The sequence below is a fragment of the Triticum urartu genome, chromosome 4A (genome assembly GCF_056163025.1).
Source record: "Triticum urartu cultivar PI428250 chromosome 4A, HENAU_Tu73, whole genome shotgun sequence".
Classification (NCBI taxonomy): Eukaryota; Viridiplantae; Streptophyta; class Magnoliopsida; order Poales; family Poaceae; genus Triticum; species Triticum urartu.
Window position 1 is genome coordinate 66,735,465 of NC_141876.1, and position 71,922 is coordinate 66,807,386.

At 50.6% G+C, this 71,922-nt stretch overlaps 1 protein-coding gene, 1 long non-coding RNA gene and 1 pseudogene across 2 annotated transcripts; 1 reads left to right on the forward strand and 2 right to left on the reverse strand.

The window, feature by feature from the left end:
• Positions 1-33,668: 33,668 nt before the first annotated feature.
• Positions 33,669-36,699, reverse strand: LOC147974815 (uncharacterized; annotated as a pseudogene).
• A 4,306-nt stretch (positions 36,700-41,005) lies between these two features.
• Positions 41,006-41,676, reverse strand: LOC147974816 (uncharacterized). The gene is made up of 2 exons (XR_015601992.1): positions 41,537-41,676; positions 41,006-41,426 (listed from the first exon to the last, which is right to left on the reverse strand). It is a non-coding gene; the product is annotated as an uncharacterized LOC147974816 (long non-coding RNA).
• A 6,947-nt stretch (positions 41,677-48,623) lies between these two features.
• LOC147974817 (uncharacterized) lies at positions 48,624-49,741 on the forward strand. The gene is made up of 2 exons (XM_087520153.1): positions 48,624-49,566; positions 49,686-49,741. The coding sequence occupies exons 1-2, from the start codon at positions 48,624-48,626 to the stop codon at positions 49,739-49,741; spliced, it is 999 nt and encodes a 332-aa protein (XP_087376279.1).
• Positions 49,742-71,922: the final 22,181 nt, after the last annotated feature.

The following is a 71,922-nucleotide window of genomic DNA, read 5'->3' on the forward strand; positions in this document are numbered from 1 at the left end:
CCTAAGGCTCCTTACTCGTTGTCTGAAAAGTCTGCAACATGAATGTTGCAGCCCGAAAACGGGCCAGCACATGGAATATGCTGGCAATGTAACACACAGAGAGTAGTGAACAGAATTAGGCTATACTGCATGCATATATGGTTAGTGGAAAGCTCTATGGTTACAGTTTTGCATAAAGCCAGTTTTTCCCAACTGCAAAGGAATAAATTTTATTTAACTATCATGGTGGTTGTTAAACATTGAGAGCGTAGACACCCTCTCAATCCCAATTAAAAATCATCATTAAAACCCAACAAAATTAATTAAAGTCACATGATAATTCAAGTACTAGATACTCAAGGCGTCCATAACTAGGGACACGGCTAACCATGATTAGTTTATACACTCTGCAGAGGTTTGTGTACTTTTCCCCACAAGACTCGATCTCCTCCATTGGGATTCTCGCAGTACATGGTGTTTGAGAAACGGATGACCGAGACATAGTCTTTCAGAAGCGCTAGAACCTTACGATCGGGCAGACCGTTACACCTACTTTCCCCTACATTTGCTAGTCTACCACTGTAAGAGTTCGCATGACTTAATCAACTATGCTTGAGCCCATAGTAGCTTGTGGCTGCACACGGAAGTTTCTAGTATGAATAATCTCATGATCCCTTGGAGCCTGGGTGGCGGTCCATAAAGAAAAACAACAGGCAATCGCCAGAATACCAAGGTGCCTCAATCCACCGAGATGTGTATTAAAGTTTCCACGTTAAGTTGAACCATTAATTAACATTCTCACATCTGTCATGGATACACTCAAACCCAATCCACATCTACAAGCATAGCATGTCATAAGCAAACGTAGAAGTAACTCCTAGGGTTTGATAATAAAACAGGTAATAGGTACTACCTCATCTACTTCCCAAAACCCACATATTAATCAGATCCTATTCATGCAATGACTTGAGGGTTGATCTAATGCAATAAAACTGGGTAGTAAAAAGTATGATCAAAGTGTTACTTGCCTTGCTGATGATCCGCGAAACCTAGAGATTCGAAGTAGAAAGCGGCGCACTCCAGGTACTCTATCACAAACAAACAAACAAGAATACTATAAGCACTCATCTAATGCATAGGTAAAACTCAAATAAGATATCTAACCAGAAGGTTCAACTTAAGAACTCCGGTTTTCAAAAGAAACAAATCAAACGAAACAACGAAAGTCAAACGGCAAAAGAAAACAAGCTTCGATTACTAATCTGGACCTAAGTCTAATTTTATAGAAGCAAAAACTTGTTTGAGTTGGTTAAATGGAAAGAGGGTTTCGATACGAAACTCTAGGCGCTTGAATCGCCTGATTCCGATAAACGAGCGAAAAGTTAAACTAAAACGAAAATCGGATCAGAAATCGTGATCAGAAATAATCGCGGAAAATCTGAGAAAAAGAATGAGTTCATTACAGTACCTTGAAGTGGTAATTTATTTTATTATACTAACGGAGCTCACGAGTTTTCTACTTTAAGTTTTGTGTTGTGAAGTTTTCAAGTTTTGGGTAAAGATTCGATGGATTATGGAATAAGGAGTGGCAAGAGCCTAAGCTTGGGGATGACCAAGGCACCCTAAGGTAATATTCAAGGACAACCAAGAGCCTAAGCTTGGGGATGCCCCGGAAGGCATCCCCTCTTTCGTCTTCGTTCATTGGTAACTTTACTTGGAGCTATATTTTTATTCGCCACATGATATGTGTTTTGCTTGGAGTGTCATTTTATTTTATTTAGTTTTGCTTGTTGTTTGAATAAAATACCAAGATCTGAAATTATTAAATGTTAGAGAGTCTTCACATAGTTGCATAATTATTCGACTACTCATTAATCTTCACTTATATCTTTTAGAGTAGTTTGTCATTTCCTCTAGTGCTTCACTTATATCTTTTAGACCATGGTGGTAGTTTTATTTTGAAGAAATAGATGAACTCTCATGCTTCACTTAATTTTTTTGAGAGTCTTAAATAGCATGGTAATTTTCTTAAATAATCCTAATATGCTAGGCATCCAAGAATAATAAAAATTTCATATAAGTGCATTGAATACTAAGAGAAGTTTGATGCTTGATGATTGTTTTGAGATATGGAGGTAATAATATCAAAGTCGTGCTAGTTGAGTAGTTGTGAATTTGAGAAATGCTTGTGTTGAAGTTTGCAAGTCCCGTAGCATGCACGTATGGTAAACGTTATGTAACAAATTTGAAACATGAGGTGTTATTTGTTTGTCTTCCTTATGAGTGGCGGTCGGGGACGAGCGATGGTCTTTTCCTACCAATCTATCCCCCTAGAAGCATGTGCGTAGTGCTGAGGTTTTTGATGACTTGTAGATTTTTGCAATAAGTATGTGAGTTCTTTATGACTAATGTTGAGTCCATGGATTATACGCACTCTCACCCTTCCATCATTGCTAGCCTCTTCGGTACCGTGCATTGCCCTTCCTCACATTGAGAGTTGGTGCAAACTTCGCTGGTGCATCCAAACCTCGTGATATGATACGCTCTTTCACACATAAACATCCTTATATCTTCCTCAAAACAGCCACCATACCTACCTATTATGGCATTTCCATAGCCATTCCGAGATATATTGCCATGCAACTTTCCATCATTCCGTTCATCATGACACATTCATCATTATCATATTGCTTAGCATGATCATGTAGTTGACATAGTATTTGTGGCAAAGCCACTGTTCATAATTATTTCATACATGTCACTCTTGGTTCATCGCAATCCCGGTACACTGCCGGAGGCATTCATATAGAATCCTCTTTGTTCTAGTATCGAGTTGTAATCATTGAGTTGTAAATAAATAGAAGTGTGATGATCATCATTATTAGAGCATTGTACCAAGTGAGGGATAAAAAAAAGAGAAAGGCCATAAAAAAGAGAGAAGGCCAAAAAAATGAAAATGAGAGAAAAAGAGAGAAGGGACAATGTTACTATCCTTTTACCACGCTTGTGCTTCAAAGTAGCACCATGATCTTCATAGTAGAGAGTCTCTCATGTTATCACTTTCATATACTAGTGGGAATTTTTCATTATAGAACTTGGCTTGTATATTCCAACAATGGGCCTCCTCAAGTGCCCTAGGTCTTCGTGAGCAAGCAAGTTGGATGCACACCCACTTAGTTTCTTTTGTTGAGCTTTCATACATTTATAGCTCTAGTGCATCCGTTGCATGGCAATCCCTACTCCTCGCATTAACATCAATCGATGAGCATATCCATAGACCATTGATTAGCCTCATTGATGTGATACTTTCTCCTTTTTGTCTTCTCCACATAACCCCCATCATCATATTCTATTCCACCCATAGTGCTATGTCCATGGCTCACGCTCATGTATTGTGTGAAGGTTTATGAGTTTGAGATTACTAAAGTATGAAACAATTGCTTGGCTTGTCATCGGGGTTGTGCATGATGAGAGCATTCTTGTGTGACGAAAATGGAGCATGACTAAACTATATGATTTTGTAGGGATGAACTTTCTTTAGCCATGTTATTTCGAAAGGACATAATTGCTTAGTTAGTATGCTTGAAGTATTATCATTTTTATGTCAATATGAACTTTTGTCTTGAATATTTTGGATCTGAATATTCATACCACAATTAAGAAGAATTATATTGAAATTATGCCAAGTAGCACTCCGCATCAAAAATTCTGTTTTTATCATTTACCTACTCGAGGACGAGCAGGAATTAAGCTTGGGGATGCTGATACATCTCGAAAGTATCTATAATTTTTGATTGCTCCATGCTATATTATCTACTATTTTGAATGTTTATGGGCTTTATTATACACTTTTATATCATTTTTGGGACTAACCTATTAACCCAGAGCCCAGTGCCAGTTTTTGTTTTTACCCTGTTTTAGGGTTTCGAAGAAAAGGAAAAAGCAAACGGAGTCCAATTGACCTAAAACTTCACGGAACTCATTTTTGGAAGGAAAGAAGCCCAGAAGACTTGGAGTGCACATCGGGGGACCTGCGAGGAGGCCACGAGGCAGGGGGTGCCCACCCCCTGGGCGCGCCCACCACCCTCGTGGGCCCCTCGTGGCCCCCCTGACGTACTTCTTCCGCCTATATATCTCCATATACCCTAAAAACATCCGTGAGCACAATAGATCGGGAGTTCCGCCGCCAGAAGCCTCCGTAGCCACCGAAAGCCAATCTAGACCCATTCCGGCACCCTGCCGGAGGGGGAATCCTTCTCCGGTGGCCATCTTCATCATCCCGGTGCTCTCCATGACGAGGAGGGAGTAGTTCTCCCTCGGGGCTGAGGGTATGTACCAGTAGCTATGTGTTTGATCTCTCTCTCTCTCTCGTGTTCTTGAGGTGACATAATCTTGATGTATCGCGAGCTTTGCTATTATACTTGGATCCTATGATGTTTTCTCCCCCCTCTACTCTCTTGTAATGGATTGAGTTTCCCCTTTGAAGTAATCTTATCGGATTGAGTCTTTAAGGATTTGAGAACACTTGATGTATGTCTTGCCGCGCGTATCTGTGGTGACAATGGGATACCACGTGATTCACTTGATGTATGTTTTGCTGATCAACTTGCGGGTTCTACCCATGAACCTATGCATAGGGGTTGGCATACGTTTTCGTCGTGATTCTCCTGTAGAAACTTTGGGGCACTCTTTGAGGTCCTTTGTGTTGGTTGAATAGATGAATCTGAGATTGTGTGATGCATATCGTATAACCATACCCACGGATACTTGAGGTGACATTGGAGTATCTAGGTGACATTAGGGTTTTGGTTGATTTGTGTCTTAAGGTGTTATTCTAGTACGAACTCTAGGGTTGTTTGTGACACCTATAGGAATAGCCGAACGGATTGATTGGAAAGAATAACTTTGAGGTGGTTTCGTACCCTACCATAATCTCTTCGTTCGTTCTCCGCTATTAGTGACTTTGGAGTGACTCTTTGTTGCATGTTGAGGGATAGTTATGTGATCCAATTATGATATTATTGTTTAGGAAACTTGCACTAGTGAAAGTATGAACCCTAGGCCTTATTTCCTATCATTGCAATACCGTTTGTGCTCACTTTTATCATTAGTTACCTTGCTGTTTTTATAATTTCAGATTACAAATACCTTTATCTACTATCCATATACCACTTGTATCACCCTCTCTTCGCCGAACTAGTGCACCTATACAATTTACCATTATATTGGGTGTGTTGGGGACACAAGAGTGTCGGTGTACAAAAAGAGGGGTACACTTTTTGTACCCCTATAACTGTGCACGGGCAGTCTGAGCCGCGGACACCACCACACCAAGCAAGGCAAGGGAGGTGAGCCAGGGTAAGACCGAAGCTCAAGAGAACTAGAATGACGCCAAGGCCAAGACCACGAAGAGCAAAGGGGACGAAGCGGACTCCCCTGGCAAGATCCTTGCCGGGAGACAGTTCTAGCAGCCCCGGCAAGACCCTTGCCGCGGCGACTCGTCCCACGCCTATGGAGCGAGTCACCCTTGAGTCCACTGCCCCCAAAGGGCAAGGATTTGGGAGACATCCCCGTGGCGGCATGCAGATCTTCGTGAAGACATTCAAGATCAGATGCGCACTAAGGAGACGACAACCCTTGGCGGGATCCCAGCCGAGGAAGACCACAAGGCCCCCGGCAAGCGCCTTGCCGGGGATGACAGCAGGCGCCTCGGCAAGACCCTTGCCGGGGCCCCGGCAAGGCCCTTGCCGAGGACACCCGCAGGGCCACCATCAGGCCCACGCCGACTGATGAAGCTGTGTACCTAGGGTAGGGGCACGGACCTGTCCAAGGAGCCCTACCCAAGGACACCCCTGGAAGAAGTCACCTTTCAATCGACTTGAAGGTATCCCACTCGACGGGTTCAAGACATTCGACCAAGAAGCTATCACTCGACCATGAAGCCAACCACTCGACTGCGAGGAGACCTAAAGTCACTCCGCAGGCAAACGGTCGGCTATTAAGTAGTCTTTATGGTCATTATCACACTTTATTAGGGGCGTTACCAGTAACGCCCAACCTTAAATGTACCTTAAACCCTGCATCACTGAGGGCAGGAGAGGGCCGGCGAACTCTATATAAGCCACCCCCTCCTCAGTATGAGGGGTTCGCACCCCTGTAATTCACACGCGCATAATCCAGTGGACCGCCTCCGGGCTCCGAGACGTAGGGCTATTACTTCTTCCGGGAAGGGCCTAAACTCGTAAACCTTGCGTGCTTACAATTTCTCCACAGCTGAGATCCTGCCTCTCCATACTTACCCCCCTACATCACTGTCAGAGTTAAAACCACGAAAGTTGGCGCCCACCGTGGGGCCGGAATCTTAGCGCCTGATTGGAGAAGTTGCAATTTTTCCGATCCCTTTGATCATGGTTTCGTGCGGAGTTTTGGTGGAGGGCCGCGAGATCCACCTCGGCGCGCTCACATTCATCGCCGACGACTCCGCCTGGCTTCAGGAGGCGCCACTCGACATCGACGCGCTCCCCGTCTGCGGTGCGATGCATTTCCGCGCATGCGTTCGTGGCGTCCTCCTGCGGCAGCCATCGACCCAGTATCGGTCGGCCCCCGTATCGTCCCCCTGCTCTGTCTCCCACCGGCGCAAGCGCTCCGGTCGGTCGAGACTTCAGAGGTGGGTGAGGCATGCCGTGGCTCGCCAGTCGGCCGCCCCGCAAGTCGCGGCAATCGAGCCCGACGAATCCCTTTGCGGCCTGTTCGACATGTCGACTGGCTCCGCGGAGACCGCATCCGAGTGCGACAGCAGCGACCCAGCGGCTGAGATTCTGGCGGTCGATGGAACGCACAATCCTCCTGGTTTCCCTCGCGCTGATGGAGGCGCGGGTGGGGGCGACCCGTCGCATCCCCACAATGAGTATCTCCCCGAACCTCTCACGTCATTACAGCAAGAGGAGCTTCGCCGCCGGAACATGGACGCACTCCACAGTCCTATCGTCGGAGAGACCCCCGAGGCCCGGGCCTTGGAGGACGCGCGCTTGGCTAACTTGGCCGAGCGCACTCGACTGGAGAATCTCCAGCGAGCACTCGACGAGCAAGCGCGTCAGCGGGCTCCCGAGTCTAGTCAACACCAGCTCTTCCCGCCGACGCAGGTATACCGAACCCCAGTTCAGAATTTGGCCGCCGCGGCCCGTATAGCAGAATCTACTGAACCCTCCTAGTCGGAGGCTGGAAGGGGCTTGTTGTAGATCAGAGCGTTGCTCCGGGTGGCGGGAAACCAGAATTCCGCTGTTTCTCAGTCGCGGAATAGGATCCACAATCGATCCGTTGCAACAGATACAGTCCAGTCGGCTCACAGCCCGAGGTCGCCCCCGAGGCGTGAGGGACGTGGTGACCGGGATGATCAGTACAGAAGGAATGAGCAGTATGATCACCGATCCGATCGTGATGATCGACGTTGAGTGCCAACCCCTCCCCTGAGGAGTGGGTCATATGCGCCTCGACATCGAGATGATAGGCGCCCTCATAGCGTTGGGCAGAGGATTCCAGTCGACCCCAGGGACCCAGGATTTGACGCGAGATCTATCCTCGTTCAAGGTTTGGTTGACAGGAACAGGGCTCATCGGGAAGGCCAGAACAGAGATGCGCCCGCCAGCAGCAGAGTACGTGTTTCAGGGCCAGAGTGTTTCAGTCGAGCCATCAGGGCCGCAGTGATTCCTCCCAACTTTTGGTTGGCGACTGGAGTCAGCAAGTTCACCGGTGAGTCTAAGCCTGACACTTGGCTCAAAGATTACCGAGTGGCTATACAGATTGGCGGTGGCAATGATGAGGTGGCCATGAAGCATTTGCCTCTCTTGTTAGAGGGCTCGGCCAGAGCGTGGCTGAATCAGTTAGCACCCAGCAGCATCTACACTTGGGAGGATCTCTCTCGAGTGTTTGTCACAACCTTTGAGGGAACATGCAAGCGACCCACAGGCCTTACAGAATTGTGGTCTTGCGTGCAGAAGACGAGTGAAACTCTGAGGGATTACATCCAGAGGTGGATCACTTTGCATCACACAGTTGAGAACGTACCGGATCACCAAGCAGTTTGTGCCTTTAAAGAAGGCGTCAAGAACAGAGAGTTGAACCTGAAGTTCGGTCAGACCGGAGAAATGTCCCTGAATCGGATGATGGAAATTGCCACCAAATACGCTAACGGAGAAGATGAAGATCGACTCCGGAGTGGCAAGCAGAAAGCAGTCACCCAGGAAACCGGAGGCAATTCCAGTCGGAAGCAGAAGCGGAAGGCCGAGCCAGCCGCCCCTGGGGAGGCCCTGGCCGTAACCCAGGGAAATTTCAAGGGAAAACCCAAAGGCCCCTGGAAGCCCAAGAAAGTCAAGGATCAAGATGGAAATGATGGTTTGGATCTGCCATGTCACATCCACACCAAGAAAGATGAAGAGGGTAATTTTATTTACCCAAAGCATACCACTCGACAGTGCCGGCTCCTGATCCAGCAGTTTCAGGGCAAACAGCCCAAAGATAAGGAAAAAGAGTCGAACAGAGTTGAGGACAAGGAAGATAGCGACGATGGATACCCCCAAATCAATTCCACCTTGATGATTTTTGCTGATGTCGAAAGCAAAAGTCGACTGAAAGTCATTAACCGTGAGGTGAATATGGTTGCTCCGGCGACACCCAGTTATCTAAAGTGGTCTCATACTGCCATCACATTCGACCAGTCCGATCACCCTACGCACATTGCCACCCCTGGGAGGCAAGCTTTGGTGGTCGACCCAGTTGTCGAAGGCACTCGACTGACCAAAGTCCTGATGGATGGTGGCAGTGGCCTGAACATATTGTATGCTGAAACATTGAAAGGGATGGGCATTCTGATGTCCAGGCTCAGCGCTAGCAACATGAGCTTCCATGGAGTCATTCCTGGAAAGAAAGCCGAGTCACTCGGCCAGATTGCTCTCGACGTGGTTTTCGGTGATTCAAAGAATTACCGCAAGGAAAAGTTGACTTTGAGGTTGTGGACTTCCAAAGTGCTTATCATGCTATTCTGGGCCGGCCAGCTTATGCACGCTTCATGGCTCGACCGTGCTACGTGTATCTCAAGTTGAAGATGCCCGGCCCCAGAGGTGTGATCACCGTTACTGGTAATCGGAAGAAAGTAGAAGAGTGTTTTCAAAAAGGATCAAAGATTGCTGACGCTCAGATGGCAGTTGTTGAGCTACAAGAGTACCAGAAGACTGCTGATCCGAGTGAATTGCTACGAGCCAAGAAGCCTGCTTCAGAATCTGCTTTTCAGTCATCCGGTGAAACTAAGCCAGCTCACATTCACCCGACCGACCCCGACGCTGCTCCGACTCACATCTCAATGACGCTCGACTCCAAATAGGAAGAAGCGCTCATCCAGTTCCTCCCTGAGAACTGGGACGTCTTCGCATGGAAGCCTTCTGACATGCCTGGAGTTCCCAGGGGGCTGGCTGAGCACCGTCTACGAGTCGACCCGAAGTTCAAGCCTGTGAAAGAACATCTTCGACGGTCCGCCGTCCAGAAGAGGAAAGCTATTGGCGAGGAGGTGGCTCGGCTCTTAGCAGCGGAGTTCATCCGAGAGATTTACCACTCCGAGTGGCTCGCCAATGTTGTCATGGTCCCCAAGAAGGAAAAGTCACTTCGCATGTGCATTGACTTTAAACGCATCAATCGGGCCTGCCCGAAAGATCATTTCCCTCTCCCCCCATCGACCAGGTAGTGGACTCGACTGCGGGGTGTGAGCATTTGTCTTTTCTAGATGCTTATTCAGGGTACCATCAGATCCGTCTGTATGGACCCGACGAGATCAAAACGGCTTTCATCACCCCATTTGGGTGCTTCTGTTATGTCACCATGCCCTTTGGCCTCAAGAATGCTGGAGCCACGTTCATGAGGATGATTCAGAAGTGTTTGCTCACTCAGATCAGTCGGAACGTAGAAGCATACATGGACGATATTGTGGTTAAGTCACGGAAAGGTTCCGACCTACTGACTGACCTTGCCGAAACCTTTGCTAACCTCAGGGGATACGATATCAAGCTCAATCCATCAAAGTGCACATTCAGAGTTCCAGGTGGAAAGTTACTCGGTTTTCTCGTTTCCGAACAAGGAACCGACGCCAATCCCGAGAAAGTTGGCACCATACTCCGGATGAAGCGCCCTGTGCGTGTACACGATGTCCAGAAGCTTACAGGTTGCTTGGCCGCTCTAAGTCGATTCATTTCTCGTCTCGGTGAAAAGGCGTTGCCTCTTTACCGACTGATGAAGAAGTATGACAAGTTCGAGTGGACTCCAGAAGCTGACGCAGCGTTTGCAGAGCTCAAAGCTCTACTCTCCACCCAGCCGGTGCTTGCTGCCCCAATTAGTAAAGAGCCTCTGCTGCTTTACATTGCTGCCACGGGACAAGTTGTCAGTACAGTACTTACGGTCGTGCGAGAAGAAGAAGGAAAGGCCTTCAGAGTTCAGCGCCCAGTATATTATGTGTCTGAAGTTTTGACTCCTTCGAAGCAAAGATATCCCCATTACCAGAAGCTCGTATATGGGATTTACATGACCACGAAGAAGGTTGCACACTACTTCTCTGACCATTCCATTACAGTCGTCAGCGACGCTCCACTATCAGAGATTTTGCACAACAGAGATGCAACTGGTCGAGTGGCTAAGTGGGCGATTGAACTCCTTCCCCTAGATATCAAGTTTGAAGCAAAGAAGGCTATCAAGTCCCAAGCAATTGCAGATTTCGTCGCCGAGTGGATTGAACAGCAACTTCCGACTCAAGTTCACTCGGAGCACTGGACCATGTTCTTCGATGGATCTAAGATGCTGAATGGTTCCGGTGCTGGGGTAGTATTGGTCTCCCCCCGAGGAGATAAGCTCAGATACGTTCTCCAGATTCACTTCGATTCCTCCAACAATGAAGCAGAATATGAAGCACTCTTGTACGGGTTGCGCATGGCCATTTCACTTGGCGTCCGGCGCCTCTTGGTCTACGGCGACTCAGATTTGGTGGTTAATCAGGTGATGAAGGAGTGGGACATCAGAAGCCCAGCTATGACTGGCTATTGCAACGCAGTAAGAAAGCTAGAAAAGAAATTCGAGGGGTTAGAGCTTCATCACATCCCCCGACTGAAAAATCAAGCAGCAGATGATCTGGCAAAGATAGGCTCCAAGAGAGAAGCCATTCCCAGCAATGTGTTTTTGGAGCACATCCGCTCGCCGGCAGTCCAAGAGGATCCTTTCACAGAAGAAGCCCCGCAACCGAAAAGTGCCACAGATCCGACTGAAGTCGAAATTCCTGCTGTGGTCGACCTAGTCATGGAGGTCTTGGCTATCACTCCCGACTGGACGGTACCATACATCGCGTATATCTTGAGGAAAGAACTCCCGGAGGACGAGGAAGAGGCTCGACAGATCGTCCGCCGATCCAAGGCCTTCACAGTCATAAAGGGACAGTTGTATAGGGAAAGCGCGACTGGAATCGGTCAGAAGTGCATAACACCAGAAGAGGGTCAGATGATCCTTGATGATATCCACTCGGGGACCTGTGGTCACCATGCGTCCTCTCGGACCATTGTGGCTAAAGCATACCGAGTAGGATTTTACTGGCCAAGAGCAAATGAGATGGCAAAAGAGATAGTCGACAAGTGTGGATGTTGCCAGTTCTACTCCAACATGTCACACAAGCCTGCATCAGCCCTGAAGACCATTCCACTCGTCTGGCCCTTTGCTGTCTGGGGACTGGACATGGTCGGTCCACTGAGAACAGGCAGGAGCGGATTCACGCATGTGCTTGTGGCAGTCGACAAGTTCACCAAATGGATTGAAGCCAAGCCTATCAAAAATCTTGATGCCAGCACTGCTATCGGTTTCATCAGAGAGTTGATATTCAGATATGGGGTCCCGCATAGCATCATCACTGACAATGGGTCAAACTTCGATTCAGACAAGTTCAGAGCTTTTTGCGCCTCTCAAGGCACACGAGTCGACTACGCGTCGGTCGCGCATCCTCAGTCGAATGGACAAGCTGAAAGAGCAAATGGTCTGATTCTCAAAGGATTGAAGCCTCGATTGATGCGTGATCTCAAGCACGCAGCAGGCGCTTGGGTCGATGAACTTCCATCGGTTTTGTGGGGGCTGAGGACCACCCCGAACCGGTCGACCGGAAGAACGCCATTTTTTTTGGTTTACGGAGCCGAAGCTGTCCTACCGAGTGATCTACTTCACAACGCCCCCAGAGTCGAGCTTTATAACGAAGACGAAGCAGAGCAAGCCCGGCAAGACGCAGTCGACCTCCTAGAGGAGGAGAGGGAAATGGCTATGATCGGATCGACCATCTATCAGCAAGACTTGCGTCGATTCCATGCCAGAAATGTGAAGAGCCGAGCCTTCCAGGAAGGAGATTTGGTCCTCCGAGTGGATCAACAGAAACCACACAAACTTGCTCCTACTTGGGAAGGCCCCTTCATCATCACCAGAGTCCTCCACATTGGAGCATATCACCTCTACAATGTTGACCACCAGATCGACGGGCCACGAGCTTGGAATGCGGAACTGCTCCGCCCCTTTTACGCTTGAGTTCTCCCTTGGACGAGATGTAATAAGAAAAAAATTCTGCAGTTCATTTTTACCAGAGACAAGAGTGTCCCAATAATTGCTGTCACTCTTGTTTGCATAAGAAATCCCCCAGTGGGTGACTTAGCTGCGAATCCGTTTCGCCTAAGTTTGAAAAATCCTACCGAGTGGAGAGCAATCCTCCCACTCGGGGCTTAGCTGCAGTCTAGTACTCGCCTAAGTTCTCCCACTTAGAGACTTAGCTGCAGTCAGGCACTCGCCTAAGTTTGAAAAAATCCTACCGAGTGGAGAGCAATCCTCCCACTCGGGGGCTTAGCTGCAGTCCAGTACTCGCCTAAGTTCTCCCACTTAGAGACTTAGCTGTAGTCAACCACTCGCCTAAGTTTGAAAAAATCCTACCGAGTGGAGAGCAATCCTCCCACTCGGGGGCTTAGCTGCAGTCCAATACTCGCCTATGTTCTCCCACTTAGAGGCTTAGCTGCAGTCAGGCACTCGCCTAAGTTTGAAAAAATCCTACCGAGTGGAGAGCAATCCTCCCACTCGGGGGCTTAGCTGCAGTCCAGTACTCGCCTAAGTTCTCCCACTTAGAGGCTTAGCTGCAGTCAGGCACTCGCCTAAGTTTGAAAAAATCCTACCAAGTGGAGAGCAATCCTCCCACTCGGGGGCTTAGCTGCAGTCCAGTACTCGCCTAAGTTCTCCCACTTAGAGACTTAGCTGCAGTCAGGCACTCGCCTAAGTTTGAAAAAATCCTACCGAGTGGAGAGCAATCCTCCCACTCGGGGGCTTAGCTGCAGTCCAACCACTCGCCTAAGTATTTGAAAATCCTACCGAGTGGAGAGCAAACCTCCCACTCAGAGGCTTAGCTGCAGCCCAGCGCTCGCCTAAGTATATAAAAATCCTACCGAGTGGAGAGCAAACCTCCCACTCGGAGGCTTAGCTGCAGTCCAAGCACTCGCCTAAGTGATTAGAAATCAATCGAGTGGCGAGTCAGACTCCCACTCGGGGGCTTAGCTTCAGCCCAGTGCTCGCCTAAGTGCTTAAAAATCCTACCGAGTGGAGAGCAAACCTCCCACTCGGGGGCTTAGCTGCAGCCCAACGCTCGCCTAAGTGTTTAAAAATCCTACCGAGTGGAGAGCAAACCTCTCACGCGGAGGCTTAGCTGCAGCCCAGTGCTCGCCTAAGTACAGGACACAACCCAATCCGCAAGTCGACTGCTACCTTCTCCTTCGGAGCTGCGCCGCAAATACAAGGTTATTCCGAGTGAAGATCAAGTTCCACTCGACGAATCAAACCATGAAGATATTCAACGAGAAATCAAGATCAGATAAAGCCTAAAAGGTCCCAGACCTCAGATCAAAGTACTCGAGCCCTCGGCTCGGCGGAGTTTAACGGTTACAAATCCACTCGGCATTCCGAGGCAAATTTAAAGTGAAGCATAAAAGTTTTTCATTCCTCAGGAGGAGGACTGGAAGGGGCGACGAACTCGTCCAAGTCGATCCCGTCTGCAATACGAGTGGCAGCAGCAATAAAAGTCTCCATGAAGTCTTGAAAGTTGTGCTTCCTGGTATTGTCCACTTGGGTGGCGGCCAGCTTTTCTTCTCACGCCTCCTTGCAATGGACGCGGACCAGAGACAGAGCGACATCAGCACCACATCTAGCAGAAGATTTCTTCCATTCCGCCACTCGACCCGAGACTTCATCCAGTCGGACCACCAGGGACTCGAGGTCGTTTTGAAGCGTCGTTCCAGGCCAGAGTGATGTGTCGATCCGCGACATCGCAACCTTCAGCCGAGCAAGATAATCAACAACGCTGGTAACACGAGACTCCAGTCGGAGCACGTTCATAGCAGCCTCGTCCTTCACGAGAGAATTGGCGGGATCCAAGCCTGGCTCCACTCGACTGGTTTCCTCTTCGAAGCTCTGGCAGAATTCTGCAAACACGATTCAAGAATAAGACAGTGGCCGTACACGGGCTCGGTAACTACAAGACAGCCGGGTTGGAATAATTACCTTCGAGCATGACGAACAGCTTCTTGGCGAGTCCACCGAGATAAGCCTCCAGATCTTTTACCTTCCCCGCCAGCTCACCCGCCTTGTCGTGCAGAGCCATCTTTTCTTTCTTCAGTTGACTGGCCTCTCGATTAGCTGTCTCGAGAGCAGTTTTCAGTCTGGAGTTCTCCTGTTCAAGAGTTCCGACCGAAGCCAGTTTCTCTTCTGCGAGCTTCGTTTTGCTCGAGGCCTCCTTCTGTGCCTCTGCAAGATCTTGATCCTTCTTCTTCAGAGCTTCCTCCAGTTTATCTGCGGCGCGTCGAGTGGAACCAACATCAAGAATGGACAAGAAAGAAAAGCCACCCGTTAAGAATGGAGAACCTCACCAGCCATACCTTTTGCTTCTTCTTGCGCCTTCTTCAAATTCTCCTGGGCAAGCTTCAAGTTAAGGTTGAGCTGGATCTGCTGATTCTCCAACTCAGTATAGCGAGCTACAAGTTCACAGGATTTCTGTAAAAAGAAAAATCAGTCGACAGACGTCCAAAATAAGTTGCTTCCGAGTAACTAAGAGGCAATGATGACGTTTCTAAGACTACAGCCGAATCAAGAACATTCGACAGTAGTCTCGGGGACTACACCCAGTGGGTGCACTCAGCGTGCCCCCACTGTAAAAAAAAAGTCGACTGCCCACAGTCGACCGGATACAGTCCCATTCGACATGGCCTGACCAGACCGAGTGAAGAAATACAGCTACAACAACACAATATAAAGACTACAGTCGACTGCCCGCAGTCCACCGTAGTCTCGGGGACTACACCCAGTGGATGCACTTAGCGTGCCCCACTCATCCAAGAATTGGCAGACACACCCAGTGGGTGTACAGATACAAAGATCTTCGGAAAAGAGATTCTTCAAACAGCATATCATAACAGACCAAGCGTTGAGTCGACTGACCTGGACGTTGCTCTGAAGAGCCGAGCTTGCGTCATAAGCTGCTTGGCTGGCCTCCCGAGCCACCTTCACTTGCTCCATCATGATCCCCGCCTGACGTATAGCCTCTTTTGCGGCAGCCGCTTGGTCCTCAGGGACAGGGTACGCGGCAAAAAGTGAAGACGGATCCGCAGTCGACGTCGAAGGCCGCACACTTGTCAGAGGAATGGCGAAAGTCACGAAAGCCCGAGCGGTGTCACCACCATCCCGAGCTACGGCCTCAGATGCTGGAGCAGATTGGGGGATCTTGTCAGCCGACGCCCTCTTGTTCCTCCTCACTCTCAGTGGTTCGTCGTCGTCGTCATCCGGGAGGTCGATAACATGAGGAGGGGCTACAAGGGAAACATTCAATCGACCAGAGTTGCAATAAATGTTCAGTCGACTCAAAACGGAACGTCAGTAATCGTACCAAGGTTGGAGGTAACAGCATCCTCCATCTCTTGGTCGTCGTCCTTGGTGGAGATCTCAGAAGTAGCAGCACTGCAAATCCCGAAAATCAGTCAGTTGGCTCGATGAATCGACCAAAGATCTGTCCTCGGTCGACGAAGGAAAGCAAGTTTTATTATTACCCGGAAATAGTAGGGACAGCCATCTTCATCTTGGGCAGAGCCTTGGGCGGCTTGGACAGCGTCGCGCGTGGGTGCTTGGGAGCCTTCCCAATCGGCGTAGGAGAAGAGGTCCGAGGACGTTTCGACGACTGCCCAACAGAAGCAGTCGCCTTGCCACGTTCCCACACTGGATCGTGTGTGAGCTTGGATCGCCCCTCCGGGCGAGGGGGTTCAACCTCCTCCTCCTCTTCTTCACTGGAGTCGACGTTGTCGTCTCCCTCTCCTTCACCGTCGGACTCCCACTCACCTTGGTCGTCTCCACTCTCACCTCCGCTCGCCTCCCCTTCCTCAGTTGGCCCCTGGGCCCCGTTGGGCGTCGAGTACATCTCGGTAGTCGCCTGGAAAACAACAAACAAGACAAAAGTCAATCAACCTACCCAAAGAAGACCAATGAAGAAAACAAGATCTCAGTCAGGAGCGTAAAGACATACCTGGTCCACGTCATACGAGTTGTCGAGTGGAATTACCCTCCTGGCTCCTCGGGGGTTGTCTTTGTTCCCCGTGATGCTCGATAGCCACCCCTCCAACATCTCGTCAGTAACCTCCTCCAGGTGGACCCGAGTGGTGTCGTCGAGACCCGAGTATAGCCACATCGGGTGGTCACGAGCCTGGAGCGGTTGGATGCGCCTCCGGAGGAAGACCTCCAGCAAGTCCATACCAGTCACGCCCTCACGGACAGGCTCAACCACTCAACCAGCCAGCACTTTGACTTGGGCCTTTTCCTCCGGCGTCACTTTCAGAGAAGCAGGTTTTTCAGCTCGGTCGAGAGAGAAAGGGGGAAGTCCGGTCGACTGCCCTGGGGTCGCCTGGTCTTGACAGTAGAACCAGGTCGACTACCAACCGCGGACCGACTCCGGGAAAGTGATAGATGGAAAGCAACTCTTTCCCCTCGTCTGGATCGCCAGGCCCCCGCACAGCTGAATCACCTGCGTCCTTTCATCACTCGACTTGGCCTTCTTGACCGATTGAGAACGACAGGTAAAGATGTGCTTGAAGAGTCCCTAATGGGGGCGGCAACCCAAGAAACCCTCACACATGGAAATGAAAGCAGCAAGATATACGATGGAGTTGGGAGTGAAGTGGTGGAGCTGCGATCCGAAGAAGTTCAGAAAGCTCCGAAAAAAAGGATGGGGCGGCAGAGAAAACCCTCGGTCGATATGGGTGGCTAGGAGCACACACTCACCGTCGCGAGGCTGAGGTTCGATCTCTCCCCCCTGAAGACGCGCAGCTTCGTGGGGAATGACTCCCCCCTCGACCATGTCGTCGAGATCTTCTTGCCGGATCACCGACGGCATCCAGTCGCCCTGGATCCAGCCGCGGGGCAGAGCGGACCTTGAGGAAGATCCGCCCCGAGCAGATCTCTTCCCTTTCCCCTGCGCCGCCGCCTTCTTCGCGCACTCCAGAGCGGATGTCTTGTCCTTCGCCATCGTCGCCGGCAAATCTCGCACGGGTCTATGGCGCTAGGGTGAGGGCGGAGGTGGCGGAGGAGCTTGCGGAGGGAGAGAGGAAGAAGAGAGCACACTGCTTGGAAACCCCGAGCTGGCTACTTATAAGAGGCCGCTCCCGAGTGGCTGACTGGTAGGCCCAGGCGATCCAGTCAAATCCCGCAGCAGACGCGCATGCGGTACGTGGCGAAAAAGGTGGTGCGGAAATCGAGGAGCTTCCGCTTTATCGCTTCCGATTACTGCGGTCGCTCCCGTCCCGCGTGCTTCCCGAAATCCGAATCCCACGACATCCGCGGGCTGCAAAACAACTTGTCAAAATAGAAGACCCCGCTCGCGCCGACACTCGGTATGTCACAAGTAAAGAAATTCACTCGGCGAAAGGCCTGGAATGGATCAAGGCGACTGAAAAGAGGTTGATGACGTCATCCGTGACGATTTACCTGAAACGAGGCACTCATGTAGCCCAAAGAACCGGTCGGAAAGATCTCCAACTCTTTCCCACTCAAACCTCGATCCATTCGGGGGCTAATGATGAAGCTGTGTACCTAGGGTAGGGGCATGGACCTGTCCAAGGAGCCCTACCCAAGGACACCCCTGGAAGAAGTCACCTTTCAATCGACTTGAAGGTATCCCACTCGACGGGTTCAAGACATTCGACCAAGAAGCTATCACTCAACCATGAAGCCAACCACTCGACTGCGAGGAGACCTAAAGTCACTCCGCAGGCAAACGATCGGCTATTAAGTAGTCTTTATGGTCATTATCACACTTTATTAGGGGCGTTACCAGTAACGCCCAACCTTAAATGTACCTTAAACCCTGCATCACTGAGGGCAGGAGAGGGCCGGCGAACTCTATATAAGCCACCCCCTCCTCAGTATGAGGGGTTCGCACCCCTGTAATTCACACGCGCATAATCCAGTCGACCGCCTCCGGGCTCCGAGACGTAGGGCTATTACTTCTTCTGAGAAGGGCCCGAACTCGTAAACCTTGCGTGCTTACAACTTCTCCATAGCTGAGATCCTGCCTCTCCATACTTACCCCCCTACATCACTGTCAGAGTTAGAACCACGACACCGACTAAACCTCCACCACGGCATGCATGCAGCTGCCGACCCAACCAGCTGGGCAGGCACCTGCGTGGCGGCATGCAGATCTTCGTGAAGACCCACCACTGCGCCACCTCAGGTGCCTGCCTACCTATGTGGCATCTCAGGCATCGCTGGCCAGGGCGCGTGTCGACACAAGAAGGAGCGGCGACGGACGAGACAGGTCTCTCCCCTGTCCCCGATAAAGCAAGGACACCTAAACAAGACGCATTAAATGCGCCTTGTCATGTAATGCGAGGGATAACCTCGCATCACTGTACCCTTTCCACCTCCTGTGTGCCATTGTGGCAACCCCTTTTCCTATAAAAGGAGGCCCGAGGCGACCAGGAGAAGGATTCGGCTTTTTGGAGCTCCTCACGCCCCATAGCTAGCTCAAGAACACAGATATACAATCCACCAAAGCAGGAGTAGGGTTTTACGCATCCTCGCGGCCCGAACCTGGATAAACGAACTGTGTGCTACCTGTTAGATCCGCTCTGCCCACGACCCCGCGCCCCGCTAACCGTAGTAGGGATTCTTGTGATCCCATAGGTGTCGTTCCTCAACACCGACATCTTTGGCGCGCCAGGTAGGGGGCGCAGTTGTGAGAATCGGCTCTAGCAATCAGCCCTGCACTCCTTCGTCTCCGTGGCTCTTGGAGGGGGAAGGAGGCCGGAAGATCAGCGCTTGAGCGACTACAAACAGAAGCTAAGTTGCACTGAGCCCTTATTTGTTCTATCCTTCTTATATGAGGTTATTCCCCCCGGAGATGTCACGCCTTTGTATGAGAAACCTGCACGCCAGGGGGCTCGCCCACGATCGGCGACGCCCTTGCCCTGTTTCAAGTCCACTCAACAGCTCAAGCGGCTCCGTCGAGAATGGCAGAGTAGCCTTCCGCGATCAACAACGCCCTCGATTCTGACTCGAGTCAAGCTCGACAGTTCAAGCGGCCGCGTTCAGAACGGAAAGGTGGCTCGTCCGGCAGCACGTGTACCCAGCAGGCCCATGGGGATCCGTCCCCAAAACACTGCTAGGGGCTTCCGCGCCGGCGAGCCTACCCAATCGACGTAGGGCGCCCATACAAAGAGGAATTGAACGGGAAAATAACGTGCATGAAATTAAAAGTACTGCAAAGTTATATTACATCACATCATTGCTGTGGTTCTAACTAAAGATGAAATTTGTCTTGGTCGTGATCCTGCAGCGGCGGTGAAGAACGGGATGCCTAATCCCGGCGCTGGCCTTCCACCCCCTTGATTTTGTCGATGCTGCTGATGACGGGCTTGATGCGCTCCTTGAGCACCGTGAGGTCGATACCATCCGGCAAGCTATCCATCGCGGCACCGAAGTCGAGGTCGGGATTCCAGTACGCCATCTTGGTGAGGACCTTGGTCATGACCCCCCGGCAAAGTCGCCGGGCTTCCCCGGCCAAAGTGGCCGCCTGGTTGGAGTGAAGATAAGCCAAGGCTCCGAGGACGCCCTCGAAGAACAGGGTCAGCTTGGTGTTGACGGTCCCGCTGCGCTCAGGGGCGTACCTCACATTTGGCATCCCCATGGTGGCCAACTGCGAGGTGACCCTGCCGGCGACCTCCTCCAGACGGCTGATCCATCTGTTCTCGCCCGCCACATATTCCTGGTGGGAGGCGGCCTCGTTCGCCCGCAGCTGCTTCTCCTCCTCCAGACTCCTGGTCAAGATCACCTCCCGAGCCCTGCTCTCCGACAACATCTTCTTGAGATCCTCTAGCTTCAGCTTGAGATCTCTGACGGAGTTTTGCGCTTCGGAGAGCTCCCCAGTCCTGCTGATGACCGCTCCTTGCGCCTCCACCAAAGCGCTGTTGAGCGTGCTCTTCTCATTGGACAGCTTGAGGGCCTGTTCCTTCAGCTTGCCTCGCTCCGCCTCCAACTCCCTGACGTTGCCGGCATGGGCCAGAGCCTGGGCATCGAGTGCCTCCTTGTGCCTCTGCTCCAGCTTGCGAGTCCGCCGCGTGACAAGGGCCTCGAGCTCCTCATCCTTGCCACGGAGCGCTGCGGCAAGCTTCGCCTCACGCACGGTGAGGTCCTCTTCCTGGGAATCCAGTGCGGCTTGATGCTGGTTCCGGACGGCCTCGGCCGCGGCAGCCAAGTTCGCCGCCTGTTCCTGGGCCTTCCCGATGTCATCCATCTTCATGGTGAGCTCGACATTGTGCTTGGCCAATTCCTCCTGAAAGGCCCTCTGCTCCTCGCGAGTCTGGTGGAACCAGGTCTGTGTCTCAGCAATGCGTGCCTTGAAATCCACCCCCGCCTGGTCCACCGTTGCCGTCCTAGACTTAACCATGTCCAGGCGAACACGGTAGAGCGCCTGGAGTTTTCGGAAGTTGGCCCCCATAGCACGGAAAAGCTGCTCTTCTGGAGAACCATCACCGCCAACGCCCGGCTCATTGACAACCTCGAGCCCGGTGGCGGCAAGCACCTCACCGTCGAAGACTTCCCCTTCGGCGGGCGCCCGGGAACTTGACGCCCCTGGGAGATGGACGAAAAGATCGTCGCCCACCTTCAGATATCTTCCGGGGCCCGAGGTTGAGGAGGAGGGAGGCTGATCATCAACCACCTCTTCCTCGGCGGTGGCCATGCCGGCTTCCTCGGCAGGCCCACTGCTGGCACCCTCGGCAGAAGCCTCGCCGGTCGCCTTGGCGGCCCCCGCAGCGGTGTCCTCGGCAGCGTCCTTGGCGGCCTTATCGGCGGCGACCTCTTCAGCATCTCTGGCGGCCTCCCCGGTGGCAACCCTGGCGGCCTCCGACGCGGCCTCCTCTGAGCAGTAATGGGAGCAATGAATCCAAGAAAAAGAATAAGGGAAAAACAGAGACGGAGGATAGGTGACTCACCAGTGCCAGGCTGTGGAGTAGAAGCCCCCTCTCCGCCAGCATTTGGCGCCGTGGCAGAGTCACCAGCGCCCAAGTTCCCCTCTTCCTCCATGGGTGTGGGCTCCGTGCTTGATGCCCTTGTCGGGGACGCCCCTCGCGGCGGTGTAGTCAATGGGGGTGGTGTGTTGGGGGTAGCCCTCCGCGGCTCCTCCTGCTGCCGCTCCCCTCCTGCAAACCCGACAAGGTCAACACCATAGCATCGAATGCCTACCACGTGTCGAGTAAGAGGAGGGTGACGAACTTACGCTAGGGGCTGTGCCGGGGGCTGCTGTCCGGGCTACTCAGCACCACCAGTGGCGACTCTGAAGCACTGGCCGGGGGCTGGCCGCCCGCCAAGGCTTTGGCCCTCTTCACCCTCTGGGCCAACGTCTCTGCATCCCTGCAAAAGCAACAACGGATCAAGATGAGTGACTTAATTCAGAGGAATGGAAATGGCAGTAAGGAACGGAGTACTTACTCATCATCTATCTCCTCTTCCTCCACCGCTTTCCTTTTCCTCTTCGGGCTGAGGGGCCCGAGATCAAAAGTGACCTCCGCGTCAATATCCGAGTCGACATCTGCCGGAGGAGGCGAAGACGGTGGGGTTTGTGCGCGCCCAGATGAGGAAGGGGCTGTTGTCTTCTTCTTCTCAGCGGCCTCCGTCAGCCTCTTGGCTGCCGTGGCCCTCGTGTGGCGCCCAGACCCCTCCAGGGTCAATTGAGGCCGCGTAGCCCTGCTAGGCCGGACCGGCTCGCTGGAGTCAGCCCGCCGCAGGACTCGCCCTCTTCCCCTAGTTGGCGTCGAGCCCACCGCCACGTCCTCCAACGACGACGACTCGTCGACTCGTCGGCGCTGCTGACCTCCTCGGTGGCCGCCGCCCACCGGGCGAGCTTCTCTTCCTCCCTAGCCGTCGCGGCCTTGTCCTCCTCACCCCCGGCGCTGCCGGCCTCCATGGCAAGCTGTGCCTCCCTCGCCCTAGTGGCGATGTAGTCCAGCTTTGCCTGGGTGGTGTCCATGATAAGCCACCGCTCGGCGTCAGCATTGACATACACCTCGATCAGGGTGTCAAAGAATTGCTGCACATTAGCATCCTTCGGCTCCTTCCAGCTCGGGACAGGGCCGTGCGCGTTACAGTTCGGCATCATGGCAATGATCTCGGACCGACGTGAATTGTTGCATAACGGGACCACCCCCGCTGGCAACTTGAAAAACGGCCCCTTGATGGCCTTGCCAACCTTTGCGGCAGCCCTCGCGGCCTTGCTGTTCCGTTCGACCTCGCCGTCGCGACCCACATCAAGCTGGAAAAGCCGCTGGCATAAGTGGGCATGCGCCAACACCGTGAAATTGTGGTCAAGGCCAGGGCGGAGTCGCATAATGTCAACCGGATTCGTAAAAAGCCAGGCTGACCTCCCCTTGTTGTGCAACGGGGCGATCCGGCGACGAATGAAGTCCGCCCCGATCATCTCAAGGGTGAGTCCAGCCCGGGTGAGCCGGAGAATCCTGGTGGTGGCGATAGTGAGCCTCCCGTCGGCGACGTCGACATCACTCCAATCGCTGCCACGGACCGGCGGCACTCGGCGGACCTTGCAGAATTTCGGCGGGTCTTCATCTTCAATCCAGCACCACCGGCCATGCCATTCCTCCCACCTCTCCTTCACGGCACTGTTCGGGTACGCCCCCTTGGATCTTGGGATCCAGGTGACGCAACCAGAGACGGCACCTCCCGGCTGGATCCGAGGGAAGAAGTAATGGCGGAAGAGCGCCGTGTTGGGCTGCACCCCGGCAAAGCCTTCGCAAATATGCGCGAAGAAAGCCATGCACGCCACCGCGTTCGGAGTAAAATCCAAGAGGCGAAAGCCAAAGGTGTGCATGATGTCGCAGAAGAAATCGAAGAAAGGGGGCATAACCCGCAAGAAAGATAATTGACGAAAAAGGGATACCAATTTGGAGCAGGATCGGCGCAAGCAGCAGGAATGACGCGCGTCGCCAGGTGTCCCGAATTCTCTCCCCCCGTCTTTGCTCCCCATAGGGGCCTGAAGGAGGCCCGGAGCTCATGAACATCAACCATCGAGGGGAAGAAAAAGGCAGACTTCGTCCGGTCCCCCGACAGCGCGCTCTCTGGCGGCTCCACAGTCCCAGCGCCTTTAGCCACCCCCTTGCCCTTGACGGATTTGGGCGCCATGGAGGCCAAGAAGTTTAGAGGGCTGAGGAAGGAGGATGGCGAAGCAACGATGGCGGGCGACGGCGAAAGCTTAGGAAGGAAGGAAGAGGGGAAACGGTGGCTCTGAGATTGGAAAAGCCACAAGGAAAGTGGAGGAACTGAGCAGCGCGCCCGCGGTTATTCCTTTTTTATGGGGGAAAACACGGGCCGCCTTCTTTCACATTAACTGTGGTGTGACGCATGCCCGCAGGAACCAACCCCACGCTGTCGGCGTTCTGGGAATGGGGGTCCCCAGACTTGCCTGCCTGCGGCCTGCGGCGTGGCCTAAAAGGGGGCCCAGCACGGCCCGTCTTCATCAACATAGACCCAAGACCCTCGAGGGCGGACGACACGGAGCTTCCTCAGGCACGGCCTCATCAGGCTGGCTCGCGAGGAGGCGGAGAGATCAAGGCGGGGTACCTCACGAGGTGCCCGTGACGCAAGCCATGACGACCAAAGGTGCCAGGTGGGCGCCAGCCGCGCAGTGTCCTCCTTTCCTCTTTGGTGCAAAGGGAGCAAGCGCAGGCGAGAGCATCAAGCAAAGGCACCCATTTCGGTGCAACGAGACCAAGACCAGTCCAACGGCAGGGAGGAAGTCATTGTGGAGCCCAAGCCAGCGTCACCACCAGAGCCTTTGGCAGGCGAGGACCAACTTTAGTCAGGATAAGTGTACCAGATGTTCCCCTTCAAAATGGCCAATTGTTGGCGCCCTTCCCGCTTAATATTTGGGAAGAGGCCCAGGGCCTTTCCCTATAAATAGGACTAGCCACCCACAGGGTAGGGGGGATCGAGATCGAGATGGAGATCGGATGGTAATCAAGAGATCGGATCGCAATCGAATCAGAGAGAGAGAATCGAGAAGAGAGAGAGAGAGAAGGGTGACTGAACTCCTCCTAGCAGTTCATCCCCTCAGCCAAGAACAGACCCTCGCGAGGCTGTTCTTCCTTGTATTGCTCATCATCATCAGCCCAAGAGGCAATCCACCACACCACACACTGGAGTAGGGTATTACACCACAACGGTGGCCTGAACCACTATAAACTCCGTGTCACTTGTGCTGTTCTTTCCATAGCTTAGATCTTAGCGTGGCGGTGGGGCGCAGGTAGGTAGAAGGCGAAATCTCCGCGCGCACCCCAGTGGTCGAACCTCAAGGGTCTGCCAGAACCCGAAATCCGACATTTGGCGCGCCAGGTAGGGGTGCGCCGGAATTCGTCTTCCACCACCCCGTTTTCCTCCGACCATCGTGTCCATGTCTGACGCTCGTCGGGCCCGCGCCGAGCGCCGGGCCGCTCTCGCTTCCCGCATCGCCCAGACGGCTCCTGTCGGCTGGCGTCCTCGCCATTCCCCGTCACCTGCCATCAACGCCGCCACCGGCCCGGCGGGGGACGAGCAGCAAGCGTCATCTCAGCATCCGTCCGTGCGGCAAGACGGCCGCACCGCTACTCCCTCGCTCACCCCAGCTGGTTCTTCGTCCCGCGCGCTCCGCGCACCCATGGAGGCTCGAGCTGCGCTCATCGCGGAAAACGAGCTCCTGCGCTACCGTCCCATCGACGACGTCTACGAAGAATGGATCGACCGCATCGCCGAGCTCGTCCGCGCCGCAGGGGGCTCTCCTGCGCCGTCTGTTCCGCTACACCGCACCCCACCCCGCGCGGGCGACGAAGCTCCGGCGGCGCCCCAGCCGCCTCCTCCTCAAGAAGGCGCCATGGCTCCAAGGCGCGTGGCCCCTGGGCGGAACCCGCTCCGTCAGGTGCCAGCGCGGCAAGAGCAGAGCTGCCAAGAAGTCCCTCGCCCGCAAGAAGCTGCCCGGGCGCTCCCTGCTCCAGCACGCTGCGACCATGCTCCTACTCCCGCACGTCAAGACCCCGTGCTGCTCCCAGCTGCAGCGCGTGGGGACATGCAAGACTAAGCTCTCCATCATCCAAGGCCTCCCGTGGCCACAGCAGGCTGCCGCGCCTTCACCACCGAGCAACGCAGTGTCGCGTGGCCCGACAAGTTCAAGCCAGACCTGCCTCCTCGTTACAAGGGCACGGCCGACCCTGCGGAGTTCCTCCAGCTCTATGAGCTGGGCATCGAAGCTGCCAACAGAGACGAGAAGGTCATGGCGAACTGGTTTCCCATGGCGCTCAAGGATGGGGCCCGCACCTGGCTCCTGAACCTGGCTCCAGGCACGATCTCCTCCTGGGACAAGATGCGCACCCACTTCATCGCCAACTTCCAAGGCACTCACGACTGGCCACCCGCCGTGAGCGACATGCGCCGCATCAAGCAACAACCCGGAGAGACCCTGCAGAAGTACATCCAGCGCTTCAACAAGGCACGCCTCAAGATTCCCAAGGTGACTGAGGAGGCCATCATCTCAGCCTTCTCCGACGGCGTGCGCGACGTCAAGATGAAGGAGGAGCTGGTGATGCATGAAGACCTGTGCACTTCCTTCGAGTTGTTCAACTTGGCAACCAAGTGCGCCAGGGCTGAGGAAGGGCGTCTCTCCCTCCTCGAGCTGCCTGCCGCAGATCTAGAAGAGAAGAAGCCCAAGGCCAAGGATGTGAAGCACAAGGGAGCTGCCGTGCTCGCGGTAGAACCAGACACCAAGCGGGGCAGAGATCAGCCCGAACCTTCCAAGGGCAGCCGGTACTTTGTGTACCACAACCTCCACACCCACAACACCAACGAATGCCAAGAGCTCCGAGCCATGCGAGAAGGAAGGATCGGCCGTCGCCCCGATTGCGGTGACCGGGGCTATGGTCGAGGAGGAGGAAGGAACGCAGGACGCTGGGAAGACCGCTGCCTGCGCCAAGGGTGGCGCGATCGACCTCGCGAGGATCGCTGGCAAGACCTGCCTCGCGAGGGAGACTGGAGGGATCAGCCTCGCGAGGATCGCCCGCAAGGCAACGCAGGCCTCCCTCCACTGCTGCCGCAGCCAAGGAGAAACGAGGACTGCCATCAGGACGAGGGGGCTGGGGGCTTCCAGGAGCCGCGCGCGATCACCTGCATCCTGGGCGGGGCTCAAGCCCCAGCCTCTCAACGCATCTTCAAGCAGTTCGCTCGCGAAGTGAATGCAGTCCTCCCCAAGCTCGAAGCCACGCGTCCTCTCAGGTGGTCGGCGTGCGCCATCATGTTCAGCTCAGCAGATCAGCTCAAGTGTGCGGCCACAGCCAGAGTCCTCCCAATGCTTTGTTCCCCAATCATCAGCAACGTGGTGGTCACCAGGACCCTCATCGATGGCGGGGCAGGGCTCAACGTCCTGTCCGTGGAAACATTCAACAATCTCCAAGTGCCCTACAACCAGCTTCAGCCAACCAAGCCTTTCTCCGGAGTCACCGACGGCTCCATGGTCCCGATTGGGCAGGTCCGCCTCCCTGTCACCTTCGGGGCACGCGACAACTACCGCACCGAGCTCACCGACTTCGACGTCGCTCACATTCGCCTGTCGTACAACGCCATCCTTGGGTACCCAGCGTTGGCCAAGTTCATGGTTGTAACTCACCATGGCTACAACGTCCTCAAGATGCTAGGAAGTGGAGGAGTCATCACGGTGCCCTGTGAAGAGAAGGACGCGGTGTGTTCCCTGGAACGAGCCTTTCAGGCCGCATCACTGGATGACCCGGATCGCGGAAGCAGGAGGCTTCCCGAGACCGCCCCCAAGAAGAAGAAGACATCGTCCAGCCCGGCCCCTCAGGAGGCAGGCCCCTCTGGGCCCGCGCCTGCCCAGGGGGAACCTCCTTCCATCACATAGGAAAGCGCGCCCAGCGCCCTCCTCAGGCAGGGCTCGAGGGCTCTCCCCTGGAGGGCCACCGACCTGGCTAAGGTCACGAGGGAGGCGCTTGGGCACCACATGGAGGCGTGTTTCGAAGCACGTTTCCCTCGAGAAGGAGTAAGGCAAGGAGAGCCAGACCCTCAGGAGTTCGTCAGCAAGGCCATTCAGGAGCTACAGGAGTCAAGAGTCATGAAAGGCGGCCGCCGCCTACTAGCTGTGGCTCTCCATCGAGGCGAGGATGGTGGGCTGCGCGTCTGCATTGACATACCAGGGCTCAATCGAGTCGCCTCTCTGGAACGCCTCTGGCCCTCGTGAGTGGGGCGCTGCGAAGGTCCACCCCACAGCTACGTTCGCATGCCTTACGGCTTGCCGAACGCGGCTGCCACGTACCAGCGCCTCATGAGGGGTATCATGGAGGCTCAAGAGGCCAGGCGTTCCGCAGCCTTGGCGGAGATGGAGATGGTCCGCGAGGAGCCACCAGCGCCTCCGGAGCCTCCCGAGGCCCCTGGGCCTGGGGGCTCATGAGGATCGGCTTCCGCAGCCCACCGAGTCTGCTACACCAACACTCCTTCGTCCTCAACATCATCAGGTGACATCTTTCAAGTTTCACTTCCAGCTGGGAGCGCCCCCCAGGGCTACATTATTCCCAGGTCGCATGGGTCCGTCCCTGCAGCATGTATCCCTTTTATTTTATGTTGTTAGCTTACCTTGTTGGGGGCGCCCCACAGTCTGCATCATCCCCAAGTCGCTCGGGCCTGACCCAGTGATGTCCGCCTTCCCAGCATCTATTTGAATGAATCCACTCCTTGCCCGCTCAACTGACGCCAACTGACGGAGCTGCTCCCAAACGGCACGACGCTTGCGCATGGGTCCGTCCCTGCAACGCCAACAAACCTGAATGGCTGAGCTCTGGCCGCGACAGCCCCGCATGGCGCCACCTCGTCAAGCCTTCAGTGCCTCATCGCCCCTCGGAAGCAACCAACGGCCGACTGTCAATTGTCATCGCAACCCCTCGTTCTTTGTATGATGGGTCTACAGGATCTCCTAAAGGAGCTGCGTCAGGCGAGGCCCTTGCGGTGTCTCCTTCACTCTCATCCGCGCAAACCGCTTGCACGTTAAAGGGGGGTGCCTGAGCATCGCGACTCAGGGCTCCTACTGGCTCTCCAGCCCTCACCCTCTGGCCTTGTCCACGGCATCGCGACCTGGCATACCAGCGACGGCTGAGACTCGCTTGAGGGCCGGGACCTGAGGACGTAGAGCAGAAAGGGGAGCAAAGGCGAGAGGGGAGGGACACGCGAGGACCTCGCCGAGCAACCTCACGCCTGCCGATGCACGGACCCGGTGACCACCAGAGAGTGGCCCCTGATTCTCGAGATAAGTCACCACCCGGAAGCACCAGCTACCGTGGCACCATCCCCGCACCTAATGCAATCCCGTGTTAGCGATGCCGCTCTCCTTTCTAACCGAACGACGGATGCTTGAGCGCCAAAGGGGACATCCTGAGCATCGCGACTCAGGGGCTCTTACCGGACCCCGGGTCGCTCACCTCCTGGCCTTGACCATAGCATCGCGACCTGGCATACCAGCGATGGCTGAAGCCGCCTTGGGACTGGGACCTGTCGGCGCAGAGCACCAAGCCCTCGTGAGGTTCAAAAGGGAGAACTGAGCTAAGACGGAATGAGCAACTCGCACTGATCTACGACAAGGGTTAAATTAACAAAACAGGATCACATGCACCTTACAAGCCCCCACGGGACGCGTCTTTGATTCCTCGCAGGGAACAGATCCTAAAAGGACGCTAACTACACGCGCCCCTGCAAAAGACGCCATCATCAACAGTGGGCCGTCAAGCACCGGCGCTAACCTCATCCAGATCAGAGTCGGCGACGGCCTAACGAGCCCGCCCTGCTCCAGGAGCGGCGCTGGCTCGGTGGCTCGTAGCTGTCGTCGCTCGTCTCCGGAGTCGCGAAGAGCTCGCCGGAGTCGCTGGAACCTCTGACGCCTCCGCCGCCTGAGGAGCCGCCAAGGGAGCGGTCGGCGGGCCCAGTCCTCGCCGTAGCAAGGTCCCGACCACCTCTCCCGGGGCAGCACTCCAGCCGGCGCCCGTTCGCATCGAAGACCTTGAAGAACATCACCAAAGCACCGTCGTACTCCAAGTGGATCGCGAAGGCGCCTCTTGTCCTGCAAACCTGGGCGATTTCGCTCTAGCCTCGAGTCATGAAGACCTCGCCCGGGGCAACGACCGCGACCTCTGCCTCGGTAGCGAGGGTGCTGCAGCCGGCGTGCTGCAGCCAAAGCTCCAGGAGTTCTCCCTGCGGGATGATGGAGGCGAAGAAGGGAGGAAGGCGGATCCAAGACTGAGGAGCCATCGCAGCAAGACGGAGCAAGGACCGGGAAGAAGGAGAAGCAAGAAGGGATGGACTGGAAGGGCGCGCGTCGTTCCGTACTTATGGCTGGCGAAGGCCAACTGCCGACCTCCACGATCACAGGTAATCATGACCCGCTTTGCATGCAAGGACTTGTCCAATCCGTACAGTTGCTGAGGCGCCCATGTCCAGTCAACCGCCACGCGGCGCCCAAGGCCGCAGGCTGTTAGGGCCCGCCGCGCTTCGCTCTTGCCCTTCCGCCTCCCTGCACGGCCAAGTCCGGACGCGCCTTGGGCCCGGGGGCTACTGTCGGCGTTCTGGGAACGGGAGTCCCCAGACTTGCCTGCCTACAGCCTGCGGCGTGGCCCAAAAGGGGGCCCAGCACGGCCCATCTTCATCAACACAGACCCAAGACCCTCGTGAGGGGCCAAGCCTCGCGGGGCGGACGACACGGAGCTTCCTCGGGCACGGCCTCATCAGGCTGGCTCGCGAGGAGGCGGAGAGATCAAGGCGGGGTACCTCACGAGGTGCCCGTGACTCAAGCCATGACGACCAAAGGCGCCAGGCGGGCGCCAGCCGCGCAGTGTCCTCCTTTCCTCTTTGGTGCAAAGGGAGCAAGCGCAGGCGAGAGCATCAAGCAAAGGCACCCGTTTTGGTGCAACGAGACCAAGACCAGTCCAGCGGCAGGGAGGAAGTCATTGTGGAGCCCAAGCCAGCGTCACCACCAGAGCCTTTGGCAGGCGAGGACCAACTTTAGTCAGGATAAGGGTACCAGATGTTCCCCTTCAAAATGGCCAATTGTTGGCGCCCTTCCCGCTCAATATTTGGGAAGAGGCCCAGGGCCTTTGCCTATAAATAGGACTAGCCACCCACAGGGTAGGGGGGATCGAGATCGAGATGGAGATCGGATGGTAATCAAGAGATCGGATCGCAATCGAATCAGAGAGAGAGAATCGAGAAGAGAGAGAGAGAGAGAAGGGTGACTGAACTCCTCCTAGCAGTTCATCCCCTCAGCCAAGAACAGACCCTCGCGAGGCTGTTCTTCCTTGTATTGCTCATCATCATCAGCCCAAGAGGCAATCCACCACACCACACACTGGAGTAGGGTATTACACCACAACGGTGGCCCGAACCAGTATAAACTCCGTGTCTCTTGTGCTGTTCTTTCCATAGCTTAGATCTTAGCGTGGCGGTGGGGCGCAGGTAGGTAGAAGGCGAAATCTCCGTGCGCACCCCAGTGTTCGAACCTCAAGGGTCTGCCGGAACCCGAAATCCGACACACGCATGCCGCCCACATCACATGCACCTCCCCACGCCACGCCACGCGCGGGAGTTGTGGGAAGCGCAGCGCGCGAAGAACCTTACCGTGGTAAAAACCGCCCCGCCTGCCCGCGCACCATTTTTGGGCCTAGCCCAACAACGCGTTGCACTTATGTGTGGCCCAGGCCCGGGGCTCCTGTCGGTGTACAAAAAGAGGGGTACACTTTTTGTACCCCTATAACTATGCACGGGCAGTCTGAGTCGCGGACACCACCACACCAAGCAAGGCAAGGGAGGTGAGCCAGGGTAAGACCGAAGCTCAAGAGAACTAGAACGACGCCAAGGCCAAGACCACGAAGAGCAAGGGGACGAAGCGGACTCCCCCAGCAAGATCCTTGCCGGGAGACAGTTCTAGCAGCCCCGACAAGACCCTTGCCGCGGCGACTCGTCCCGCGCCTACGGAGCGAGTCACCCTTGAGTCCACTGCCCCCAAAGGCAAGGATTCGGGAGACATCCCCGTGGCGGCATGCAGATCTTCGTGAAGACATTCAAGATCAGATACGCACTAAGGAGATGACAACCCTTGGCGGGATCCCAGCCGAGGAAGACCACAAGGCCCCCGGCAAGCGCCTTGCCGGGGATGACAGCAGGCGCCTCGGCAAGACCCTTGCCGGGGCCCCGGCAAGGCCCTTGCCGAGGACACCCGCAGGGCCACCATCAGGCCCACGCCGACTAAACCTCCACCACCGCATGCATGCAGCTGCCGACCCAACCAGCTGGGCAGGCACCTGCGTGGCGGCATGCAGATCTTCGTGAAGACCCACCACTGCGCCACCTCAGCTGCCTGCCTACCTACGTGGCATCTCAGGCATCGCTGGCCAGGGCGCGTGTCGACACAAGAAGGAGCGGCGACGGACGAGACAGGTCTCTCCCCCATCCCCGATAAAGCAAGGACACCTAAACAAGACGCATTAAATGCACCTTGTCATGTAATGCGAGGGATAACCTCGCATCACTGTACCCTTTCCACCTCATGTGTGCCACTGTGGCAACCCCTTTTCCTATAAAAGGAGGCCCAAGGCGACCAGGAGAAGGATTCGACTTTTTGGAGCTCCTCATGCCCCATAGCTATCTCAAGAACACAGATATACAATCCACCAAAGCAGGAGTAGGGTTTTACGCATCCTCGCGGCCTGAACCTGGATAAACGAACTGTGTGCTACCTGTTAGATCCGCTCTTCCCACGACCCCGCGCCCCGCTAAACGTAATAGGGATTCTTGTGATCCCATAGGTGTCGTTCCCACCGACAAAGAGACTCCTTGTTATTTGGTTGCAGGGTTGTTTGAGAGAGACCATCTTCATCCTACGCCTCCTATGGATTGATAAACCTTAGGTCATCCACTTGAGGGAAATTTGCTACTGTCCTACAAACCTCTGTACTTGGAGGCCCAACAACGTCTACAAGAAGAAGGTTGTGTAGTATACATCACAGTGTGGCCCGCTGCGCGACCGGCACTGGGGAGCGGTTTGCTGCCAGCCTGGCGCTCTGCCTGACTGGTGCGGACGGGTCCCGTGTCTTTGGAGGGGCGGCGGCGCGGCTGCGAGGAGGGGCGGTGGAGCGTCTCTGAAGAGTTGTCGGGCCGCGGTGCCATCGAGGTCAAGCTGCAGCTGCTGGACCTGGTGAGTGACTGCTCCTAGCTGCGTGGCGATGGTGGCCGTGGGAGGGGTCGTGCGGCATGCTTTGATGGAGTCCGCTTGCATGCATTCGGCCGGCCCCCTGTTGACCTTGCTGCCAGCCTGGAGAGCATTGACGGGCCCACCATCGAACTCGAGAGGGGTTGCCAGCGCGTCGGAGATGGCCGCCTCCAGCTCGCAGCGATCGTGGTCAACAGGCGCGGGCGGGGACAGCTCAACGGATTTGTCCTAGAAGAACTTCGCGACTGGGTCTTGGATGCGACAGGCCCCCGATGGAGGCGGTGGGGGGTGGAGGTGGTGGTGGTGGTGGTGGCGGAGGAGTCGGGGACCGCGCGCGATGTAGCGGAAGAGGAGGGGTGGCGCGGATGGCCGCGTCGCGGCCACGTCATCTTTTGTCCCGGTGCCTGCTGGGGGGGGGGGGGTTCTGATGCGCTTATGGTGCTGCTGCACCTGATCCTTCTATGCTGCAAGTGGGCGGCTGGCATGGCCCCGGCCCAACAGCGTGTCCTTCCAAGAGTGACGGCCACTGTGGCCATCGCCATCGGGGTCATCGTGGTCGCGGCGAGCGCCGCCCAGCTACAGTCCCTGGCAGCCAGAAGGGGCCACCGTCGGTGGCTGCCTCCTGGCGTGGCCCTGCCCATCCTCCACCCGCCGGGTCCGGGTGCCCGGGTAGACGGCTGGGAAAGGGGCGCCATCGTTAGAGCCCGAGGAGAGGAGGCCGCTCTGGGCGGAGCGGGAGGGGCGCGGGGACGGCAGGGTCCAGTCTTCCACCCTGTCGACGTGGACCAGCATGTCGTGCCTTCTTACTCCGGGTGGCGGGGCGACCTCACGGCTGAGCGGCGAGTGCCCGAGCATGGTCACAACGCACCCCGCCCCGCGCTTCGCCCGCCAAATGATGCGTCTGGTGGGGATGTTGGCGATGTCCCACACCCACACCCAGCACGCGAAGGTCTTGGTGTGGCCGCATTCGTGGGTGCGCGTGTCAAGCCGATCGACGATGCACTTGTCGCCGATGATCTCCGCCGCCCCCTCCAGCGACCAGAGTTGCATGGGGACCTTCTTGATGAAGACGCGGACGTGGAGCGTGAAGTCTTGGAGCACGGTGTGGTCGTCCTCATGCCATGGCTTGAAGTTGAAGGCGACGCCGTCGACGGTGATGGAGTCGCGGCGGATGGCGTTCTCGTGGTGCGCTGGCATCTCGAAGTAGACGAGGAAGTCTTCAGGGTCATGGCTCGTCACCCGCAGCAGGTGAGGGGGGATGCGCAACTGCTCATCGATGGCCCACCCGATGGATAGGGGGATGGCTGCGTGCTGCGGCGATTCCGCCGAGAGGAGAGCGGCGTGCTTGCAGAACAGGAACTCCTGGTGCTCCATGGCTAGGGTGGAGATGAGCACCTTGTGGCTTGCCCGATCCCGGCGGGAGGGGTCGACGTGGCGGTGCGGACGCTCCATGGAAGCCGGTGGGAAGGGAAAGCACAACCTCCCGTGCACTGGCCCTCTGCCTCATGGTGACCGCAGCTTGGAGCCGCCGCCTCCCTTTCTACCTTGCAGCTGGCGCTTCAGCGGGCACTCTCTATCGTAATGGACAGGCTGCTTGCAGACTATGCATCTAAGAGGATCCTTACAATCTACTTGGCGATGTTCGGTGCTGAGGCAGCGGAAGCAGAGGCTGTCGAAGCGGCTTAAAAAGGCCGCACGCCCATCCCGACCATTAATGGCGGCGCCCCTGGGCGAGCGGCGCGGCCGGTGGTGCCCGTCGCGCAGCAGTAAACTCATCTCTGCCTTTCCCGCAGCAGCGCACTCTTTCTTGGACTTGACCGCTGTCCATCCATCTCCATCTCCAGAAGGGGAAAGGGAGGCTGAGGGTGAAGGCCTTACCACAATCAATAGCTTTCAAAAACACTCTTATATTTTAGGACGAAGGGAGTAGGATACACAAACAATAAAGAAAGATGAAACATAATTTATCCAAAGACATCGCCTTCTAGAGGAATTACATTGTTAGCTCTGGCTCCTAGAAGCTAAATCTCATATGGAAAAAAAGTCCCAAACCCTTAGCCCACGCGTCGCGGGCGACTCGGGTGGCGGCGGCACCCGCCCAACTCCTCCTTTACCCCCACCCCCGCCACCGTACGGAGTTGCAAGGGCAAAACCCCTCATGGTGGATGGCGACGGGGCTCTCCTTGCCCTCGTGCCCGGATTGATGTGGCGGGGCAGTTCCTCCAGGATGGAGCGCCGGGCTCGCGTGAGGCGCGGGGCTCGGCCACGGCGGCATGTGCATGGCGCTGCGGCGACGATGCTGCTTTCTTGAGGCGGCTTGGTGGCTGCGTGGGACGGGCAGGGCAGCGGCAGCGGCATGGTAGATGTAAGGTAATTATCCCCAAGGTTAATGCCAGAACAATTAGCATTATTAATTAAGAGCTCATTATCTAAGCAGGCAAAGGAATTTGCATAACCTTTATTTTTACCTCTTGGGATCACCAAATCCTTCTTCTTCTTCAATTCCTGAGCTTTGACCGAAGCATGTTTCCCATCTCTTTTGATTCTGTCACTCATCTTGGTTGCCTCCACAGGCCCTCACTTTTTGATCCCAGCGGGTTTCTCATTTGCCTTGAGGGCAGCAGTCTTGACTATAGTTTGAGCTTCAGCAGCATCAAACATGGGTAACAATTGCTCACCAAAGTTTGCAGTAGGTTTTTTCTTCACCACTACCAGATAGCTCTTGGTTAGTGGAGCCCCCTAAATTTTTGAAAAAATAAACCTCTCTAAAGTAGCTTCATGCTTAGGAGTACCGCGTGTCTGCATATTCTTAGATCTGGATCCTCTAGGAGCAGCAGAGGGCCTTGGGGTATTAATGTTCTTATCAGCCACTTTCTCATTCTCGATCTCCATTTCTTCCCCCAACAAGTCATCATCACTGTTGACATTTTTATCATCTAACAACTTGTTACTAGCAGGGTCAGAGGGGTTCTCAGAGTTGGAACTATCATTAGTATCTTTGTCAACTTCAAACCTCAGCAAATACAACTCATGATGAATTTCCACTACCCTATCAGCGGGTATCTTGCTTGGATCTCTGATAGCCACCTGAATTCTCAACTTCTCAGAAAAGCTTCTTAATATCATGTGCCAATCCATATTGACCAACACACCTAAAATATAGCAACTTGAGCAATGCCATTCCGGTTGATCCACTTTGGAGGGAGCCCTTCCACAACCACCCAAGTCTCTGTCAAGGTATCATAGGCAGGCATCTCCCCCTCCCAGTTCATGAAGGAGATAGTAACACCTTTTTTTTTAGGTTTATGGAAGGGTACTCAACAAGCTCAGTAATTTTCTTGTTGGGAGAACCTTACCAAGAGTCTGTTTTTGGCATATGGTCTTATCTGCCATGGCCAATTAGTCTTCCACATGTTTGCAAAGCACTACCCCAGCTCTTCTTCAGTAATGTCTCCTTCCTCAACAATAACCAAGCCCACATTGCCAAAATTTAGCCACTCACTCTCACTAACCTCGTCAGCCTCAATATGGAAGAGACTCAAACCTGTGTTAGCACTGCCCTAGTAGTAAGCAGCAGGATATGGCTTGTACCAAGTGGGGCACACATCCATATGATGGCCAGGGGTCTTGCAAATCAAACAGATCTTAGGAACAAAGCACATCCCTACAAAATGTCCAGGGAGGCCACAATTGTAGCAGATAGCTACAATGAACTTAGGGTCCACATTAAAAGGTGCACTTCCTTCTCATGCACTGCTATTTCCCCCCTAATTTGCAGTAGTTTCCATAGACCCCCCTTGTTTGCTAGGGTTTTTTCTGCTTCTTCTTATTTTTGCTAGAACCAGAGGGCATAACATGTCCACTCCCACCAGATGTACTTCCAGTGTTGCAAGGCACTTGTTCTTGATATGGCACCAAACCCGGCTCACTGTCCCATACCTTGGAATTGGGTGTTCCACCCTCCTGGTGGATACCCAGCAAACATCTGACCAGGGGGAATCATATGAGAAGGTTGTGCCATGGGAACAATCGGTGGCCTGGAGTATATGGAGATGGGGGGGGCAGCTGTGCAATTCCAGGAGGCCGAGCAGGTTGGTGTTGGTCCTCTCCTCCCCCTACTGGTTTGGGGTTGGCAGTCCCAATCCGCCATGTCTCATTACGCCCTCTGCCGCGAACCCTAGCTTGGGATTGGGATGGGGGCCTGTCCAAAACACTGTTATATCTAGCAGAAGACGCCTTCTATCGGGGCACCACCACTCGATGCTCATGGGAGGTGCTGGCCAACCAGGGGCTAGGTGTCACCTGGTCAGCCCTCCCCACAGGATAGCCCCTGACAAGTAGGGCCATGCGGGCAGTGACAGGTTGCCCCCCATTGACCTTCCTCACCGGAGACGTCGTCACCAACGCCGGCGGCGACGCCGCACGTCGCCCTCCGCCCCCACGCACCGCTTGAATCGGAGAACCAGGCGGTGTGGATTGGGCACCAGAACCAGGGCCGTCTCCAGAAATTTGGGGCCCCGGGCAAAAACCAAAATGTGGCCCAAAATTTTGAACAATTCACATAACATAAGAATTATTATGCGTAAACATACTCTCACTTTACTATATAATTTCAAGTCTATTTTATTTGTACCTTATTTAGGTATATATCAGCACTAATGCTAAAAAGGTAAAGGGATTGCAAAACAATGAACATACCTCAAGTCATTTTCATTGGCAGTATCAATATCATCACCTCCATTGGTAATATTACCATCAACCCCTTCACTGGCAATATTACCATCATCAATTTCTGCATCATGAGCCTCATCCTCTGTTGCATTATCATCACGACCATCATCAACATTAACATCTGCAGTTTGATTTTCAAAATTATGTTGGGGGTCTTTCACCAAATATTATCAAGGGAACCTGTTAGAGATTGAGCCTCAACTTCGAGTCTTTGTTTCTTCTTACGCTTTGCAGCACCAGATTCATGCTTCCTAATTCTACTAGACATGATGAATATTGAGGAACAAAACCTAACAAATTATAAGTGATCATTGATCAAACATAATCTAATTAGTTTCTAACAGTTGCTAGATGAATAGATCATTCAAATACAGAGAAAATGAACTGAAAATAGGACCTTGCACTTGGAGATTAAAACATAGTTTGGCCTGGAGGTGTTCCTCAATCCTGATTGAAGCAACGAACAAAACCGCGGTCCGTGACTACGTGGTATCTTTGAAGATTCTTAAAAATCTTGGGGAGCGAGGTGAGCGACCGCACAGGGCCTCCAAAATCGTGGGGCCCCCATCGAGAGAAAAAACCCTTTGTACGATGCCTCGCTTCCCCTGAACGATCGCTAAAAAAATCAGGAAAGGAAACTGTGTACGTGACAGCATGACTACGTGGTATCTTTGAAGATTCTTAAAAAAAACATGGTATCTTTGATTTTCCCTTTTGAGATTTTGCGTGATGTCTTTGATGCATGCATGCGGGAGTCTGGGCTCCTAGTGCTAGAGGCCCAAATAATAGACTTACAAAAAAGAAGGTTGGAGGCCTAGCAATTGCAGACGAACAGGCAGCGAACAGCCGTCTAGGTCTCACGAGCGGCGATTGGGGATTAACGAAGGCCCTAGCAGTCGTGCCGGCACCGACGCAGTTAATCCCGATCTAATCCAATTGCTGATTGTCTTGCTGCGTGAAGATGCAACAGTCACGGACTACGGTTCTGTTCGTTGCTTCAATCAGGATTGAGGAACACCTTCAGGCCAAACTATGTTTTAATCTCCAAGTGCAAGGTCCTATTTTCAGTTCATTTTCTCTGTATTTGAATGATCTATTCATCTAGCAACCGTTAGAAACTAATTAGATTATGTTTGATCAATGATCACTTATAATTTGTTAGGTTTTGTTCCTGAATCTTCATCATGTCTAGTAGAATTAGGAAGCATGAATCTGGTGCTGCAAAGCGTAAGAAGAAACAAAGACTCAAAGTTGAGGCTCAATCTCTAACAAGTTCCCTTGATAATATTTGGTGAAAGACCACCAACATAATTCTGAAAATCAAACAGCAGATGTTAATGTTGATGATGGTCGTGATGATAATGCAACAGAGGATCAGGTTCATGATGCAGAAATTGATGATGGTAATATTGCCAGTGAAGGGGTTGATGGTAATATTACCAATGGAGGTGATGATGTTGATACTGTCAATGAAAATGACTTGAGGTACGTTCATTGTTTTGCAATCCCTTTACCTTTTTAGCATTAGTGCTGATATATACCTAAATAAGGTACAAATAAAATAGACTTGAAATTATATAATAAAGTGAGAGTATGTTTACGCATAATAATTCTTATGTTATGTGAACTGTTCAAAATTTTGCGTCACATTTTGGTTTTCGCCCGGGGCCCCGAATTTCTGAAGATGGCCCTGAGCAAACCGTCCAAACCAAACATTCAACAAGATTCACACACACAAAGTAGCAAATTGGGTTAATGCTGAGGGCATAGCTCAACAAGCCTTGAAAACAAAAAACAATACACTCACACACAACAACCCGATTAGCATGCCTAATCGGGCTCCGGAGGAGAGGGCGGCAGCGGGGGCACCACGCGGAAGGCCATCGAGCGAAGATCAACGAGGAGGGTCTTGATGGCGTCCCGATCCTGAGGACGGCTAAGCGGCCGTTAGAGTTGCAAGTAAACACACATTTTAAAGATCGCGTCAGTCGCACCAAATCCTAACATCTAAAGCTGGAGGGCCCCGCCAAGCTGCTTGCCGAGTTAGGGGTACACACCGGTCCGGCACACTCTCAGAATCCACCACCGTCATCTTCCACCGATCCATCTTTAGAGCAGGTACTGTTGCATCGACCATGCCAGGCCTGCCATCCACGCCACCACGACGCCAGACAACGCCACCTCCCTACACACGTCCACGAATACACATCTGGCTCCGGGACTGCTGCACCATGCCGCCGAGACCCACCATCGACGATACGGTTGATGCCATGCCGCTTCACCTACATGCCATCTCACGTCGACTCCGAACAACCAGTAACTCCACCACCTTGAGCAGTCCCCGGCCGACGCCTTCAGGAAGGAACATGAGACCAGGGTGCCGTCATCGCCCAAACAGAGGAACAGAGGCTTTCGCCTGCGCTCATGGCAGAGGTGGGAGGAGCAGGATACACATTAAAGCCTCCAGGAAGGGAATCAGCCCCGAGGGCCGTCGGCTTCGGTGCGGCCACCACACTGCCTGGAGTTTTCCCCGAATACATGCCCACCCACTAGATCTGTCTAGGCAACACCGGTAAACGTCGACCGCAGTCGCCAAGTACCATAGCCAGCACGAACCGGAGCAAATCGAGTCGGAGACGACGCTTCCCATGGGACTATGGCCGGCCATCAAGGAGCCCCCGCAGCGCCGCTGCCTCCACGCCGCCCATGCAGCCGTGGAAGGCCGCCTATCTGCACCCGCCAGGCAGGCTGCACGCACGCCACCGATCGAGGTTGCCGCCCCAAGATCCGATCTGCCAGCCGCCGCGGTGCCATGAGAGCCAGAGCCCACCTTCACTGCGTCCGCGCACCGCACGCGCTCCCGTGCGCCGTATGCGCTCGCCGCCCCACCCCGACGCAAGCTTGCCACGGCGACCACGTGCTCCCACGGCAGACGCTCCGCAACTCCCGAGCCCCGTGAGAGGGAGAACCGGAGTTCCCCGCCACCGCCGACACCGTGCAGGCTTTGCCCGGTGGCGGCGAGGGGAGGGAGATCTGGCGAGGAGGGAGTTCGCCTGACGGCTAAGATTCCGCTCGAGTCGCACGCGGGGTAGGCGACACGGGGGTCAATCCCCTCTCTTCCAACGTACTCTCATAAAATGGGAGAGATTTTCACTTCTCGACTCTGCATCAATTAGGGATGCATACGACCATTTTAGTATGAGTACTAAGATGAACATGGTTCTCAGAATTTTTTTAAATGAGTATGAAGATATTTCTTCATGAGTGGTCTCGCCCCACACCAAGCTTGATCCTCAATAAACGAAAGAAAACCCCCTATACATCATCTGTCAATTTTAGAAATTGAATTCGGGTCATTCGGCTGCACAATCGCATGCCCAACCACGCCGAACCGAAAACTGATAAATGGTAGTGGAAAGGAGGAAATAACACTGGAGGAAACAATAAGACGAAGTGTCCTCTATACGGATTAGCATACTCTTTACTCCATAGAAGCCTAGTGTAATACAGTACCAAGCTCACAAGTAAGATGTGAGTATTCTTGGCAAATACAAACAGAAACAACTCCTTGCTTCCACCCAGGTGTGTGAAATTAGCATTGTAAGCTGAAGTGCGGAACACAAACAACATGCCCGGCCTGGAATTTAAACTTGTATTGCTAACATAACAGGGAAGAGATGGATGCACTCACTCTAAGACTCTGAACTCAGAGTTCCAGAAAGAACACACGGTTATAGTCTACAGTTCGCAGGCTAAGCTAAGCCTAATGGTGTGTTCCTCCTCGTCCTTCTCTTGGAGCACGAGGCCTCTGGGGCACCCCTCTCGAGCGCACTTCCACGGCCGCGCAATCGTCCTGACCGATCATAGACATATTAGATTGCAACGAGATTGAATCAGAAGTCAGTCCACCACATGAACTCGAACAGAGCAAATAACAAGGTAGATCATCTGATCATGACGTACTTACATCTGCAGCGTGTCCAGCGCCTCCCACTCCGGGCTCTTCATCATGCAGCTGGGGAGAGGTAGCTGCGGGAGGTGACGTAGCGGCGCGAGGCTTCAGATCCTTGAGGGCGTGGCAGAGGCGGGAGAGGCCCAAGTAGCCTGCGCAGCTGCGGGTGACGTGATGCAGTAGAGACAAGGGGTGCCACAGGAAGAAGGAAGGGGACGATGCCGCCATCGCCATGGCATCTTCTTCCTGGGAACTCTTCTTCTCCAGCTGAAGCTGCCCCTTGTACTCCATAGCAGAGGCTGGAGTTCAGAGACCAAGACACAGGCAGAGAAGTTGCAGATAGCAATGGCAGCTCCATGTATTTATTGATGCAGTTGCGAGGACTGTCCCTTGAGTACCTCGAGAGTGACTCGTCATCGATCATTGGAGATGCACGTGGTAGTACTTTTACCCCTTTCTTTCCGTGTCTATGCATGCAACTCTGTTTGTACCTGAAGATAAACGTGCTGTTTTGTTTCTTCAGACGTATGGTACCATTGGCCTTAATGTAGGAGTATTTACTACCAGCTGAAAGTAGATTAGTGGAGAGAGGAACCATTGATTTCTCAGTTTTCAGTGTCGAAAATTCCCATATGGCAGTAAGTTCTTTCTGTTTGAAAAAAGGATGTGCGTGGCCTCTGCATCAACTGATGCACACAGCCAATATATCACAGCAAGAAGCCTTTTTGCCTTCAGTACAGATCTGTAACTTCTCTGAACCTGAGTACAAAGGAGTATCCAATCTTCCTATCTCACAAGTTTCAGGCACCTGATCTGAAACTAGGAGCGGATGCTAATCGGATTTGACACTCGTCAGGCGTGCATGTGCGGATGTGCCGGTGGAAACAAAGTGGTTCCTCTATCTAGCAAACTAATCCATGTGGCGATCGAAGTGTGTTCCCGCGAAGGTACCGATTGATCGAGAAGTATCTGCTCGATCTTTCCATGTGCTGCTTGGTTCACTACCTCACACATGCATGGACATCGAGGTAGCGGCACCTGCTCCGGCGTGTTGACAGCCAACACTAAATAAACTAAGCGCGCGCGCTGAGCTCGCTCACCAGCTAATGATTAATTAGCTACAGGCTAGCTAATCAATCAGTTATAGAGCAGGAGTCGTGTAAGCTGCAACTCTTAGTCGAACTCGGGAGTATCGTATATGCTCCTGGAGTCATGATCCTGGCCGAGGATCATATTTATCTTGGTACTCGTATTAAAATGGCTATATGTATCTGAGAACTAGGCTCTCCCTCTTCCTCTCGCGTCGCCCCCCTCGTAGGCGACACGGGGGGCCAACCTCCGCCGCCAGCGACCCTCCCCACGTCCCGTCCTCCCCTCCGCCGCCGAGGGTAGTCGGCGCCGGGCAAAGCCCGTGCATGCGACGCGGTGGCGGAGGGCCTCTCCCCTCTCCCCCGGATCCATGGGTGGCGTGGGCGCCTAGATCTGCGGAGGTGCGGCCCCCACTTCGGCCCACGGCGGCGCGGCGTCCCAGCGGCGGCGGCTGTGGTGGTGCCGGTGGGAATCGGCCGGATGCACAGGGAGAGGCGGTGGCCAGGGCGGCGACCCCATGACTGGGTGGCGGCGCGCCCGTTGGTCCGGCCGGTTCTGGCTCGTCCCGGATCTGGTGACTACCGGACGACGCGGGGGGTGGCGGCGGCCCGACGTGGCCGGCGATCTGGACACGGTGGTACCGGCGGCTCGCTGGTCTGCCGGAGATCCAGGAGTATTATCGTCTCCGACTCGATCTGCTCCGGTTCGTGCTAGCTCTGGTACAGGGAGACTGTCGTCATCTCCCGGTGCTGGCTGCATGGATCTGGTGGCGGCGGCTGGATCCTTTTGATCTAGTCTCTGACAGAGAAGGCGGCGGTCCATGCACAAGAAGCTGGATGGAGTTCTTCGAACAGATCTGGGTGAAAACCTGCTCTTGTCTAGATGCCGAAGCTGGCGGTGGCGGCGCTCACGACGTTGTTCCCTTCATGAAGGCATCGCTGTGGAGAAGTTCTAGACTACTATCTGCTACCTTGTGACAGCTTGATTTTTGCCCTCTTTTATTTGCCTGATTTTCTTTTGTATTGATTTTGAAATTTGGAGTTTTGAATCTTTTCATATGGACTTAACCACTTGGGTACCCCTTGGCTTTCACCCAACTGTCCCATTTCCCTCTCTAACCACCATTCCCACTCTGGTTCATCTCAAAATAATTCTTGAAATATTTTTCTTAAAAGAAAAATATTCATTTCGCTCTCTTAAACCCTAGCTAGATCAATGTGCTCCAAAGCAACCCCAATTTTTCTTGCCCACAAAAATATGAGAACATTCACAAATATTCTTGGAACCCTAGGGCACCTTCCCGAGCAAAAATATTGCATAACTTTTTGGAATATTTTTGCTATAGAAAATATTTTCTGCTCTGGACAGAAATGGTGGTTTCTACAGCAACTACCATTTTACTTACTCAATTGGGGCTGATTTTTCTTCTGCATCATCATCTTAGTAGATGATTGCTACCCTCCAAAGCTCAGCTCCCAACTCCCAGCCGTTTGACCTCAGTAACCTCTCAAAGTTACTGACCAGAAACTTACTAGGCTTGTGAAATCTTTTCTACTGCGTCTGGATCCAAACCAAAGCGTGGTAACCTTCAAAACTACCACGAACAACATGCCAGACATGAAGTTTGGGCTTAGGTTGGCTTGAGGTCAGAGTTCACGCGGTGACCGCGTTCGTCCAGGCGTGGTGGCATACGGCCGACGCGCTCTGCGACGCGCCCGAGCGTCTGTTGATCGCGTGCTCGCTTCCCCGCCTGCCTAAACTTGCCAAACCTCGCCACCATCTTCGTCCTAGCTCCCTTAACTCTCCCCTGGCACTCGCCGACGCCGGAGCTCGCCGCAACGAGCACGGACGCGGTCCGGCCAACGTAACAGTGCGGTGCGCACTGTGCTCGTCGCCTTCCTCTCGATCCTGTGCTCGTCCCCGTTCGCCCATAGTCCCCACGTGAGCTGCGTCTCCTTCTCCCCTCATTCGTCGCCGGGCACCGTGTCCAGGTGTCCACCGACGGAGCCCGAACCCCCCTCGACGCTCGGCTATAAATAGAGACCTCCCCAGCCTCCTCGAGCACCATCCTCCACTCCCACCCACTCCACAATCTCGTAGAAAACCGTAGCCCGGCCGGGCAGGCCGCGGGCCGCCGTCCCCGAGCTCGAGCTCGCCGGCGATCCCCTCGGGTCGTCTCCGTAGCTCCGGCCCCTCCCAGGCCTGGGCAACCCTTCTAGGACCTCCACCACTCTGCGGTGGTGTCGTTCCGCCCGGTTGGAGCCCCTGGAGTCACCTCGGCTCGCTGTGGTCTTCGTCTCCGACGAGCTCTACTTCCTGTCTCCGCTAGAGAGGACGATTTCGACGCTGTCCGACCACCCCTAGCTACTCTACGGGTACGGGCAGGTGCGCCTCTGTCTCCTCTCTTGATCCCTCCCTCTCGTTTTGGCCAAGGAGCCCTCGTCGCCGACGTTTGCTCCGGCGAAGCCGCGCCATCCCATGTTTCTTTCCCTCTCTCCCCCTCACCTGACTAGCGGGGCCCGCTAGTCAGCCACTTAGTACGTGCGCGAAGCGATACGAGTGGTGGCGCCCCGAGGCTTTACACCTTCGGCGTCACCCCCCAGTCTGTCTTTATTTAAATTCAAATTTCAATTATATCTAGAGAGCTTCAAACAGCTATAACTGTTCAACCATAAGTCCAAATGAATTGATTCTTTTTGCGTTGTGTTCTTTGTAAAGAAATCTAGCAACTCACCAAAAATGAGATTTTTCCATGCTGTCTAGATTTTCTGGTGATTTTCAGAAGGGTTCTTGATGTTTTCTTTTTGTGTTTATAAATGTTTTCAGAGAAGTGAAGCTTGTCTTGAGGATCACCAGGAGGTTTGTGAACCTCATCTGCACTAAGGCAAGCGACAACAATATTTTCATGGTGCCATTGCAATATTTGTGATTTTCCTACTTGAATGAATGATTTAATCCATGCATATAAATCACTATTATGTTGTTTATATTCTGTTAAATGCTTGTCCAAGTTAGTATGCTTGTGTTACAGAAAGTTTAAAACTAACTAAGTTGGTAAAGAGACTAGAATTAATTTTTGCTATGAAAGAAATGATATGGTTATGGATATAAGTAATTAATTGGAGTTATTTTCTTGCATAAGAAAAATGATAAAATTTGTTAGAGAAGATTCTGCTTAATGTGAGGTTTAATCTTAACCAGAGAAGTGGCAAGAGTTGTTGATGGTTATGCTTAGTGTGAATATAGTTGGCTCAGTCTTTTCCGTTAATATGTGATGCATATGTTATTGTTGCACTTCATGGCATACTATGACACCGGTTATTTGCAATTTAATTTGAACCTGATAATAATACAACTTGAATATATTGTTGACCGGGTCATGGTGCCACTGAATCGAGTTTTTCCCAGTGCAACCACATTTGCCTTTATGGGAAGGCCTTTATTCGGTCCATTGTCATGCCTCTGGTCGGTGCCTCCAACTAGGGAAGGTTATGGGCGTGCGGTACCCTGGCCCGGTAAGCAGACATAACCTTGTGTGCCTGTTGTTGAGATTTTGGTACCGGTCCCCGTAAGGGATGTTTTGGCCACGACGGTGGTCGTTGTGTCTTTGGTAGACATGGGGCCACCCAGGACTAGCCCAGTTGGGAGTGGGTCGGAGTGGCCGAGAGAGTGTCATGGCAATGGAGGGGTTTTGTCGGAATGCCATTGGTCCACCCGAATGGGAGTACGAGGCCATGGGTTCCGTGGTGTGGGTACAGTGCGCTACCTCTGCAGAGTGTCTTAATCTATCGATAGCCGAGTCCACGGTTACGGACATGCTCGAAAGTAGGTCACACCATGGGTCAACATTTAACAAAAATTGCACACTAAGTTATGAACTCTGCACTATTGATGATGGCGAGAAGGCCATCGGGTTGGATAAGACCAAATGTTGGTCATGGTTGTGATCGCTGGAAGGATCATTGTTTTAGACCAAATATGGGTCGTGGTTGTGATCGCCGGAAAGATCACGAGATGCTCATAGTTAAGATTTTGAGGTTGGCACGATGGTGATCCAAGAAGTGATCACCGTTGATAAGAGGGATTTTTCTCACCAAGTATGATCACATCATGTTGGTTATATTGTTGCATTGTCAATAATTGGTTAATTATCATGATATTGATTGTCATTATGTTTATGTCTGTTGTGAGTTTGCAAGTACATTCCACGTACTGACCTGGCGTGTCATGCCAGATTTCAGGAAAGCCTTTGGAAAGGAGTGCTGTCCGAGTCTAGATCGTGTCCACATCGGTGTCCCTGTGCTATGGAGTTCCTCTACGACGTTGTTTCGCTGCCGCGTAGTTGTTATGATCGAGGCCTTTATGTTCACTAAATAATGTACATATTGTCCAGCCGCACCGTGTGTGCCGCTTGGCCTCGCTACCTGTTGTAATGTAAACTTTGATCCGCTGGCATCAATAAAGCGGTTATTTTCTGTACCAAGATGTTGTGTGTTGCCAGAAGACATGGTCTCTGGGCTGGCAATGCATGGTAAACCGGTTACTCTGAGCCGGGGTGCCACAACACTTGCTGGTATCAGAGCCGCGCTGACTGTAGGTCACGCTAGGCTACGACGTGTTGACTGGACGGTAGATACGAGCTTACGTTGAGTGCCGGTAGCATTGGTAGCTGGTTGTTAGATTGCATATACTTGTCTTATTTTTATGCTAACCTACTAATGGTTGTGAGTGTAGATGGCTCCGGTGCCGTATCCGTGCCAGTTGCAGCTGATGCCGTACACATCGCCGCATCTTCTTCGTAACGTGTGGCGCCGGCTGTACCCCCTCGATGACGATCCAGTCTATCGTGTATAACGGGAGCGTCTAGCTGACTTAGTGTATGAGTATCACGCAGTGGTCACTCTGCGCACCAGTTCTGACTCCAGCACTTACACTCGTACCTCTCGGAGCGGTTACGCTTCTACCGCTTCCCAGGCTGTCCAGTTTGCTGCATTCGAGGTCCTTGTTGAGCTTCCTTACAACGAGGTCCGGATGCAGAACCACCCAGGTTTCTACTACTATCCTTCTCTGCACGACAATGGTCATGTCCGCTTCCCTATCATTGATCCAGAGTCCAATAGTGTTGCTAGCCATCTTGCTCGTTACATCACTGCTAGCTATCTTATGATCCACGAGCTGGCTCGAGAGCTGACTCGTGCCCGTACTGCTTTAGCATCTGCTCTAGTCTCTACTAGATCTGCCACTACTCCATCCTCCCTGGGATTTACTCCTTATATTCTAGTCAGTTCTAGTTCCCCTGTTTCACCGGTTACTCCTCCGAGTAGCTCAGGCGCCACGTGAATCCTCTCAGTGCTCCTGCTGAGTGGGTTTCACTTCTCACTACTTCTGTAGCCCCGATGCTTCACCCTACACCTGCCCCTGAGGGAGAGCCCTCGAGGCAATGTCGTCGTGTTACTTTTAACCCGGAGGTCTTAGTTAACCATGTCAGTTCAGGATCCATGTCAGGAGAGGACCCCGCAGCACCAACAGAGTAGTAGAGCTTCTGAGTACTCGCAGTCGTCCGGATGATGCACGAGTGTAGTCATACGAGTCATGAGATTTCGTTTCATGTATGAGAGTAGTTGGACCTGTCATGTTATGTATCTTTCATGTATGAGTCTATGTATAATTATGTTGGAAGTCTATTTTATTTGCCGTATTTTCTTCGTCATTTCAGTTTTTCTTGGGCTTTTGTTGCTGGCCTTTCCCCAATTCATTTTTGAATACTTCTCATCTTGGTTGTGTTGTCTTGGGAAAAACCACAATAGGATGCCGCGGGGAGGCAGCAGTAGCAACGTTCGCGAGGGCACTCCTGTTCGTCGTTTCTCACGACAGACAGGACACTCCCCCGAGCCGTACGTTCCACCACCGCCTCCACTGCCAAATCCTCCCTCCACCGAGAAAATGCTACATATGTTTGAGGAAAGACGGAATAATGATATCATTGAAATTTTAAAAAGTGTGCAAGCTATGGTGGGGCAGAATGGGAATCAGAACGCTCATCACTCAAAGCTGTCAGATTTTCAAAGGACCAAGCCTCCCAGTCTCAGTCAGACTATTGACCCCTTGGAAGCAGATGATTGGCTGCGAACCATTGAGAGGAAACTTGAGATTGCTCAGACTGAAGAAGGTGATAAAGTTCCATTTGCAACTCATTATCGTGAAGGCGCTGCTGCCATATGGTGGGAAAATATAAAAGCCATGTGGCCTGCTGATGAAGAAATCACCTGGTCAAAATTCACGAATCAGTTCCGAAAATATCATATCACTACTGGAATTATGAAGACTAAGCAACAAGAATTTCTCGCGCTCCTCCAAGGAAATCAGTCTATGGGTGAATATTTGCAAAAATTCAATCATTTGTCACGTTACTCCCTTCATGACGTGGCCACTGAAGAAAGAAAGATCGACCGATTTCTTGGTGGATTAAACCCGCAACTCCGGTGTACTCTCAGCATGTTTGATTTCCCAGATTTTCAAACTCTGGTGAACAAAGCTTTCATTGCGAAAAGGGAGCACAAGCTCGTATCAGACAATAGGCCTGTCAATAACGATCACAAGCGCAAGTTTGAGCCAAAGAAGGATGGGCAACCCATGCAAAAGGCTCGTACCTGGCAGCAGAATCAGGTGGAATACAAGCCCAATTGGCAACAGAATGTTAACAAATCCACCACCCAAGTCAAGAATGCCGTGACCAACCCAGTGCACGAGGAGCGCCAGCGCATCAATGCTTGCTTTAGTTGTGGGCAAACCGGACATTATGCCAGACAGTGTCCCAAGGACAGCAAGGCAAATGCTCTATTCAGACCACAAGTCAACTTTATGGAATCATGCCCGGACCAGCAACACATCACCGGGCACGTTCATCACCTCTCCGCAGATGAAGCCCAAGAAAACCCCGAAGTCGCCATTGGTATGTTTCCTGTTAACAACATACCTGCGGTAATTTTATTTGACTCTAGGGCTTCCCACTCTTTTATCTCTCGGAGTTTTGTTGCCCAAAACAAATTTCCTTGTTCACTTTTGGGCAAGAATATGCTGGTACAAACCCCAAGATCCTTAATCAAGAGCAATCTGGTCTGCCGTAATCTGGAAATCAATATCAATGGAGTCTGCTTTTCAACTTCTTTGATAATTATTGAGTCTGCTAAACTGAATGTTATCTTGGGTATGAATTGGCTGACTCAATAGCAAGCATGCATAAATTGCGCGACCCAAGAAGTCACTTTGACCAGTCGGGAGGGGCAGACTACAAAATTCTATGCTCGCAGAAGCATACCCAAGAAAGAAATGGCCTTCACCGCTGTGGATGAATTGGAATTAATTCTTGTGGTCAGTGAGTTTCCTGATGTATTTTCCAGAAGAGCTGCCAGGCATGCCACCAGATCGAGAGCTTGAGTTCGCAATAGACCTTGTGCCCGGAACCGCACCGTTGTACAAGAAGTATTACCGGATGCGCTCATCAGAATTTGTAGAGCTAAAGAAACATCTTGATGAAATTCCCCAGAAAGGATATATCCGTCCCAGCTCTTCACCATGGGGATCACCTGCTATCTTCGTGGACAAAAAGGATGGCAGCCTCCGCATGTGTGTGGATTATCATCAGCTGAATGATGTCACCATCAAAAACTAATATCCGCTGCCAAGGATTGATGATTTGTTTGATCAGCTCAGTGGGGCCAAGGTATTCTCCAAGGTTGATTTACGGACAGGATATCATTAGCTCAAGATTAAAAAGGAAGATATTCCTAAGACCGCCTTTACCACTCGGTACGGTCTTTATGAATATACAGTTATGTCCTTTGGTCTCACCAACGCCCCTGCTTTATTCATGCATATGATGAACAAAGTATTCATGGACTTCCTCGATAAGTTCGTGGTAGTCTTCATCGATGACATACTTATTTACTCAAGGAGTGAAGAAGATCACAAAGATCACCTCCGAGCAGTGTTACAACGACTCCACGACCATCAGCTATACGCCAAATTCAGTAAATGTGAATTTTGGCTCAAGTAGGTTGGATTTATTGGACATGTGCTATCCGCCGAAGGTATAGCCGTGGACCCAAGCAAAGTAAAGGATGTGCCCGATTGGTTGCCACCCGCAACCGTATCACATATACAAAGTTTTCTTGGATTAGCCAGGTACTACCGTCGTTTCATTGAAGGGTTTTCCAAGATTGCTAAACGCATGCCGAATCTGCTAAAAAAGGACAAGAAATTTGAATGGACTGAGGACTGTGAGAAAAGTTTCAATGAGCTAAAGGTACGGCTGCCAACTGCACCGGTGTTAACTCTTCCAGATATCCACCGCAGTTTTGATGTGTACTGCGACGCCTCCAGACAAGGACTTGGATGCGTACTTATGCAAGACGACAAGGTAGTAGCCTATGCATCGCGACAGCTACGACCCCACGAGGGAAATTATCCCACTCATGATCTAGAATTGGCCGCGGTAGTTCATGCTCTAAAAATTTGGAGACACTATCTCATCGGGAAGAGGTGCCAAATTTTTACCGATCACAAAAGTCTCAAGTATATATTTACTCAGCCAGATTTAAATCTCTGTCAACGAAGGTCGCTTGAGTTAGTCAAGGATTATGATATTGGAATAAATTACCACTCGGGTAAGGCCAACATGGTCGTCGATGCACTCAGTCGAAAGCCTGTCAGCCTGAATATCATATTGGAATCCTTGCCTCCTGAACTTCAAGAGGAGATTGCTCGGCTCAACCTGGTCATAGCTGATGCTGGTGAAAGTGCAACTATCCCTGGGTGGTTTTGGTAATTCCTAACAACATATAGTTCATTGAGCTAATGCTATTTCAAGATAAACATTTCAGGAAAGCTCAATGATTGGCATGGCATGGATTAGAAAGTAGACCCTTCAAAATGCTAAGGATAAAAGATTGGCTCAAGCTCAAAGCACAAGACTCTACATTTTCTATTTTAGTGATCCAAGATCACATTGAGTCTATAGGAAAAGCCAATACTGTTAAGAAGGGATGAGGTGTTGCTTAATGAGGTGCTTGCTCAAAATGCTTACTGATATGCTCCAAAACCCTCCACTACTTTCTTATATCCACATATGTGCCACACCAAACATCCAACTCGGCCCCACCGATTCTTTCTATCCGGCACCACCGAGTTCAGTTGACATAGCCACTGCCAGAAACCCTAGTATTTTCGGTCTCACCGATAGGGATCTCAGTCTCACCGAGATGGGGTTGTAATCTCTCTATTTCCCTTCTTAACATTTTGGTAAAACCGAGATGAGCGATCGGTCCCACCGAGATTGCAATGTAAACTCTCTGTTTCCCTTTCGTAACACTTTGGTCCAACCGAGATGAGCGAATCGGTCCCACCGAGTTTGCCTGACCAACTCTCTATTAGTCCATTACCAAAATCGGTCTCACCGAGTTTGTGTAATCGGTCTCACGAGATTACGTTATGCCCTAACCCTAATGAAATCGGTCCCACCGAGTTGACATGTCGGTCCCACCGAGAATCCTAACGTTCACATTTTGAACTAAATCGGTCTGACCGAGTTGCATGATTCGATCCCACCGAGTTTGGTGATTTGTGTGTAACGGTTAGATTTTGTGTGGATGCTATAAATACCCCTCCACCCACTCTTCATTCATGGAGAGAGCCATCAGAACATGCCTACACTTCCAATACATATTTTCTGAGAGAGAACCACCTACACTTGTGTTGAGGTCACATTCCAACCACATAAATCTTGATCTCTAGCCTTCCCCAAGTTGCTTTCCACTCAAGTCTTCTTTCTACCAAATCCAATCCTATGAGAGAGAGTTGAGTGTTGGGAAGACTATCATTTGAAGCACAAGAGCAAGGAGTTCGTCATCAACACACCGTTTGTTACTTCTTGGAGAGTGGTGTCTCCTAGATTGGCTAGATGTCACTTGGGAGCCTCCGACAAGATTGTGGAGTTGAACCAAGGAGTTTGTAAGGGCAAGGAGATCGCCTACTTCGTGAAGATCTACCCTAGTGTGGCAAGTCCTTCGTGGCCGACGGCCATGGTGGGATAGACAAGGTTGCTTCTTCGTGGACCCTTCGTGGGTGGAGCCCTCCGTGGACTCGCACAACCGTTACCCTTCGTTGGTTGAAGTCTCCATCAACGTGGATGTATGATAGCACCACCTATCGGAACCACAGATAAAAAATCTCCGTGTCAACATTGCGTTTGCTCCCTCAAACTCATCCCTTTACCTCCATATGCAATTGTTTTACATTCCGCTGCTATACTCTTAGAACTGCATGTGTAGGTTGATTACATGTTTGTGCTAAGTTGCTAAAATCTGCCAAGAACTAAAATTGGGAAAAGGCTAGATTTTTATTTGGTCAAGTAGTCTAATCACCCCCCCTCTAGACATACTTTCGATCCTACAAGTGGTATCAGAGCCAGGTTTCCATTTGCTTTGATTTCCATAGCTTTTGGTGGTCATAGCCTTGGTTTCACAACCTAGGAGAGTATGGCTTCTAGCGAGGGAAATTACCACCATAGAGGTACTTACTTTGATGGTACAAATTTTGCTAGTTGGAAGCATAAGATGAAAATGCATATTCTTGGACATAACCCTGCCGTTTGGGCTATTGTGTGTATTGGCTTGCAAGGTGAATTCTTCGATGGGAGAGAACCAAACCGTGAAGCTACTGCGGAAGAGTTGAAGATGCTACAATACAATGCTCAAGCTTGTGATATTCTCTTCAACGGATTGTGCCCCGAAGGATTCAACAAAATCAGCCGTCTTGAGAATGCAAAGGAAATTTGGGATACTTTGATTGATATGCACGAAGGTACCGACTTTGTCAAGGAATCCAAATTGGATGTGCTTCAAAGTCAACTTGACAAGTTCAAAATGAAGGACGGTGAAGGTGTCACTGAAATGTATTCTAGGCTTGCTCTCATCACAGATGAGATTGCCGGCTTAGGAAGTGAAGAGATGACCGACAGATTCATCATCAAGAAGATCCTAAGAGCCTTGGATGGAAAATATGATACCGTGTGCACATTGATCCAAATGATGCCCAATTACAAAGATCTAAAGCCAACGGAAGTCATTGGAAGAATTGTTGCTCATGAGATGTCACTCAAGGATAAGGAAGAGCTTCACAACAAGTCAAGTGGTGCTTACAAAGCCTCATGTGATGCTCCCACATCATCAAGTGAGAAGCAAACATTCAATGAAGAATTGAGCCTAATGGTAAAGAACTTCAACAAGTTCTACAAGAGTAGAAGCAAAGAAAGAAGTTCCAAGTCAAGGTCCTACAATGACAAAAGATCTTCTAGTTGTGAGCGTAATTTCTACAATTGTGGAAGACTCGGACACTACTCCAATGAGTGTACGGCTGCCTACAAAAGAAGAGAAGATTCTCCCAAAAGAAGAAGTAGAAGAGAAGAATCACCACCAAGAGAAAGGAGGAGTAGAGATGATCGTTATGAATGAAAACCCTCTTGGAGAAGCAAGGATTCAGAAAGGAAAGAAAAGTCATCAAGGAGCTACACAAAAAGAAGACATCAAGATCATGTTGGTGAATGGGTATCCGGCTCCAACCCTGACAATCACTCCGAAAGAAGTTATCACTCCGACTCCGAATATACTCAAGATGAAGGTGTTGCCGGTCTAGCACTTGTGTCAACCAACTCCTACGACATATTTGACTCACCTAATGAAGGAATTGGAAGGTGCTTCATGGCCAAAGGTCCAAAGGTAACACATCCCGAGTATGTTGATTTCGATAGTGATGAAGATGATTCGCTAGGTGATGATGATTTACTTGTTGACAACTCTAGTGATGAAAACTATGATGAAATGTCAATTAATCATGCTAATCAAGATAAAACGAATGATGATGATAAGAAGGATATTGAGCATCTAACTAAAGAACTAAACACTCTTAAGTTAGCTCATGAAGCTACCTTGGAAAATCATCGAGAACTTTTAAAGACTCATGATAAGCTACGCTTTGAAAAGCTCAACCTTGAGCAAGAGCATGAGTTTTTAAAGGCAATCAATGATGATCTTCGCAAGAAATGTTCTTCTTACATTGCCAAGCGTTTACTCTTGTCTACTTACATACCACAAGTTAAATCTAGCAACAAGAGCAAGAAAGATTCTTCATCTAGTAGTAACAACAATCATGCTAAATCCAATATTGTTGCTTCTAGTAGTTCTCTTGATTCCACTAATGATTCTCTTAGCCAAGTTACACTTGAGCAAGAAAATAGCTTATTGAAGGGAATTATAGAGAAAGGTGTTTACAAGAGCCTTGATGGGAGTAAGCAATTTTAGGAAATTGTACGCAAGCAAGGAAGACACCGGAAGAATCAAGGTGTTGGTTTTGAACGAAAGTTCAATGCCAATGGAGTTGAGTGGGAAGAAGATCAATACCCCAAGACAAAGTTTGTTACTCAACAAGAGAAGTATGATCCTACTTATTTCGAAGGGAGACAAGCTCAAGATGATCTTCCACCACAAGACCACAAGCAAAAAGGCAAGGACAAGCTTCAAGAGGAGATTGATGCATTCGAAGAAGCACCCAAGGCCTTGGTCAAGTGGGTTCCCAAGACCACATCAAGTTCTATTTCATCAAGTACAACTACAACTCCAAGGGTTCCCATCAATATGGTGCGGATCCAGAAGAAGAAGAACTAGAGAGTTCTTGAGGGTGACTCTGCCAACATACTTCACTCTTATCATTTTGGCGAGGACAAGTGCAAACAACTTCCATATCTTGCACTAGTTCAAGGAGTCACAAACCCTCTTGTTGGTAAGACAAGGGATAAGGTAACCTAATGCTTTCATGGACATCATCTTGTGTATGCATCACTCTATGTCTATGGATATCCTCGTTTGTTCCTTGTGGGACTAACCCGTGTAGGTATTGAAAGTGCAACTCACTGCAAAGGATTGCTCCAAATGATCTACATCAACATTGAGCATCTACATCTTCAACACCTACATGAAGTCATCATCAACAAAACCCAAGGTTAGTTCATCCCTCTTAGGGGGGATATCACATGTAGGGGAAGCTTTACTCTAACCAATTGAGCTAAATCAACTCTAATGGTGTGAACACAACAATGCTTTATGTAAAAGTGGTAACCCCACTTGTGCTTAAACGATGAGTATGACCTATGATCAAATGTTCTCATTTGACTCCTAAGTCAATATACTCATATATAGATGACCTAGTCATCGCCAAACTGCTTGATAGATGCTCGAGTGTTTGTGCATGCTTTGTCACATATTTCATTTGCCATTTTATTGTGTGAGCATGTTGGTTGCATGTTTTACTCATTCGAGGACATCCATTTGTTGTTTTGATTGTTTGGCTCTTTCTCTTTTGCCAAATGGATGGACAAGAATGCCTAAGAACTCCCTCTAGCTATCTATGCTTTTCTCGTCTCAAACTCTATTCATGCTACATCACAAAGTTTGAACAAGTCAAATTCGAACCACTCTGTGTGAGGAGCACTCGGAGTTCCCAATTCGTCATAGACTTAAACTTCCAAAACCTCTTTGTGTATCTCGGTCTGACCGATTCATCCTTTCGGTCCTACCGAGTCACTAAGATGATCTAGGGTTTTTCAATCTCGGTGCAACTGATTAGAACCTTTCGGTCACACCGAGTTGCAGTAACTGCCTGTAGTTTTGCATCTCGGTGCCACCGAGTCATTCCACTCGGTCACACCGACAGGGTCAGGTTATATATACCGACGGGCCAAAATTTGGAAATTTTTTCGAACCTCCTCGCCCGCGCATAACCTACTCTGCCTCCTCGGGTCTCCGGATCGTCCCCTCGGCGCCAGCAACCTCCCGCCGCTGGTCTCCGCCGCTGTCAAGGGAAATCTTCACCGCCGTTGCCGCCATAGCAAGTTCGTCGCCGAACTAGGGTACGAACTTGATCATTGTGCTAATCCTTAACTCCGATTCTTAGCACATTGCTTTTCCATGATCTTTGCCACGATTGAAATCATCATGTCCATTGAAAACATCCCGTAGATTAGTTTTGATTTGAAAATTTAGGGTTAGGTCTCCGCCGAATTCATCTCGGACCGACCGAGTTGTAGGAATCGGTCTCACCGATTTTGGCTTAGGCCAGAGCACATGCGTTTTCGGTCTGGCCGAAAATTGCAAATCGGTGTGACCGAGTACAATTCTCTGTGAAACCCTAGCAGTCTCAGTGCCACCGAACTGTGACTCGGTCTGACCAAGTTCACTAGTTTAGGTTCCAAAAACTGCTTCGGTATCACCGAGTTTACAAATCGGTAGATCCAAAATGCTTTCTGTGAAGAACTAAAACTAAGTTTTTGAGTCAATTGTTTTGCAAAACTCTTGTACTTTGTGATGCTCATCTACTCTACCTCATCTATAATCTATTCACAGGGTCTGCTGACAGTTTTCCCGCATGATGTCTGACCAAAGTGATAGCCAGAACAAGTCTGGGGAGCAGGTTCAACTGAGTGAGGGCACTCGTCCCTCCAGTTCATCTGATGATGGCAGCAGGAGCACAGCAAGTAACTTGCCAAAGGCAGCCACTAGAACAAGAAAGAAGAAGACCTCAGATTTAGAGGATAAGGATTATGTGGCTGTTGAGGAAGAAGTCAGCTCCAAGAAAAAGGTGCTGAAAAAGGAGTATGGCTCAGCTGCTACAGTCAAGCCAGGGATGCATAAGAAGGCACCAGCAAAGAGAGCCCCCATGTCTAAGGCCAGAGCATCCACTGCTGCAACCTCCAAGCCTTATGAAGAGGCAGTTGGAAAAGGAAAGAAAAGGAAGGAAAGGGTCAAGAAGACCACTGCCAGAGTGCTTGGCAGATCATCAATTATAAGAGATGGTGATGAAGAGGAAGAGGATGCTGCACCAGCACCCAAAGCTCAAAAGTTCATGGGAGATGCAATCAGATCGAGGGCTGCTCCACCTAAGCCCAAAGATGCTCCCAAGGCAGCTACTCCAGCTCAGAAGCCCAAGAGAAGCACTAGAAACATTTCTGCTGAGGAAAAGAACAAGGCCCCAGTGCCTGAAGCTGCTGAAGAAGAAGATGATTCTGTTGTGTTGAGGAAGCTGAAACCAAAGATCCCTGACCACACTGACGCACACCCAGTTGCAGAGAACATGAAAATCAGGAAGGATGCCGGTTTGAGACTATGGAGACAGTCTGATCAATATGCTATCAGGAGAAGAACTGATGTGGACTACAGGTTTCACACTAAGGAACATCAGGACTTCTATGAGACAGTGTTGCTTGACAAGAAGCCCATTGTGTGTGATATGAGATGGGTGGACTGAGAGTACATCCAGAAGAATGAAGATCACTATCCTGGAGTGTATGATAGTTTTAAGGCATGTGGAGTTGATGAATTTGTTGCCCAGAAGCTCACCAAGTGGAATGATGAGCTGATCATGCAGTTTTACTCCACTGCCCATTTCTATCCAGATGGGAAGATCGTTTGGATGTCTGAGGGTACTAGGTACCAATCCATAGTTGATGAGTGGGCTCAGTTGATCAATGCCCCAAAAGAAAGTGAGGATGACTTGGACGTTTATGCAGAGAAGAAGAAAGACCACAACACTATGGCCAACATGTATAAGGAGATCCCAGATGCTGCTTTGGATACACATAAGTTTGGATCTGTCCATTACCTATTGTCTGGTCTGCCAACAATCAACTGGATTCTGAGACACACACTGCTACCCAAGTCAGGTGATCACAAGATGATCAGAGGATATGCCATCAACTTGCATCACATATTTGATGTCCCACAGAAGTTCAAGGTCATGAGCTTGATTGTTGAGACAATCAAGAGGACTGCTACTGACTAGAAGAGAAGTTGTGGGTATTCCCCACAAATTCAAGAGCTCATTAACTCAAAGATGGGCACATGCACATATCTTTTGGACAAGGAGCACCTGCCCATCTATCCTGATTTTGAAGACAACACTGTGGTAATGGATGAAAATGAACCATCTTCAGCTCAAGCACATGAGAAGAGAGAGAAGGCAAAGGCAGAAAAAGCTGCAAAGATGCCAGCTGTTGAAGAGGCATCTCAAGTGTTCTTGAAATCCAAACAAGATCAACTTGGATATCTAATCCAATCCAACCTGAGGATTGAGCAGGGCTTGGCCACCCTGACTAAGAACCAGGAGAGTTTGGAGAGGATCGTTGAGCAGAAGTTCTATGATCTGGATGTCAAGGTAACTGAGATCCAAACTGCAGTTGAGCAACTTCAGGAGGAAGCAGAGGAGAAGAAGGGCAAGTCTACTACTAATGCTTTCAAGAGAGTGCCACGAGGTCCAAGGTCTACTGTAGTGCCAGTGATAGACACTAGAGCTACAGCATCAACGCCAGCAGCCACAGCTCCAGTGCCACCTCCAGCAGCCACTCAATCAGCTCCAACTACTTCATCGGAAGCCTTCGTCCTTGGAGTTCTCTCTACACCACCTCCCGAAGATCAAGCTTGAGAGTCATTCAGCACTATGCATTTTTGAACTTTTTGGTAATTTGTTGCCAAAGGAGGAGAAAAATGTATATATCATAGGCTTCGAGAGAGAGAGAGTGTTGGTTTTTATCTCTCTTTTGCACTTTTTTTTGGTTTGTTTGAAACTTTATTGTGTGCTTGTGTGAGCTACTTGTGAGATACTTGTTTATCACGTGTTTGATCATATGCTACCATTAATGTTTGGTTGAATGATGCTATCTTTTATATCTCTTGTATGATCATTCACTTGCTTGGTGATGAGTGCGTGCTTTTAATCTCTATCATTTTGAGCGCTCCACCAAGATGTATGTGACATGGAAGAGTAACCCATGATCCTAATCGATTGTGCATTTGCATTCAAAAGCAAATTTTAAATAATGCACAAATTTAGGGGGAGCTCTTGATTATCACATACTTCTCAAAGCGACGATGTCTTTTCAATCTCATTTATCATTTGTCGAAGCTTTGATCTATATGCTGTCATCAATTACCAAAAAGGGGGAGATTGAAAGTGCAACTATCCCTGGGTGGTTTTGGTAATTCCTAACAACATATAGTTCATTGAGCTAATGCTATTTCAAGATAAACATTTCAAGAAAGCTCAATGATTGGCATGGAATGGATTAGAAAATAGACCCTTCAAAATGCTAAGGATAAAAGATTGGCTCAAGCTCAAAGCACAAGACTCTACATTTTCTATTTTAGTGATCCAAGATCACATTGAGTCTATAGGAAAAGCCAATACTGTTAAGAAGGGATGAGGTGTTACTTAATGAGGTGCTTGCTCAAAATGCTTAGTGATATGCTCCAAAACCCTCCACTACTTTCTTATATCCACATATGTCCCACACCAAATATCCAACTCGGCCCCACCGATTCTTTCTATCCGGCGCCACCGAGTTTAGTTGACATAGCCACTGCCAGAAACCCTAGTCTTTTCGGTCTCACCGATAGGGATCTCGGTCTCACCGAGATGGGGTTTTAATCTCTCTGTTTCCCTTCCTAACGTTTCAGTAAAACCGAGATGAGCAATCAGTCCCACCGAGATTGCAATGTAAACTCTCTGTTTCCCTTTCGTAACACTTCGGTCCAACCGAGATGAGCGAATCGGTCCCAGCGAGTTTGCCTGACCAACTCTCTGTTAGTCCATTACCAAAATCAGTCTCACCGAGTTTGTGTAATCGGTCTCACCGAGATTACGTTATGCCCTAACCCTAACGAAATCGGTCCCACCGAGTTGACATGTCAGTCCCACCAAGAATCCCAACGTTCACATTTTGAACTAAATCGGTCTGACCGAGTTGCATGATTTGATCCCACTGAGTTTGGTGATTTGTGTGTAACGGTTAGATTTTGTGTGGATGCTATAAATACCCCTCCACCCACTCTTCATTCGTGGAGAGAGCCATCAGAACATGCCTACACTTCCAATACATATTTTCTGAGAGAGAATCACCTACACTTGTGTTGAGGTCAAGATATTCCATTCCAACCACATAAATCTTGATCTCTAGCCTTCCCCAAGTTGATTTCCACTCAAATCTTCTTTCTACCAAATCCAATCCTATGAGAGAGAGTTGAGTGTTGGGAAGACTATCATTTGAAGCACAAGAGCAAGGAGTTCATCATCAACACACCATTTGTTACTTCTTGGAGAGTGGTGTCTCCTAGATTGGCTAGGTGTCACTTGGGAGCCTCCGACAAGATTGTGGAGTTGAACCAAGGAGTTTGTAAGGGCAAGGAGATCGCCTACTTCGTGAAGATCTACCCTAGTGAGGCAAGTCCTTCGTGGCCGACGGCCATGGTGGGATAGACAAGGTTGCTTCTTCGTGGACCCTTCGTGGGTGGAGCCCTCCGTGGACTCGCGCAACCGTTACCCTTCGTGGGTTGAAGTCTCCATCAACGTGGATGTATGATAGCACCACCTATCGGAACCATAGATAAAATATCTCCGTGTCAACATTGCGTTTGGTCCCTCGAACTCATCCATTTACCTTCATATGCAATTGTTTTACATTCCTCTGCTATACTCTTAGAATTGCATGTGTAGGTTGATTACTTGTTTGTGCTAAGTTGCTAAAATATGACAAGAACTAAAATTGGGAAAAGGCTAGATTTTTATTTGGTCAAGTAGTCTAATCACCCCCCCTCTAGACATACTTTTGATCCTATAGTTGGCCTTGCTAATATTTTGGAAGTCGTGCCCACCCTTGAGGAAGAGATCCGCAAGGCATAGCCAGATGACACCATTCTGCAGAAACGTGCAAAGAATAGGGTAGCAGGACAGACCTCAGATTTCTCAAGGGATCAATTTGGTACTCTCCGATTTCGTGGAAGAATTTGTGTACCAAATGAGGCGGATCTAAAGCAGAAAATCCTGTCGGAAGCACATGAATCTTCATATTCTATTCACCCTGGAGTTACGAAAATGTATGAAGATCTGCGACAAGTGTTCTGGTGGGATGGGATGAAGAAAGACATCGCTTATTTTGTAGCCTGTTGCGACATATGCAACAAGGTGAAGGCAGACCATTAGAAGCCAGCCGGACTTCTCCAACCCCTGCCAGTCTCACAATGGAAATGGGATGATGTCTGCATGGATTTCATCACAGGACTGCCCAAGACCCCGCGAGGCAATGATGCAATCTGGGTCATAGTGGACACCTTAACCAAGGTTGCTCACTTTAGCCCAATCAGAACCACATATCGAGCGGATCAACTTGCACAGCTGTATGTATCCAAGATAGTCAGTCTGCATGGAGTACCCTGAACCATCACTTCTGACCGAGGTTCACTTTTTACCTCCGCTTTTTGGTCATGTCTCCATCAAGCCTTGGGGACAGCACTAAAATACAATACCGCTTATCATCCTGAGACCGATGGACAGACAGAGCGAGTAAACCAAATACTCAAAGATATGCTGCAAGCCTATGCTTTGGCCCAAGGATCTAAATGGGAAGACTGTCTGCCGTATGCCGAGTTCTCTTATAACAACAGCTTCCAGACCAGCCTAAAAATGTCACCATATGAGGCTTTGTATGGCCGTAAGTGCCGCACTCCTTTAAATTGGTCTCAAACTGGAGATAGCCGCATTTTCGAGACGGATCTCATGATGGAAGCTGAGAAACAAGTTAGGGAAATCAGAGACAGATTGCAATTGGCCAAATCTCAATAGAAGAGTTACTATGATGCAAAGCACCGACATATCAGTTTTGAACCCGGAGAACAGGTATACCTCCGAGTCACTCCTTTAAAAGGAGTCAACAGATTTCGGACTCGTGGAAAGTTGGCACCAAGATTTATAGGTCCATATCCAGTTATGCCACGAGTGGGTACTGTTGCATATCGGTTGGAACTACCCCCTGAATTATCAGACGTGCACAACGTGTTTCACATTTCACAATTGAGGCGATGCATATCGCTGCCCGAGAAAAAGACTGCTATGACTGAGATAGAACTGGCAAAGGACTTAACATATGAAGAGAGACCGGTTAAAATTTTGGATCATATGGAAAGGGTCACTCGTAGCAAAGTAAGAAAGTTCTACAAGGTTCAGTGGGAGCATCACACAGAGTCAGAATCCATGTGGGAACAGGAAGAATTTCTAAAGTCACATTATCCAGAATGGTTTTCCCAAGCAACCCAATCTCGAGGACGAGATTCATTCTAAGTGGGGGAGGTTTTGACAACCTGGTTTTTGCCCTCTTTTATTTGTCTGATTTTCTTTTGAATTGATTTTGAAATTTGGAGTTTTGAATCTTTTCATATGGACTTAACCACTTGGGTACCCCTTGGCTTTCACCCAAGTGTCCCATTTCCCTCTCTAACCATCATTCCCACTCTGGTTCATCTCAAAATAATTATTGGAATATTTTTCTTAAAAGAAAAATATTCATTTCGCTCTCTTAAACCCTAGCTAGATCAATGTGCTCCAAAGCAACCCCAATTTTTCTTGCCCACAAAAATATGAGAACATTCACAAATATTCTTGGAACCCTAGGGCACCTTCCCGAGCAAAAATATTGCATAACTTTTTGGAATAGTTTTGCTACAGAAAATATTTTCTGTTCTGGACAGAAATGGTGGTTTCTACAGCAACTACCATTTTACTTGCTCCATTGGGGCTGATTTTTCTTGTGCATCATCACCTTAGTAGATGATTGCTACCCTCCAAAGCTCAGCTCCCAACACCCAGCCGTTTGACCTCAGTAACCTCTCAAAGTTACTGATCAGAAACTTACTCGGCTTGTGAAATCTTTTCTACTGCGTCTAGATCCAAACCAAAGCATGGTAACCTTCAAAACTACCACGAACAACATGCCAGACATGAAGTTTGGGCTTAGGTCGGCCTGAGGTCAGAGTTCACGTGGTGAACGCGTTCATCCAGGCGTGGTGGCATACGGCCAACGCGCTCTGCGACGCACCCGAGCCTCTGTTGATCGCGTGCTCGCTTCCCCGCCTGCCTAAACTTGCCAAACCTTGCCACCATCTTCGTCCTAGCTCCCTTAACTCTCCCATGGCACTCGCCGATGCCGGAGCTCGCCGCAGCGAGCATGGGCGCGGTCCGGCCAATGTAACAGTGCGATGCGCACTGTGCTCGTCGCCTTCCTCTCGATCCTGTGCTCGTCCCCGTTCGCCCACAGTCCCCGCGTGAGTTGCGTCTCCTTCTCCCTCTCTCATTGACGCCGTTCGTCGCCGGGCGCCGTGTCCAGGTGTCCACCGGCGGAGCCCGAACCCCCCTCGACGCTCGGCTATAAATAGAGCCCTCCCCAGCCTCCTCGAGCACCATCCTCCACTCCCACACACTCCACAACCTCGTATAAAACCGTAGCCCGGCCGGGTAGGCCGCGGGCCACTGTCCCTGAGATCGAGCTCGCTGGTGATCCCCTTGGGTCGTCTCCATAGCTCCGGCCCCTCGCAGGCCTGGGCATCCCTTCCAGGGCCTCCGCCACTCTGCGGTGGTGCCGTTCCGCCCGGTTGAAGCCCCTGGAGTCGCCTCGGCTCTCCGTCGTCTTCGTCTCCGGCAAGCTATGCTTCCTGTCTCCACTAGAGAGGACGATCCCGACGCCGTCTGACCACCCCTAGCTACTCTACGGGTACGGGCAGGTGCGCCTCCGTCTCCTCTCTCGATCCCTCCCCCTCGTTTTGGCCAAGGAGCCCTCGTCACCGGCATTTGGTCCGGCGAAGCCGTGCCGTCCCCTGTTTCTTTCCCTCTCTCCCCCTCACCTGACTAGCGGGGCCCGCTAGTCTGCCACCCAGTATGCGCGCGAAGCGATACGAGTGGTGGCGCCCCGAGGCTCTACGCCTTCGACGTCACCCCCCAGTCTGTCTTTATTTAAATTCAAATTTCAATTATATCGAGAGAGCTTTAATCAGCTATAATTGTTCAACAATAAGTCTAAATGAATTGATTCTTTTTGCATTGTGTTCTTTGTAAAGAAATCTAGCAGCTTGCCAAAATGGGATTTTCCCATGCTGTCTAGATTTTCTTGTGATTTTCAGAAGGGTTCTTGATGTTTTCTTTTTGTATTTATAAATGTTTTGAGAGAAGTGAAGCTTGTCTTGAGGATCACCTGGAGGCTTGTGACCCTCATCTGCACTAAGGCAAGCCACAACTTTTCATGGTGCCATTGCAATATTTGTGATTTTCCTACTTGAATTAATGATTTAATCCATGCATATAGATCACTATTGTTTTGTTTATATTCTGTTAAATGCTTGTCCAAGTTAATATGCTTGTGTTACAGAAAGTTTAAAACTAACTAAGTTGGTAGTATGACCCGTTGTTTAAGTTCTTGCTGACCACAAAGGGTCCTTCCCAAGGCGGGGATAGTTTGTGTGCATCAGACAGATCCTGGATGAGCCGGAGCACCAGGTGACCTTCTTGAAAGGTTCTGAACTTAACCCGACGGCTATGATAACGGCGCAGGTCCTGTTGATAAATTGCTGATCGAGCTGCCGCCAATTCTCTCTCCTCATCTAACAAGTCAAGTGCATCCTGTCGGGCTTGCTCATTATCAGCCTCAACGTAAGCCGCCACGCGAGGCGAGTCATGACGGATGTCACTAGGCAGCATTGCTTCCGCTCCATAAACCATAAGCCGGGGCATCGAGGGTAATGTTGATACTCCACAGCACCGAGGGTAATTCCTCTACCCAACAACCCGGAGTCTGTTGTAAGGGAACCATAAGCCGGGGCTTGAGACCTTTTAAGATTTCCTGATTTACTCTTTTAGCTTGACCATTGGATTGAGGGTGAGCTACTGAAGAAACATCAAGCCGGATATGCTCACGTTGACAAAACTCCTCGATAGCACCTTGGGACAAATTCGTGCCATTGTCAGTGATAATGCTGTGTGGAAAAGCAAAGCGAAAAATCACCTTTTTTCATGATCTGAACTGTCGTGGTTGCATCACACTTGCTCACTGGCTCTGCTTCAACCCATTTGGTGAATTTGTCAACTGCCACTAAAAGATGCGTCTTTTTATCTTTAGACCTTTTGAAAGGTCCCACCATGTCAAGCCCTCAAACTGCAAACGGCCAAGTGATTGGAATCATCCGCAACTCTTGAGCCAGCACATGCGCTCGTCATGCAAATTTTTGACATCCATCACACCTACTGACCAGATCCTCCGCATCAGCGTGAGCCGTTAGCCAGTAAAAACCATGACGAAAAGCTTTGGCCACAAGAGACTTTGACCCGGCGTGATGACCACAATCCCCTTCATGTATCTCACGAAGTATTTCTTGACCTTCTTTGGGGAAACACAACGTTGAAACGCTCCAGTGACGCTGCGATGATACAATTCTCCATCAGAAATCGTCATTGACTTGGACCGTCGGGTTATCTGTCGGGCCAGGGTCTCGTCCTCTGGCAACTCACCCCGGGTCATGTAAGCCAAGAACGGTAATGTCCAATCCGGAATGACATGAAGAGCCGCTACCAACTATGCCTCCGAGTCAGGAATGGCCAAATCTTCCTCTGTAGGCAACTTAATAGACGGGTTATGTAAAACATCTAAGAAGGTGTTAGGCGGCATCGGCTTACGCTGAGATCCCAACCGGCTTAAGGCATCGGCTGCTTCGTTCTTTCTGCGGTCAATGTGTTCCACTTGATAACCCTTAAAATGCCCTGCAATAGCGTCGACCTCGCGGTGATAAGCTGCCATGATAGGATCCTTGGAATCCACTTGCCTGACACCTGTTGAGCCACAAATCTGAATCACCAAGGCACCATACCCGGCTCAGACTCATCTCTTTAGCCATTCGAATACCATGGAGCAAGGCTTCATATTCTGCTACATTGTTAGTACAAGGAAACATCAATCGCAACACATAACAAAACTTGTCACCTCGAGGAGAAGTTAAAACAACTCCAGCCCCCGAGCCTTCCAACTGTCTGGACCCATCAAAGTGAATCGTCCAATATGTGTTGTCTTGTTTCTCCTCTGGCATCTACAACTCTGCCCAGTCATTAATTAAGTCAACCAACGCTTGAGATTTGATCGCAGTACGTGGCACATACTTCAAACCATGAGACCCAAGTTCAATAGCCCACATGGCGACTCGTCCTGTAGCTTCTCTATTTTGAATAATGTCGTCTAGAGGAGCAGAGCTAACCACAGTGATTGGGTGACCCTAAAAGTAATGTTTGAGCTTCCGGCTTGCCATGAACACCCCATAAACGAGCTTCTGCCAATGTGGATATCTTTGTTTAGATTCAATGAGCACCTCACTGACATAGTAAACCGGCTGTTGGACCGGATGTTCCTTGCCAGCCTCCTTGCGCTCCACAACAACTGCTACACTGACAGCACGTGAGTTAGCAGCCACATACAACAAGAACAACTCTTTCTCAACTGGAGCAGCAAGAACCGGCGGCTTAGCGAGTTGTTTCTTCAGATCCTCAAAAGTAGAGTTAGCAGCGTCACTCCAGACAAAGTCATCCGCCTTTTTCATCATTTGATACAAAGGCATCGCCTTCTCCCCTAACCGGCTTATGAACCGTCTTAAGGCCTCGACGCGACCCACCAACCGCTGAACGTCATTGATGCACACCGGTTTGGCCAGAGATGTAATTGCCTTAATCTTCTCCGGGTTAGCCTCAATACCTCTGTTAGACACCAAAAAGCCCAAAAGTTTGCCAGCTGGAACTCCAAAAACACATTACATTTGGCCGGGTTAAGCATCATCTTGTAGACCCGGAGATTATCAAAGGTCTCCTTCAGATCAGTTACCAAGGTTTACTTCTCTCTGGATTTCACCACTATGTCGTCCACATAAGCATGGACATTACGCCCAATCTGATTGTGAAGACAATTCTGCACACATCATTGATAAGTCGCCTGGGCACTTTTCAACCCAAAAGGCATAGAGACATAGCAGAAGGCTCCAAACGGAGTGATCAAAGCTGTCTTCTCCTGGTCCTTAACTGCCATCTTGATCTGATGATAACCCGAATATACATCCAAGAAACTCAAACGCTCGCAACCCGCCATAGCATCAATGATCTGATCAGTACGAGGGAGAGCAAAAGGGTCAGCCAGAGAAGCTTTGTTTAAATCAGTGTAATCCACACACATACGCCAGGTGCCGTTCTTTTTGAGCACAAGCACCGGGTTAGCCAACCACTCCGGGTGAAAAACTTCAACAATGAACACAGCTGCCAAGAGCCGGGCCACCTCTTCTCCAATCGCCTTGCGCCTTTCTTCATTAAACCGTCGAACAAACTGTCTGACCGGCTTAAATCTCAGATTAATATTGAGAGTGTGCTCAGCGAGTTCTCTCGGGACACTCGGCATGTCAGAAGGCTTCCATGCAAAGATGTCCCGGTTCTCACGGATGAACTCGACGAGCGCGCTTTCCTATTTCAGATCCAAGTTGGCATTGATAATGAACTATTTGGATGAGTCGCTAGGCACAAAATCAACCGTTTTAGTGTCATCAGCTAACTTGAATTTCAACACCGGGTCATGTTCCGTGGTTGGCTTCTTCAAAGACGTCATGTCTGCTGGGTCAACATTATCTTTATAAAACTTTAATTCTTCTGTTGCACAAACAGACTCAGCATACGGAGCATCACCTTCTTCACACTCTGATACGTCCATTTTGCACCATGCTTTTATATCGATATTTATTGCATTATGGGCTGTTATTTCACATTATGTCACAATACTTATGGCTATTCTCTCTTATTTTACAAGGTTTACATAAGGAGGGAGAATGCCGGCAGCTGGAATTCTGGGCTGGAAAAGGAGCAAATATTAGAGACCTATTTTGCACAACTCCAAAAGTCCCGAAACTCCACGGAATACCTTATAATAAATAATGAAAAATCCTCGCCAAAGATGAAGACCAGGGGGCCCACACCCTTTCCACGAGGGTGGGGGCGTCCCCCCTAGGGTGCACCCCTACCTCGTGGGCCCTCTGGTGGCTCTCCGGTGACCATCTTCTCCTATATGAAGTCTTTTGTCGAGGAAAAAAATAGGAAGCAACCTTTCGGGACGAAACTCCGCCGCCACGAGGCAGAACCTTGGCAGATCCAATCTAGAGCTTCGGCAGAGCTGTTCTGCCGGGGAAACTTCCCTCCCGGAGGGGGAAATCATCGCCATCGTCATCACCAACGCTCCTCTCATTGGGAGAGGGCAATCTCCATCAACATCTTCATCAGCACCATCTCATCTCAAAACCCTAGTTCATCTCTTGTATCCAATTCTTGTCTCCAAGTCCGGGATTGGTGCTAGTAGGTTGCTAGTAGTGTTAATTACTCCTTGTAGTTGATGCTAGTTGGTTTAATTGGTGGAAGATCATATGTTCAGATCCTTTATGCATATTATTGCCCCTCTGATTATGAACATGAATATGCTTTGTGAGTAGTTACGTTTGTTCCTGAGGACAAGGGAGAAGTCTTGCTATTAGTAGTCATGTGAATTTGGTATTCGTTCGATATTTTGATAAGATGTATGTTGTCTAGCCTCTAGTGGTGTTATGTGAATGTCGACTACATAACACTTCACCATTATTTGGGCCTAGAGGAAGGCATTGGGAAGTAATAAGTAGATGCTGGGTTGCTAGAGTGACAGAAGCTTAAACCTTAGTTTATGCGTTGCTTCATAAGGGGCTGATTTGGATCCATATGTTTCATGCTATGGTTAGGTTTGCCTTAATACTTTTGTTGTAGTTGCGGATGCTTGCAATAGAGGTTAATCATAAGTGGGATGCTTGTTCAAGTAAGAATAGCACCCAAGCACCGGTCCACCCACATGTAAAATTATCAAAGTACCAAACGCGAATCATATGAACGTGATGAAAACTAGCTTGACGATATTCCCATGTGTCCTCGGGAGCGCTTTTCCTTATATAAGAGTTTGTCCAGGCTTGTACTTTGCTACAAAAAAGGATTGGACCACCTTGCTTCACTTTATTTACTTTTGTTACTTGTTGCTCGTTACAAATTATCTTATCACAAAACTATCTGTTACCACTTGTTTCAGTACTTGCAGAGAATATCTTGCTGAAAACCGCTTATCATTTCCTTCTGCTCCTTGTTGGGTTCAACACTCTTACTTGTTGAAAGGACTACGATAGATCCCCTATACTTGTGGGTCATCGAGACTCTTTTCTGGTGCCGTTGCCGGGGAGTGAAGCGCCTTTGGTAGGTGGAATTTGGTAAGGAAAAATTTATATAGTGTGCTGAAATTTACTGTCACTTGTTACTATGGAAAGTAATCCTCTGAGGGGCTTGTTCGGGGTATCTTCACCCCGAGTAGTAGAGCAAAGAGTTGCTCCTCAACCTACTGAACCTATTGAAAATGAAATTCCTTATGAGTATCCTTCGAGTATGATAGAAAAACTGCTAGCTAATCCTTTTACAGGAGATGGAACAAAGCATCCTGATGAACACCTAATATATGTGGATGAAGTTTGTGGATTATTTAAGCTTGCAGGTATACCCGATGATGTTGCTAAGAAGAAGGTCTTCCCTTTATCTTTGAAGGGAGACGCATTGACATGGTATAGGCTATGTGATGATACAAGATCATGGAACTATAGAAGATTGAAATTGGAATTTCATCAAAAGTATTACCCTATGCATCTTGTTCATCGTGACCGCAATTATATATATAATTTTTGGCCTCGCGAAGGAGAAAGCATCGCTCAAGCTTGGGGGAGGCTTAAATAAATGTTATATTCATGCCCCAATCATGAGATCCCAAGAGAAACAATTCTTCAGAATTTTTATGCTCGGCTTTCTGAAAATAGTCGCACCATGCTCGATACTTCTTGTGCTGGCTCTTTTATGATGAAGACTATTGGATTTAGATGGGATTTATTGGATAGAATTAAACGCAACTCTGAAGATTGGGACCTCGAAAATGGTAAGGAGTCAGGTATGACACCTAAGTTTGATTGTGTTAACTCTTTTATGGATACCGATATTTTCCGCAAGTTTAGCACTAAATATGGACTTGATTCTGAGATAGTAGCTTCTTTCTGTGAATCTTTTGCTACTTATGTTGATCTCCCTAAGGAGAAGTGGTTTAAATACCATCCTCCCATAGAAGTAAAAGTAGCTGCACCTATTAAAGTTGAAGAAAAGACTGTCACCTATAACGATCCTATTGTTCCTACTTGTTATGTTGAGAAACCACCTTTCCCTGTTAGGATAAAGGATCATGCTAAAGCTTCAACTGTGGTTTGTAAAAGCAATATTAAAACATATACACCTCTTGAGCAAGTTAAAGTTGAACCTAATATTGCTATTGTTAAAGATCTCTTGTCTGATAATATTGATGGGCATGTTATTCAGTTCTGCGGTGAAACTACTAGAATTGCTAAACCTTGTGCTAAAGATAAACATAGACCTGTGGTAGGCATGCCTGTTATTTCTGTTAAAATAGGAGAACATTTTTATCATGGCTTATGTGATATGGGTGCTAGTGCTAGTGCAATACCTATTGACTTATACAAAGAAATTATGCATGACATTCACTACAAAAAAATACACTTCTGTGATGATACGTGTTTGTCACCGTAGGTCGCTTTTTTGTCATGCATGTACATCCATGACAAATTTATGACAGAATCAAGATAGTCATACCTGTGCTGTCATAGAAGTGTTCCATGACATTACCAAAATTATCATCACAGAAGTGTCCACTTCCATGATGATAAATCGCGCGTCACAGAAGTGCTTTCGTCAAGGGTGACCGACACGTGGCATCCACTGTAACGGAACGCCGTTAAGCTATCAGGTCGGGTTTTGGATCCGATAACCCATTAACAGCCCCGACCATTGGGGATTTTCCACGTGTAAAATCATCATTGGCTAGAGGAAACACGTGTCGGCTCATCGTCGGGACAGATGTCATCCACTCACTAGACAGAAGGCGCCTATGATACGTCAACACATGGCACGGCCCAACAAGTTTAAATGGGCCGGCCCAATTAATGGCCCACAAGATTTTGCAGACCATAATGGGCCGGCCCAGCTAAAGGCCCACGAGATTTTGCAGACCATAATGGGTTGGCCCAGCTAAAGGCCCACAAGATTTCACGGGCCATAATGGGCCGGCCCAGGTAAAGGCCCACAAGATTTTTGTGTGCCATAATAGGTCGGCCTAGGTAAAGGCTCACAAAATTCTTGTGGATCATAATGGGCCGGCCCAGCTAAAGGCCCACGAGATTTTGCCGACATTAATGGGCCGGCCCAGCTGTAGGCCCACAAGATTTTGAGGACCCTAGTAGGCTGGCCCGTTGACTGG

Bases quoted from the DNA above. Each gene is read 5' to 3' on its own strand.
- LOC147974817 (XM_087520153.1), top strand. From the start codon at position 48,624: ATGGTGGGGCAGAATGGGAATCAGAACGCTCATCACTCAAAGCTGTCA. The intron at 49,567-49,685 runs GTATGTTTCCTG...CTTTTGGGCAAG, and splicing joins AAACCCCGAAGTCGCCATTG to AATATGCTGGTACAAACCCC.